This window comes from Malania oleifera, chromosome 10 (genome assembly GCF_029873635.1).
Source record: "Malania oleifera isolate guangnan ecotype guangnan chromosome 10, ASM2987363v1, whole genome shotgun sequence".
NCBI lineage: Eukaryota > Viridiplantae > Streptophyta > Magnoliopsida > Santalales > Ximeniaceae > Malania > Malania oleifera.
Genome location: NC_080426.1, coordinates 52,026,796 through 52,098,884, shown reverse-complemented (window position 1 = coordinate 52,098,884; position 72,089 = coordinate 52,026,796). Strand labels below are relative to the sequence as shown.

At 35.4% G+C, this 72,089-nt stretch overlaps 2 protein-coding genes across 6 annotated transcripts; one reads left to right on the top strand and one right to left on the bottom strand.

Annotated features, from left to right (window-relative positions):
- The first annotated feature begins 21,831 nt into the window (after positions 1 to 21,831).
- LOC131166319 (protein SUPPRESSOR OF PHYA-105 1-like) lies at positions 21,832 to 55,808 on the top strand. 5 transcript variants are annotated; one of them, XM_058124760.1, is made up of 9 exons: positions 21,832 to 22,041; positions 22,169 to 22,233; positions 30,694 to 32,335; positions 33,770 to 33,927; positions 35,209 to 36,061; positions 52,408 to 52,554; positions 53,313 to 53,630; positions 54,026 to 54,085; positions 54,689 to 55,808. In XM_058124760.1, exons 3-9 carry the CDS (start codon positions 30,881 to 30,883, stop codon positions 54,878 to 54,880), a joined length of 3,183 nt encoding a protein of 1,060 aa, XP_057980743.1. In that variant the 5' UTR covers positions 21,832 to 22,041; positions 22,169 to 22,233; positions 30,694 to 30,880; the 3' UTR covers positions 54,881 to 55,808. The 5 variants fall into 5 exon arrangements, with proteins under 5 accessions (XP_057980743.1, XP_057980741.1, XP_057980740.1 ...); XM_058124757.1 differs by having other exon boundaries at positions 21,849 to 22,041; positions 22,169 to 22,250; XM_058124758.1 differs by lacking the exon at positions 22,169 to 22,233 and having other exon boundaries at positions 21,834 to 22,041.
- Positions 55,809 to 56,459: 651 nt separating this feature from the next.
- Positions 56,460 to 59,805, bottom strand: LOC131166318 (uncharacterized). The gene is made up of 2 exons (XM_058124756.1): positions 57,921 to 59,805; positions 56,460 to 56,819 (listed from the first exon to the last, which is right to left on the bottom strand). The coding sequence occupies exons 1-2, from the start codon at positions 59,803 to 59,805 to the stop codon at positions 56,674 to 56,676; spliced, it is 2,031 nt and encodes a 676-aa protein (XP_057980739.1). The 3' UTR covers positions 56,460 to 56,673.
- Positions 59,806 to 72,089: the final 12,284 nt, after the last annotated feature.

The following is a 72,089-nucleotide window of genomic DNA, read 5'->3' as shown; positions in this document are numbered from 1 at the left end:
TTGATTAAACTTTAAGATAAGATTATGATTTTAAATTAACTTTGGCCCTTTCCCTCAGAATGGACCCTATGGACAACAATGTGAATGTTGAAGGTAATAAGAATAATATGGGGACTTGCAATGGAGAAGACATCAATGCTACTACGGTATTGCGTGGAGTGGCACAACAAGTCATGGAAAAAATTCTGTGAAACTCCAAGAGACAAAATTATCCACCAACTCATGAGGATTGCATTGTTGAACAGTTCAATCGAATGAACCCTCCGACTTTTGAGGGAAAAGTTTATCCAATTGTTGCAGAAAATTGGATCCAAAAAATGGAAGAATTACTACTAGTCCTTCGTTGCACGAACGAAAAAAAGGTGCTATATTCTACCTTTAAAATGACCGGTGAAGCCAAACGCCGGTGGAACTCGAGGAAGCTACTCCTAGAGCAAGAACCAGGTCCAACAATCCTTACGTGGGGACGCTTTAAGGAATTTTTCTTTGAACAATATCTCCGTACATCCACCAGATATGCTAAAGCCAAAGAGTTTGCAGATTTAACACAAGGAAACATGGTCGTCCAACAATATGCGGTGAAATTCATTGAGTTATCCCATTTTGCATCATATTTGATTCCTGATGAATCAAAGAAAATCTGAAAGTTTGAATAGGACTTGAACCCAAGGATTTATAAACGGGTGGTCATACTCCAAGTCAAAGACTTCTCTGAATTGGTTGACAAAGCAACGGTCGTGGAGAAAAGTCTATAAAGGAGTGCAGACATGTTCAACCAGAGAAAGAGGCTCTTGCCTCAAGGGTTTCACTCTGGTAGAAATCAACGACCTTGGAAGAATAACAACAACAACAACAACAACAACAAAAATAATAATAACAATAATAATTTGGGGCAAAGACAAGTAATAGGAAATCCGAACAATGCACAAGGCACCCCTTGTCCAAAATGCAACAAAATGCATTGGGGTGAGTGTTGGGTTGGATTAAGGGTGTTATCAATGTGGTAAAGCCAGTCACTTGGCACAATAATGTCTGCAAAACAAATCCTACAATCCTAACCAACATAGAGGAAGCGACTAGACACCTAGGAGCAACAATCAAAAGAACACCGCTCAGGCGCATGTCTATGCCCTCACTCTAGGAGATGCCGAAAATTCTAACGATGTGGTGACATGTATTATTCCCATGTTCTCTAATAAAGCAGTAGTATTATTTGATTCTGGAGCCACACAATCCTTTATATCTACTTCTTATGTTAAAATGTGTAGGGTTGGAAATAAACCATTAGAAACTAAGTTATCTATGGTTACACCAATGGGAACCTTGGTAATATGTAGAAAAATACTTAAAGGTTACCCAATTTGTGTTGAAGAAATAATACTACCTGCTAACTTGGTAGTATTAAATATGCACGGGTTTGATGTAATTCTTGGGATGGACTAGCTAGCTTCTAACTATGTAAGTATAGATTGCTATAATAAGGAGGTGGTGTTCAGACCTCCTGAAAAACAAGAATACAAGTTCGATGGAACTCGTATATGCCCTTCACCACAGATATTGTCAGTCATCCAGGCAAAGAGATTACTCTTGGATGGATATTAGGGGTATCTAGCATGTGTGGTGAAGGCACCAAGGGAAGAATTAAAGCTTGAGGATATCCCAATAATAAGGGAATTCTTGGATGTATTCCCTAAAGATTTACCTAAGCTACCCCCTGATTGCGAAATTGAGTTCTCTATCGACCTACTACCAAGAACGGCGCCGATATCCAAAGCTCCATACATAATGACACCAATAATGTTGAAAGAATTGAATAAGCAGTTACGGGAGTTGTTAGACAAAGGGTTCATTAGACCCAGTGTGTCACCATGGGGAGCACCAATCCTATTTGTCAAAAAGAAGGAAGAGACAATGAGGATGTGTATAGACTATCGGGAGATAAACAAGGTGACAATTAAGAACAAGTACCCACTACCGCGCATAGATGACTTGTTTAATCAACTCCAAGGAATACAAGTCTTTTCAAAGATCGATCTTTGATCAGGGTACCGTCAACTAAAAATAAAAACAGATGATGTTCCAAAGACCTCATTTAGAATTAGATATGGTCATTACGAATTTTTTGTCATGCCATTTGGGTTAACCAATGCCCCTACCGCATTCATGGACCTTATGAACATGGTCTTCCATGAATATCTAGATCTATTTGTTGTAGTCTTTATTGATGATATCTTGATCTACTCAAGGAGCACAAAAGAACATGAAAATTATTTGATACTAGTACTCCAAGTCCTAAAAGAAAAGAAACTTTATGTCAAACTTAAGAAATGTGAATCTGGCTAGAGATAGTTGCATTCTTAGGACAAGTGGTATCCAAGGATGGCATCTCAGTAAATCCAAGTAAAATAGAAATTGTAGCAAATTGGGCAAGGCCGAACAATATTCATGAGATCATAAGTTTCCTAGGTCTTGCCAGATATTATTGCCGGTTTGTAGAAGGATTCTTCAGAATATTTGCCCCACTAACAAAGTTAACGAGGAAGAACGTTAAGTTCGAATGGACCAACAAATGTGAGAAAAGCTTTTAGGAATTAAAGCAACAACTTATCACCGCGTCGGTGCTGACAATTCCTTCGGGAGGAGGTTGTTTCATAATCTATAGTGACATCATGGAAGGGGCTCAGATGCATATTAATGCAACATGGAAAGGTCATTGCATATGCTTTTTGAAAACTCAAGGAGTATGAGAAGAATTATCCCACGCATGATGTGGGATTGGCAGCAGTAGTGTTTGTGTTAAAATTTTGGAGGCATTATCTATATGGTGAAAGGTGTGAGATTTTCACTGATCATAAAAGTCTCAAGTATTTCTTCATTCAAAAAGAATTGAACATGAGACAGAAAAGATGGTCAGAGTTGATTTAAGATTATGATTGCACCATCAACTACCATCCTGGAAAAGTCAACGTGGTAGTAGACACCTTGAGTCGAAAGTCATCAAAAGCTTCAATTTCGACAATTGTGACTCCGCATCAAATCATAATGGATCTTGAAAGGTTGAGTATTGAAATAGTGGGGGAAAATTATCAGGCTATTATCGCAAGCTTGGTAATCCAAACAACCCTGATGGAGAAGATTAAAGTTACATAAATAAAAGATGCAAAGTTGGTAAAGATTATGGACAAAGTACGGAATGAACTGAAGGCGGATTTCAACCTTTTAGATGATGAGGTTTTGAGATTCCAAACCAGATTGTGTGTACCCAATGACGAAGATATCAAAAGAACAATCTTGGAGGAGGCTTATCAATCTCTCTATACAGTGCATCCGGGAAGCATGAAGATGTATCGAAACTTGAGAGAATCTTTTTGGTGGAATAACATAAAAATGGAGATTGCACAATTCGTGGAACAGTGTCTTACTTGTCAGCAAGTAAAGGTTGAACATCAAAGGCCAGTAGGACCACTGCAGCCACTCCACATTTCTGAATGGACACAAGAGCACATCTCCATAGATTTTGTAATCGGATAACCACCAACACTTTATGGGCAAAACATCATCTGGGTAGTGGTTGATCATCTAACAAAAACCACTCACTTTATTCCAATCAAAGTTAACTATTCTATGAATAAAATTATAGAGTTGTATGTTCAAAAGATAGTTAGACTACATAGCGTGCCAATGTCTATCATATTAGATCGAGATCCATGATTCATAGAAGGATTCTGGAGGAGTTTACAAAAAGCCTTGGGATCCCAACTTACCTTCAGCATGACATTTCATCCTCAAACTGATGGACAATCAGAGAGAACCATTCAGATATTAGAGGATATGCTGAGAGCGTATGTGCTCGATTTCAAAGGAAGTTGGATTCAGTATCTTCTGTTGGTTGAGTACGCCTATAACAACAACTATCAGTCCAACATAGAGATGGCACCGTGTTGACTTTTTGAGTCCAATCCTTGATTTTGATAATGACAAACCACGAGTTACTTATGTGTGTTTTTAGTGCTTGAACAGGCTTAATATTTTAGCGCACACATAAGGAAGTGATGGAAGCTAGGAGGAACATAAAGACCATATCATCCGGCATACTCCATAACAAATCAAAGGAGCAAAAGAAGAAGGAGAAAACATTTATGTTATATTGTAAATGCATTTTGTTTTATATTTTGGGTCTGTAATATTATGGGCTGTAATAATTGCATTGCATGCATAATAGGATGTATAAGCTCAAAATACCATAGAAAAGACTTTAGTTGACCGTCACCAGATTTTTAGACTAAATCAAAAAGGCCTTAGAAAAGACCCTAGGTCCTTACATTTGTACTTAGGAAAGTTCCCATTATCATATATGCTATCAGAGGAAATCAATTTTCAAAAACAAGATTTAGGTGTTAAAATATTAAGGTTTTGGGCAACCGAACCTTGGCGTTGAAAACGCCTAGGTTGACCGAACATAGGAAAAGTAAGAACATTGACCTGAATTCGGGCAATCGAACCGAAATGAACTCAACCAAACTCCTATTAAGGACTTTTCCAACAACTCGGGCGCCCGAACAATTACGTTCAAAATACCTTTGGACGACCGAAAGTGCAAGTTTGACAGACCGAACTTGAGGTCAGGCAACCGAACCTCGAGCAGGTTGGAAAATCGCCTAGTTCAGCCACCTGAACCTATCCTCGGGCACCCGAACATGGAAAATTCACTTTTTCTCATGTATCTATTCGGGCGACCAAACCTATGGCTCGGGTAATTAAGGGTAAATCAAGATTATTTTTATTAAACTAATTTAAAATAATTTTAAATATTACCCTTGTGTCCCAATGGTAAAAATTTTATAAGTGACTATATATATGGATTCATTTGCAAATATTAAGCTAAGATTAGGGTTTTTGATTAAAAAATTTTCTCTGAAATTTTTAGAGCTTCACTTCCACATACAAGCTCATGTACTCCACCCTTTTTCATTCCTTTGTTAAAACCAATTTGGTGAGAGTATTTTTGAGATTATCTACAAGCTCATACTCTCATATTGATTGTTGATTTTGAGAGAGTTAAACTCAAAATTTCTCCCCATAGATTTAATCTATAAATTCATTTTGTGGGGAAACTTGTTAAGCTTGTGAGTCTTTGCACTTTATTGCAAGACTCTTGAGCTTGCTTGTGTTTTCTGAAGAACATTTTTTTTGACAAGCTTGCTTTTCAAATATCTCTTGTGCTTAATCTTTTGAAAATCATTTTGAAATATTTTATTATACTCTTAGAAAATTTTTGAAACATTATTTGTGGTTGATATATTTATATAGATTGTTTCAAAGAAACTTTGCTAGCACACTCTCATACACTGATTGCATATTGACATAATATTGAGAGCAATTTCACATATCTTCACCGAGCTTATATTTCCTATCATCTGGAAGTGCATTGATTATTGCATGTGCGTATTGGTACAAATCTACTTGTGTTTAGAAGCATTAGAATTGTACACAAAAATTTGATACTTACTGTTGTATTCTAGGCTAGGCTTGAGGGGGCATTGATCTAGCTCGTAAGGATCGGTAGGGCCTTCTCTGCCCTACAAGGAGAGTTTGTAAAGGTTGAGGTCAGCCCTGGGAATTTGACCTGGTTATAAACGGTGCTGCTCCACCCGTTAAGTGAACAATAATGGTAATCCTCCGGCTTACAAGCTGAGGCAAGGACATAGGCAGTATTGGCCAAACCTTGATAACATTTCTTGTGTCTGCTTTTAATTTTTGTAATTTAAATTTTAGCACTTAAATGTTTGTATTTGTGAATGATTGGGTTTATAATTGCATAGACAGACCCTAGGTTGTGTTATACTGCTGCTGGGCATTAAACCTAGGAGAAAATTTTTTATACCCAATTCACCCCCTCTTGGGAATGCACCAATTCCAACACACCGTATGAAGCGTTATATGGTCGAAAGTGCCAATCCTTATTATATTGGGATGAGGTTGGTGAATGACAAATTTTAGGTCTCGAGATTATACAAAGGACCTTTGAGAAAATTAAGCTCATTCGAGACAAAATAAAAGCCGCTCAGAATTGGCAAAAGAGTTATGCCGACACCTGTCGTCGTGAGTTGGAGTTTGAAGTAGGGGATAATATATTTTTAAAATTTGCTTCAATGAAAAGAATCATGAGATTTGGGAAGAAGGGTAAACTAAGCCCCAGGTATATTGGTCCGTTTGAGATATTGGAGAAGATTGGTCCGGTCACTTATAGAATAACCCTACCTCCTACACTGTCAAGAATTCATGATGTATTCCACATTTAAATGCAGAAGAAGTACATTACATACCCTTCTCATATGATAAACTATGAGTCGTTGGAAATTAATGATACTCTATCATATGAAGAAGTACCAATCTAGATTTTAGACAAGAAGGATCAGGAATTACATACAAAGAAGACACCATTGGTGAAAGTGTTCTGGCGCAACCATGACATTGAGGAAGCATCACGGGAACTGGAAGCGTAAATACATCACAAATGCCAGCACCTTTTCAACGATAGAAGGATAGACTAAGAGCGCAACATTATACAAGGTATTTGTTTTAACTAAAAAAAAAATTAGCAAATTTCGAGGAAAAAATTTTTATAAAGAGGGGATGGTGTAATGACCCTAAGAATATATTATGAGTAAAAGCCTGAGTGTACAAAATATGTAAACGTATACAAAGGTGCTTCTCTGTTAGGATCCTTGATTCCATGTATGATGTTTAAGAAAGACCTTGTCTAAGTGAGTGCTCAAAGACCATTGCGGCTCAGTCGCTTCCTAAAGGTCGGCCTGGTCAAAATAGAATTTCATAGGATAAACAGAGTAGACACATTAGTGCACATATATAAGTATATATAAAATAATATCTTTAATTAACATACATTATAAAAATATATGATAAAATATATATAATTGTATAATACATTAAGTCGCCTCATGAGCATTCCCACATCTAGAGCATATGGACCCATAAAGTTGTGTAAGGCCTATTGGAGTTACGTGGGGCCCAGATGAGTCTCAAAGTTGTGTGGGACCCACAAAACTGTGTGGGGCCCACATGGGTTTTGAATTCGAATTTGTTTCTTTTTTCATAATAAATACTAAAATATAATTTATTAATAAATAATAATAATAATAATAATAATAATAATAATAATAATAAAGGGAAAGGGGTAAAACTCCTTCCCATTCATGTCTGCAAAGACCTTGTCTAAGTGAGTGTTCAAAGACCATTGCAGCTCAGTCGCTTCCTAAAGGTCGGCCTGATCAAAATAGAATTTCATAGGATAAACAGAGTAGACACATTAGTGTACATATATAAGTATATATAAAATAATATCTTTAATCAACATACATTATAAAAATATATGATAAAATATATATATATATATATATATATAATTGTTATATAATACATTAAGCCGCCTCATGAGTATTCCCACATCTAGCGCATATGGACCCATAAAGTTGTGTAGGGCCCATTGGAGTTATGTGGGGCTCAGATGGCTCTCAAAGTTGTGCGGGACCCACAATATTGTGTGGGGCCCACGTGGGTTTTGAATTCGAATTTGTTTCTTTTTTCAAAATAAATACTAAAATATAATTTATTAAAAAATAATAATAATAATAATAATAATAATAAAAGGAAAGGGATAAAACCCCTTCCCATTCATGTCTCCCACTCTCCCTCTCCCTCTCCCTTTCCTTTCTTCTCTTTCTCTCACATGCCCCCACCCCTTCCCATCACACACATGCTCTCTTTTCTCTCTCCTTCTCTCTATAGCCACCAAAACCATTTCTCTTTCTTTTCCTTTCCTTCTTTTCTTCTTTTCTTTTCCTTTCTTTTCTCCCACAAACCCATTCCCCCTCCAATTAATTTCTTCATTCCCTTAATTATTTTGTCTTCTCCCACTCAATTTTCTATAGCCCCCTTGGCAATTTTGCAATCGCCCCCTCACCAAAAAATCGAATTTCAAATTTGGTCCCTCCCCACTGCCTATAAATAGAGAAGCTCTCTCTACTGAAATCTCACAACTTCTATATACATGAAAAATATTTTCAAAGAAAGAGAATGAAAAGTGAGTGAAAAAATTAGTAGTAGAAAGAGAACTTTTACACTTAAAATTCTCGCACCTCCACTCTTTCTAATCTCATTTTAAGAATTAAAAGCTTGTTGTAACCGTTCCTCAGGGTTTAATCAGTGCAAATAAATTTGATTATGTTAGAATTTTATTAAATTTTACCCGAGTTTATTTTTACGTATATCTAATTATATCAGTTTTATTTTTATTATACTTGCGTTTATTTTTGGGTTAAGAAATGTTCTAATTCTCTCGAGTAATTTGCAGTATTATTATTTTCTATACAAGAAAAATATATTCTTAGCACGAAAATCATGTGACATGAACTTGTTAGATTACGTTGCGTGTTTTACAAAATAACTAAGATATTGTAAAATTTTTAGGATGTTGTTCATTTTATTACATAAGTTATATATACAAATTTTATGATGTTTTCTTAATTGCATAAAATATATATACAAGGATATTTGTTTTAGTAAATTTGTTTGTATCAAAGTACCTTGCAAAAGAGTCGTGGACGGCCCTAATCATCGGGACTTTAGTTAGGGGGGCTTATTGGTTTGGTAAATGAGTCTAAGACGGGCACTTCAGTGAGTGTTTTGATATGGATAAATTATATAATAGTATATTTTAAAAACCCTTATGGTGAAGAAAGTTCAAAATTACAAATTGGTCAATGGTGCAACCCTAGTGCACTGGTGGATAGCTTGTTCCCCCAAAATCCCGTCTCATTTCTTCCCTAACCTAACGAACTATTCCTCCTAACAGTCGAGCGGTATCAATCTCATCCCCACTGGAAGCTTCCATTTCGTTTCCTCCTCCTTCATCCACACCCTTGCCTCTAGGATCCATCCCTATATATAAATGTACCACAAAAGCAGTTGAGAATCTCCACATTTTTATATATATGACGTAATCATAAAACGTAAAACCAAATTAATATTCATATCCTCAATTAAATATCCAACATCCATTTATCCACAATCATCTAAACTTCCAAATTTAAATTCCTAATCTCAGTTTCACAACTTGGAAACATCACCGTCAATGGATTTATCGTGGTTTTCTAAAACCGTCGACTGATTTAGAAAATCACAGAAGTCCGTCAAGGGATTTCTACCTCCAAATTACAAAACAACCTCAAACTTTAGTCAATACGCTATTCTACCCATTCCTACCCTCATTCAGTTCAAACCTATACTCTGGTATTAATCCTCCTAAAATCAGCAAGACTGTTATGCTCTAATACCAACTGTAATGCCCCGAACCCGCCACGTGGGTCCCGAAGTGTTAGGAGGTCGACACACGTCTCTGATAACATTCACACAACAGAAAATAATAAAGCTACCTCGAACGTAATATACTAGAGTTCTATAATTATACATCATCAAACTCATTCCACACATCCACGTTCTCTATATTACAAAACATGAAAGAAATATAATAAAACATAACCATTTAAGTCCCACTCACAAAACTACCCCGCCCTAAAGCTATCTAATCTCAATCACCTAGATAACCTGAAAAATTCAGAACATCGATGGGGTGAGACACCTCTCAGTATGGAAGAAATAGTTTATGATAGTGTGTGGCTGAAGTGTTTAATATACAATAAAAATATCCATCCAAAATGCATTCACAATCAACCAATAGCCCAAAATATTGTGCCCATAACCACACAAAGACAATGCTAACCAATCACATACCCACAATCATCAATATTTTACTGGTAATTCTCGAGAATAGAGAAATCTACCCGCTCATACAAGTGGTTTCCTTCTGCTCTAGTGCTAACACCAAGGCACTCACCTTTCTCAGTAAGCTCTCGAATTATGTATCTAGGTAAAGTCACCAAGAATAGAGAAGATCGTCGGCCCATACAAGTGGCTTCCCTTTACTCTGATATCCACATACAATTACCAGAGTACTCGCCTTTCTCAGCAAGCCCTTGGATGGAGTAATCTACTTTACCATAAATACTTAATTAATTAAAGTCACACATACACCGAAATCATAATCAACCCACACAGGATATTCATACAGTTTTCAACTTTACCCACACAAGGTCTACATTCACATAATCGTCCACACAGGACTAATCAAACCACACCATAAATGTCCACACATAATACAAAACAATACTCCGTTCATGGTAAATAGGTGAACAAACTTCTTATACCACTGCCAATGTTTACCTCTCAATATAAACGTCCATATAACGACCTCCTCATACCACTGCCAATGTTATATGACGGTTATACTAGGTACGATATGACGACCTCCTCATACCACTACCAACGCTATATTGTAATTTACATGAACCACAACCCAAATCAACAGAAATCAATCATTCAACATATCCATAATTCTACTACAATATACACAACACTAGTATTTTCAATCAGCCAGAATTCACAATCAAACGGTATTCACACCCTCAATAATTCTTCATTCCACATTGTTCACAACCATTTAATTATCAAAAATGGTTTCAACCACACGATTTTTCCCAATATAATTTATTTATCTAAAAACAACATTTTCAATACCATCAAGGTTTAGAAAATTATACCTGTATATATATAGAAATTCATACTCAAAACTAGTCATTTAAAATTATTAAAAAGTTATTATAAAATATTTCCCCTTACCTGCTCCTCTAAATTCAACCCAAAATCATCAAAACGAGACCTTGTAATCCAAAAATTCCAAATTCTACAAATCTTAATAAAACACCCTTATAATATTTCCTAGGCTCCAAATACCTCAAAATTATGATAATACCTTAAATTATTTTACTTACCCTAATTTTGGGATGTTTCCCAAACTTCTTAAATCAAAGATCCACTCCACCTATATTGCAGAGAATATTCCTAGGAGTCTCGTGGCAACTTCCGATCGTCGAACCGAGCTAAATTCGGCCCGGAATCGAAGAGAGAAGATAGTAGGGCCGAATTTTAGTGTGTGAGAGAGAACATGCAGGAAATTTCGCACAGGAAATGAAAGATCTCACTATTTATAAGCAGGGATTCATTGACGAGACACGTGGACTCGTCAACGAGTCCTAGTACACAATTCGGAGACGAAACAGTGAACTCGTCGACAAATTTCAGTCGTGAAAACCCCCCCCCTTGGTAATTCCTCGTCGACGAGACACGTACTCTCGTCGATGAGCCAAGGTAGAACACTCGTCAATGAGAACAGTTAGTTCGTCAATGAATGCTTGCTACCCCCTTTTTCAAACTTATTCTTCCTTCCCTTTTATCCTCATTATTATTTCAAATAGTTAAAATTTCTCGGGTTGTTACATTCTCCCCCCTTAAAAGAATTTCGTGCTTGAAATTCGTTAATCATCCATTTACACACCAAAAAGCTAACTACACATATTCACGAATTTCAAACAATTCAAACATATGCAGCATTAAATCATGCAAAGTCAAACAACATTAATACACATACTAACATAAACATATTACCTAGGCCCTTAGTGTTGCCCTCTTCAGGCGTACCCAACATATAGATGTGCGCCGGGCCACTGTCGCCGCGAGGCACTGGATTATTCCTTTGGTTTTGATTCTGGTTCGAAGTTGGTGCATTATTCGGCGGTTCTCGACATTCCCGAGCTATGTGAACCTGTTTACCGCATCTATAGCATACAACACTCCTACTCCGGCATTCTCCCAAATGCCGCTAATTACATTTAGGGCAATGTGGGCGTGACGAATCACCCTCCTATGACCTGCTGCATCTCTATCTCCCCTCCACAACCCTTGTCTAACATTTTTTTGGGATCGTGGAGACGCAGGCCTCTTCCTTCTTTTTTGATGCCTCCATACCCCTCTACAAACTCGACTCTGCCACCGTAGTTTTCTCCACCAACTCCATGAAATCATGAATCTGAAAACACGCCATATGCTTGTGGATCCTCTAATTCAGGCCCCTCTCAAGCCACCTCACCTTTTGATATTCATTTGGAACCGCAGAAGGTGCAAAACGAGATAATTCCAGAAATTTAGCAGCGTACTACTGAACAGGCCCCTGAGTCAAGCTGGAAAATTCTTCCGCCTTTGCATTTCTGGTGGTGGTGGGAAAATATCAGTCGTAGAAGACCTGCTTGAAGCAATTCCAGGTCATTACTATAGGTACCGCTCGCCGTTCCTCTAATAGTTTCATCACATGCCACCACTACTCAGCTTCTCCAGCCAGTTTAAAGGTGGTGAAGAGGACCTTCTGGTCCTTGGTACAATTCAACACAACCAGTATTTTCTCCATTTCTTGCATCCACATCTCAACCTTAATCGGATCAGTGTCACCCTCAAAAGATGAGGGTTTCAGACGAATAAATATGGTGCAACCCTGGTGCACTGGTGGATAGCTTGTTCCCCCAAAATCCCGTCTCATTTCTTCCCTAACCTGACAAGCTATTCCTCGTAATAGTCGAGAGGTATCAATCTCATCCCCACTGGAAGCTCCCATTTCACTTGCTCCTCCTTCATCCACGCCCTTGCCTCTATGATCCATCCCTGAATATAAATGTATCATAAATGTAGTTTAGAATCTTCACAACTTTTTATATATGATGTAATTATAAAAAGTAAAACCAAATTAATATCCATATCCTTAATTAAATATCCAACATCCATTTATCCACAATCATCTGAACTTCCAAATTTAAATTCCAAATCTCAGTTTCACAACTTGGAAACATCACCGTTAATGGATTTATTGTGGTTTTCTGAAACCATTGACTGATTCAGAAAATCACAGAAGTCCGTCAAGGGATTTTTGCCTCCAAATTACAAAACAACCTCAAACTTCAGTCAATACCCTATTCTACCCATTCCTACCCTCATTCAGTCCCAACCTATACTCTGGTATTAATCCTCCTAAAGTCCAAAACACCGTTATGCTCTGATACCAACGGTAACGCCCTGAACCCGCCACGTGGGGCCTGGAGTGTTAGGAGATCGACACACGTCTCTAATACCATTCACACAGCGGAAAATAATAAAGCAACCTCGAACATAATATACCAGAGTTCTATAATTATACATCATCAAACTCATTCCACACATCCACGTTCTCTATATTACAAAATATGGAAGAAATATAATAAAACATAAAAACTAAAACATAATCGTTTAAGTCCCACTCACAAAACTACCCTGCCCTAGAGCTATCTAAGCTCGATCACCTGGATAACCTGAAAAATTCAGAACATCGATGGGGTGAGACACCTCTCAGTAAGGAAGAAATAGCTTATAATAGTGTGTGGCTGAAGTGTTTAATATATAATTAAAATATCCATCCAAAATGCATTCACAATCCACCAATAGCCCAAAATATTGTGCTCATAACCACACAAAGACAACGTCTTTGCTAACCAATCACATACCCACAATCATCAATATTTTACTAGTAATTCTCGAGAATAGAGAAATCTACCTGCTCATACAAGTAGTTTCCCTCTACTCTAGTGCTAACACCAGGGCACTCACCTTTCTCAGTAAGCTCTCAGGTTATGTATCCAGGTAAAGTCAATGATAATAGGGAAGATTGTCCGCCCATACAAGTGGCTTCCCTTTACTCTGATATCCACATATACCAGAGTACTCACCTTTCTCAGCAAGCCCTCGGATAGAGTAATCTATTTTACCATAAATACTTAAGCAATTAAAGTCACACATACACCCAAATCATAATCAACCCACACAGGATATTCATACAGTTTTCAACTTTACCCACACAGGGTCTACATTCACATAATCGTTCACACAGGACTAATCAAACCACACCATAAATGTCCACACATAATACAAAACAACACTCTGTTCATGTTAAATAGGTGAACAACCTTCTCTTATCATTGCCAATGTTTACTTCCTAATATAAACGTCCATATAACGACCTCCTCATGCCACTGCCAACATTATATGACGGTTATACTAGGTACAATATAACGACCTCCTCATACCACTACCAATGCTATATCGTAATTTACATGAACCACTACCCATATCAACAGTAATCAATCATTCAACATATCCATAATTCTACCACAATATACACAACACTAGTAGTTTCAATCAGCTAGAATTCACAATCAAACAGTATTCACACCCTCAATAATTCTTCATTCCACATTGTTCACAACCATTTAATTATCAAAAATGGTTTAAACCACACAATTTTTCCCAATATAATTTATTTATCTAAAAACAACATTTTCAATACCATCAAGGTTTAGAAAATTATATCTGTATATATATAGAAAGTCATACTCGAAACGAGTCATTTAAAATTATTAAAAAGTTATTATAAAATATTTCCCCTTACCTGCTCCTCGAAATTCAACCCAAAATCAACAAAACAAGACCCTATAATCCAGAAATTCCAAATTCTACAAATCTTAATAAAAAACCCTTATAATATTTCCTAGGCTCCAAACACCTCAAAATTATGATAATACCTTAAATTATTTTACTTATCCTGATTTTGGGCTATTTCCCAAACTTCTCAAATCAAAGATCCACTTCGCCTATATTGCAGAGAATATTCCCAGAAGTCTTGTGGTAACTTCCGATCGTCGAATCGAGCTAAATCCGGCCCGAAATCGAAGAGAGAAGATAGTAGGGTCGAATTTTAGTGTGAGAGAGAGAGAGAACATACAAGAAATTTCGTGCAGAAAATGAAAGATCTTACTATTTATAAGTAGAGATTCGTCGACGAGTCCTAGTACACAATTCAATGACGAGACAGTGAACTCGTTGACGAAATTCAGTCATGAAAACCCCCCTCTCGGTAATTCCTCATCGACGAGACACATACTCTCGTTGACGAGCCAAGGTAGAACACTCGTCGATGAGACCAGTTAGTTCGTCGACAAATGCTTGCTAGCCCCCTTTTTCAAACTTATTCTTCCTTCCCTTTTATCTTTCTTATTATTTCAAATAGTTAAAATTTCCTGGGTTGTTACATAAATGATGATTTGAAAGAAAAGCATAAAGGAAGTGTGTATTTATATAATTAAGTTTTATAGTTATAGTTTTTAAAATTTCACAAGTTTTGTTTAACAGTTACAGTGTATGGTTATAAAATTTTACTGCTATAGTTGATGGTAAAAGTTTTATGCAGTAATTTTTAAATTTACTTTTATTTAAATGCAATTTTGAAGTTATAATATTAAAAGTTATTTTATGAAATTATAATACTGTGAAAACTCATCTTGGCCACACACTAATAATGATCGTATTTACTTACTAAGCGTCGTCTCATTCCAATCATATTTTATATTTCATATATCCTTGAAGAGTATACCTAAAATTAGACATAGCAAGTGCACGGGTGGTAATAAAAAAAAGAAAATTAGACTAAAAATTAGTATAATACTCGTTGGTTATGTTTGTATATTTTTATTTTTAGAATGTAAATTTTATTATTTAAATTACGTTTCTAATGCGGTTAATTAGTACCCTAGTAATAAAAAAAATGTTGAAGTTTATTTGCTTCTATTGTGAATTGTTTATAGAAAATAACATCTTAGACCCTATCTGGTTTGGGGCATGACACATAAAGGGTGACAGAATAAAACATATCTCTCCAAAATTCTTCTATACATATGAACTCCAAAAGAATGGTGATATAGATGTTCACCAAATCTGATCAAGTAATAATCTAACAGATTTGTTCACCAAAACTTTGCCTACTATATAACTTTCAAGAAATTGGTTAATCTCGTCGAAATGAGACATCTTAAAGATCTTAGCAGAAGGATATATGAGTGACATCCAAGGGGGAGTGTTATGAAAAATATAAACGGTCGTCATCCCTTCATCTTCCACTCCTTTATCTTCCACCCTTTCATCTTCCACCACCATAAATAATGTACTATCCTTATTACCCTATAAAAGGGTCATCTCACTCTCGTTTTGACATACACACAAAAATGCTTGAAGAGAGAGTAGGCATATATAGGAAGGATGAGAGATAGAGAGAAAAGAGATATTTTGTACAAGGTCGGTTCCAAATCATTTTGTAATTCCTCCTGAGATAGTGAAGTTTTTAATCTCATTCGTCCGTGAAGTAGGCATAGCCAAACCACGTAAAATTTCTATCTTATCTCTATTTATTTTCCTGTATCTTTTACAACAAAGTATTCTTTATTGAAAAATAAGAGGGTGTCACTGCGTTCTTTCAACAGGGATAAGAACCAAAAGAAGTTCAGGAAGTGGAATGAAGACAAGGAAGAATATGTATTTTTTTTTCCTTTTTTGATTTTTTATATTAAAATATTAAATAACATTTTGGTGGGAATTTTATTTTCTACATTGATGCGTCACAAAACTTGCTGGATGGTCCAATGAGTTTTAAAGAAGGAGGGCTGCTTGTTGGTTGGCATGTGACAGCCAAAACTCGCTGGATGGTCCAGCGATTTTTAAGCAACACAAAAATATAATTTTTTTTATTAAAATTATTTGGATCTATAGATATCAATTTCAATTGATTTCATTGAATGAAAACAAATTATCAAAAGAATGCAATTTGAATAAAAAACCTTTATGACTTAGTTTTCAACTTGTTGACTCTATGACTCATATCCGGTCTTGATAATAACAAATCTCTTTGTATCTTACCTGTGTCTTGAGCTTTTGTATAGGATTAACCTTAGCACGTATGGATGGTAAAGATACAAATGTTGCCATAAAGAATCAAATGCTTACATCACAAGATGGCAATTGAAAGACAAAAGGGAATGAAAACCATTTTTCTTTATTGTAATTACAATTCAAATTCTTGGTTCTGTAATAATTGCATCTCATGCATTATAGGTATTTTATGCTCATACGTTACAGCCACCTGCGCAGTCGTTCGATCCAATCATCTAGCCACCTACTGCTGCTTTACTCACTCAAACTCTGTAATTTCGTGAGGAAAATGGAGGAAGAAGGAATGAAAAACCCGACCAATTTTGCCACGTGTCAAACGCCGGTTGAGTTTCCCACGAAAAACTCATTGGATGGTCCAACGACTTTTAATTGAGATGTTTGCCATGTGTCGAACGTCGGTTGAGTTTTTTAGGTAAAAAATTGTTGGATGGTCCAGTGATTTTTGGTTCTTATTAAAGTGGGAAATAAAGTTCCCACAGAACCATTATAAAAAAAAAAAAACTCGAAGAAGATGACAATGGCGGTGATGGGTAAATATAGCCAAAAGAAGTGGTATGAGATATATAAGCGCCAAAAAGTATTGTAGGTAGTGTGCCAGTGGCTGGTCTTTACTCCCTCCTATCAGGTGGATCAGCCGACGTTGCTGGCCATCCTGTGCTCTTGACTTTAAAATTCTGCTGGTATTTATTTACAAATTTTCTGCATTTTTATTTTCCATACTTGGTATTTTAATTTTATTTTTTTTACTATTATAATAATTAGATTTTAAACGTTAAATTTAAATATGTATAAATTTAATAAAATTAATATAAATTATATTAAATTTTTATCTAATTTAAATTCAAATGGTGACAACCATGCTTTCAAAAATTATCTTTATAAAATTTAATGTAAAAACTATTACTTTTGGGTCAATTAAATCTCAAATTTCTCAAATGTTTGAAACTTTAATTGGAATAGTTTTATCTTTTTTGAATTTTAATTGGCTAAAAGGCAACAAAGCAATAGTGTTATCTTTTTAGTTTTAGTTGAGTGAAAGACAATAATCTTTTTTTTTTTTTTGACAGAAAAGGTGCACTAAAATTTAGAAATTTTTACCATTAATATTAATTTTTGAGACATTTATATTTGTATATAGGCTTGACAGACATATCTCAAAAATTTAATATTAAGAGAGATCTGTGATATTTTGAAACTTTGGGATGTTAGAACATAAGTGTATTAAAAATCAAATATTTGGAGACACTCCTGAAATTTTGAAATCTCAAGAAAATGTACGCATCTCTCTAATAAATTTTAATGAAGATTTATAAATTTTAAAATTTTATTATGAAAATGTTTATTCCATTTATAATCAATATTTGATGGAGTAACACAAACTTTTTCTTGGGTGACCTCTTTCTAGATTATTACATTTTTATATATTTTTCATTATATTTTCACCGTATTCTATTTCTGCTAAAAGTGGTTATTCCATGAACCAAACATAATCTTAATATATTATTACAACTTATTGATTACTATTAATTAAGCTACTAACAAAAGAAGTAAAAATGATTAATTCCTATTGTATACAATTATAATAAGAATGGCTATGCGCTAATACAATAAGAAAACTATTGCTATATATGTTCATTTGACCATTTCCTCAACTTTTTAAAATTAATTATTCTTAGTTTAAATTTATCAATTTTTCCTTTTGAAAAGTTATATTGCTGTGTTTGGAAACGTGAATTTTAGGGTTTGAACTTAAATTTGGGTGAATTTTAACAAAATTTAATAAAATTTATGTTAGATTTTTTTCAAATCCAAATACAAGATGTCTCCCGGTAAAATATCCATTGACTAATTAAAAAAATATTATAAAAATATTGTGAAGCCCAATTTTGGTAAAAATTTCATCACATATTGTTTTGTCATTACACAATGAAAGCACACCAAAAATATATTCCGATTTTTTATAGTTGGCGGCGTAAAATTTTTAAAAAATAGTTATTATTATATTTTGAAACAAGAAATCTTGTATATTTCTAGTAATTATTCTATTGTTAATTCATGGAATTTTTATTTTGAAAAAAATTATTAAGTTGTTTAAAACATAAACCTATTCATTAATTTGTTTATTTGAAAATTAATATATATATATATATGTGCATGTGTATAGACTTGATTGATCACATGCTCATTTTTTTTCTTAAGTTGAATATTAATTAAAAAAATATGATTAAAATAATAAAGATACAAAATAATATAAGTTAAATATAAATTATAATAATTATTTTAATTAATCAATATATTTAAAAAATTATTTATAAGACTAACTTATTTTATATGACAATTGAAAAATAGTAAAAATAATTTTATTTTTTTAAATGCTTATTTTAATTATATTTGAAATTCCTATGTTCATTTTATGTATAAGGTGAAGGCTTAATTCACAAAAGTTTATAAAAATTTTTGACAATAGATTGTCAAAATAACTGAAAATCATAAAATTTAATTTTTAATTTTTTTTTCAAAAATATATTAAAACTAGCAATACGAATAGAAAAATAAAATTTACAATGTAAATAAATGTTTTTTCATAATATGTTCTCATATTACATAGAAACATGAACAAAAAATAAAAATAATGCACCAAATATACTCTAAATTTTATTTTTTTAGTTGTTTTATCGACTCATAACAACAATAGCAATAGCAAATTAGCAACATGCCAACAACCACAACAACAACAATAACAGCTAGATGAATCTTTTCCTACCAATTCACCTGATCTAGAGTGTTTTCCTTTATTAGATTAGGGACTATTAAATCCTTCCTTTTTATCAACTCACTGTCACAAAATTTTAATATCTAAAATTCCATTTTTAAAATTAAATAATTTATTTTATGCATAATTTTTAATTAAAATCAAAATAAATAACCATATTATTTTACAACATGGTTAAAATAAGAGCATCCATAAATTTTATAATTTTTTAAACTATTGACATGCTTTTTTCTAGAGAGTAAAATTTTAATGGGTAAAATCCAAAACACCACTTAAGTTTTCTGACATTCCACCTCCTGTTTTTTATATTTTTTTTCAAAAACTATCAAAAAATCTCTCAATGTTTACTTTTATTGACAAAATAAAACCGTTAATCCATCGTTACATATATATGAAAGAATTTTAATTCTAGCCATAGTATTAAAATGCCACCTATTTAATAAAATAATTTTAAAAAATGGCCAACATAATGAATTAAAAACTAGATAGTTCGAAACTTAACTAGTTCTCAAATTAACTAGTGTATTTGGTCCAATCATTTTAAATCAAATAATTGACATCATCAAACCTAAACAAAATATTATTATTTAAAATTTTTTTAAAATATGTTTGAAAAAATAAAAATCACTAATACATCATAAAAATACCTAGTAATTATAACACTACTAAATGTTTATTAGATGTATTTTTCATAAAAAATTAATAACTAAACACAATATAAAACAAATAAAAGAATAGTTCAATATTTTTTAAATTAAGTAACTTATCAAACATAGTGTAAAATAAAAGATAAAATAAAAGTTTAAAATTTATTTTAATAAACTAAAATTATAAAATGAAATGTTAGTTCTTCTACGTGAAAGATATGAATGCCAAATGAATAAATAAAATCCAAATTTATATTAATTACTTGACTATTATTTAAAACAATTCACCCGACTTATCCTGATTTTATTGAAGTTTTTATATTATTAAATATCATACTCAATCAAACTCAAAAATTAAGCCACGGATCGTCTTATCCAAATCAATTTTTAAACTATTTTTTATTTATTAAAAAACATATGTGGTCATTTAATTTTTATGAAATGTATATAACAAATATTTTGTAACAATATAATTATTTAAGTATCTTTTTGAATTATTTGTATTATTTATTTATTTTTTATAATTTAAATTTTTTAAAATAATAATTTAATTATTTTTCATACTTATATTTAGTTATCGGTCTTCAATTTACTTATAAGTTTAATGTTCAAAATATATTGTAAAATTTATTATTAATTTATTTTATCAAAATTGAGGGAGGGGGTAAATTTGTTAATTTTATTAAGGATAAATTTTAATTTTTTCGTAAATTTAATGATTGGATTAAAAATATATTCTTTCAAAAAAATCAAAATTTTGTGATAATTTTTACAAAATAAAGAATATAGAATATTATTTATTGAAAAATAAGAGGGCGCACTACGTTCTTTCAACAAGAAGAAAATGGCAATGGCAGTGGTAGGTAAGTATAGGCAAAAGCAGGGGCAGATAAGTATGAGCAATATTAATTAAAAGACGAGAAGCGCCGAAAAGGATTGACGGCAGGGTGCCAGTGGCTGGTCTTTTCTCCCTCCAATCAGGCGGACCGGCCGACGTCGCTGCCCATCCCATGCTCTTGCCCTTAAAACTCTGCCGGTATTTACAAATTTTGTGCTTTTTTATTTTCCGTATTTTAATTTTAATTCTTATAAGATCATGAAATTTAAATTATATTAAATTATGTTAAATTTTTTATCTGATTTAAATTTGTACTAAAAGTTAAATATGTAGGTGAAATATATTTTAATTCCTATATTTTTATTTATATATATATATATACATATATATTCATAATTTAATAAATTAAAAGTAATAAAATTAAATTCATCCTTGGATTAATTAGGGCCGAGGATGTTGTCATGTAATACTTTGAAATTTGTGGTTCAAACCTTTAATAAATTGGGCCATGCCCAATATTTAATATAATTATGAATATAATAAAGTAATAAAATTTGAAATTCCTATAATTTTATAAATTATTAAAATTTAACACTTTTCATCAGAAAAAAAAAAAAAAATGAAACTAAGATGTCGGCTGAACTTCTACCGACTTCATACGGACAGCAGGAAGAGACGCTCTGTTACTGTTAATGAAAATTACATAGAAGGGATACGTAGAAATACATATACCCCAAATATTTCAATTATTTATAAACCTCATTGCCCAACCAAATGCAAAGCTTTTGGGACGCCCAATCGCTGGTCTTCTGTAAAAATGTGGATTAAACGCTGCGACCCTGTTTCTTACAATGCAAAAAAAAATAAAAAAATCAAGGGATTGAGAAGATATTTTCCATTTCCCACGGGCACCTCTCTCCTTGCTCCCGAGACTTTGAGGGTTCTGTGGTTGCAGGGTATGCAGCCTCTTCGATGATCTTTTTCGCGTAGCTTTGATGCTGCACACAATGGTAATGATTTCTGCTTGTTAACGCCCTGCTTGATTTGTGGGAATAGAAATGAAAGATAAAAAAATTTGAGACCATGTTGTTGGAGTTGAATTTGCTGTTCTGGGTTCCTTCTTGTCTTTTCTTGCAGTTTCCGAGGGACCCTACGGAGTGTAATTGTTGTTGGTCTGTTTCTGCATTTTGTGATTTCTGCAGGTGCGTTGACAATGAAGGTCCAGCATGTTTGTTCTTTGGAAATTAACGTAGTTCTTTTGATGCTTGCTTTGTAGTCTCCCATTTTCTTTAAAAAGGGATTGTAATCCTGGTAGGGAAAGGAGGGAAACGGTTATTCAATTTAAAGGTAGCAAACAGAGTTGTATGCTTGAATAGTTGAATGGTTGGAATAAATTGAAAATAGATTTTTGTTCGAGTATGAAATCTTGTCAGGGTTGTCCGAATCCGGCTCGTCTTTCATAGTCGTATGACATCTTGTCTTATTGAGACTGGTCATGGGCATTTGAGTACTTTTTCATGTTTTTCGGATGAGTATTTATTTATTTCTTCTTTTTAAGCGTTGAGTTTTAAGATGGGTTTGGTAAGTTGATTGTTGATTCATTTTTGCTATGTAGTCAAGATGCACATGCGGGCATGTGAAAATTTTAGCACGCAAGACTAATTAAATATGGGATGCAAAATGTTTATTCCTAGGAACATAATTGAGAGTGCAGTCAAAATTATATAGAGATTATATGGCAATTAAAAAAAAAAGGTGCACGTGCAAAATTTTGTGTTATTCCATCTAACATGGAATAAGATAAGAATTTTGGTTCACGTGGGAAAATTCAGCGATGATTATTCCTTGTCTAGTCCGTGTTACAAATTAATATAAAAATTTTGCTTTGTCGCTTGCTTTATTATGACAATATTGTTATCAATTTCTTATGTTACATGATTAATAAATTTTGGTTAGCAAGTTATTAAATTTTTATGTTATTCCTACGAAGAGACATTTCATAGGAGCAAACATAACCTATGTGCATATCAAACATAGGTAGATTCTAGAACTTAAAAAGGTCAATAGATTTGATATAGGACTAAAGCTTGATATAGATTGTTGGTTGTTTAAGCTTTTAGGTAAAGTCATAATTTTACATGCCATTAAAGTGCGGAGGCCTCAGGTTCTAATCTTGTTGCCTGCTTTATCGCACTTTATAGTTTCGTTGTTAAAAATTATCTTACTCTTTATAATGGGCGTTCTTTATTGTTTGTTTGTCTCTCCACATGAAATTGGATTGCATGTTTGGGGGAGTGTTAAGGCTTGATAGGCATTGTTGGTTCGTTACCTAATAGCTTAAACTTTTAGGCAAAGGGGTAATCTAACAAGGACAAAAAGAGTTTGTTTAGGATTGAATTATTTATATTATTTTGTAGACTGGACGTGAATCAAATAAAGTTTTTTATAGTTGATCTTAATATAGACTAGTCATTTTCTCACATGTCTCCCAAACGAGTGGTTACAAGTGAACATTTTGGGATTTTTTATTTAAAGAGTACTTTTAGGCCAATGACTTTGTTTTAATATTTTTCTTTCATACGTCAATGTTATTATTTTTCTAAATGATATTATTCATATTCTAATAGTTTGGGATGATGCAAAGTTGTTGACTTATTCCACATTTATTTGGAAGTATCTTCGCTAATAACACTTATGAATTGTTACTTTCATTTTGTCAATTCAACCAAACGAACATTTTATTTGTGTAATTGACATTTTAATTGATGGTGATAAGAAATAATGACAATTCAATATTTGTTCAAATTCATAAATTAATAATGAATCATTGAAGTTTAATTGTGAAAAATGAACAAAAACTTTCTTGACTGTATAAGTACATTAAAGTCTTGCAAAAAATTTCATGCTCAACTCTCAACCTATCTAGAATAATTACTCTAACCATGCATTTGGGGGCATGGATTTCGGGTCTTGGATTTGGATTTGTATGGATTTAAAGAAAATGTAGTACAAAATTGTATTGAGTTTGGTCCAAATCCACACAATTCCAAATCCAAGCCTCAAAATTTATGTTCCCAAACAGTACCTTAAATGTGTATAATAATGGTTAAACTTAGTAATTTTTAAGAATGTCTTGCCTTATTCTCTAAAGGCTAGGATATTTTGGTCCGCAAATTGGTTTGCATTATTCATATATTTATATGTAGTTTAGATAAAAGAAATTTCATTTTTTCTATGTAGAATCTAAGTTTGTTATTGAAGTAATCTCAATCTTTTTGTATCAACATGTCTTTAATCAGCAATTAAGGGCAAGCCTTGGATCAACGGTAAGGTTGCTCCTTTGTGACTAGTTGGTTATGGATTTGAGTCTAAGAAAACAACCTCTCTACATAAAAGCATGGGAAAGGCTGTGTACATGGTTGTTAGAATTGTACGATTCACGATTCGATTCATATGATTCGTATCAATTACACGCCAAATCGATTTGATTCTTACTAGCGGATCTAAAATAAACTAAATCGCTATTGAATCTATCGATTCAACTCTTGAATCTAGAAAATCGATTTGAATCTATTGATTCACATGATTTTAGACCTATCGTATCCTGACAAGCTCGACTAGTTTAAACCCATTTTAAAATATTTTTTTAAAACAAGATTAGCTTCCATTCCTCGTCTACGTCAGTTTTTGTGCTAAAAAAGAGGAGAAAGTAGAACTTTAGGTCTTATGTTGCTTTCACCAAACCATTCTTCACTCTTGGAGTAAAGTGCTCTACCATTGAGAAGAAGGGGTAGAACACAAATTGGTTAATGTCTTACTCACGATTTGTTATGTTGTTAAGAATTCAAAAGTATTTTTTTAGTTTGTTCAGTTATATCGTTTTTAAAGTTAATTATTTTTTTTTTCTTTTTAATCAAGAAATAATATGCATGAAATGTTTTTTTTAATTGTTGATAAACACCAAGAGTTCAGTTCTTTAATTATTTTGTTTCGATTCCTTCCCTTAAATAGCAATATGTTCATTATTTTAATTAATATTTCTTGACTCATTCCCTTACTTTTTATTTGTTTAGGGAAAACATACACATGAAATGTGATTTTTTTATTGTCAAAATGTAAACTTATTTGAGGTCATCAGAACAGCAAACAGCAAAAGCCTTGCTGTCCACACTTCTTTCCTTATTTCAGCCCACAATTATTTCCTTATTTCTCCATTCATTATTCTGTACAATTAGCATATATTTTTGATAGATTATAGTTTACATGTATAGGGCTTGACAAATTATAGTTTACATGTATAGGGCTAGAATCATGTTGGAACTTATTTGCTTTCCATGTATAACATTCTTGTAAAGTCTATATATAATATACAGAACTCAAGGCCAAACCATTTGGCCATTCACACAATACTTTGACATAGTATCAGAGCCAGTCGATCGCTAATTATTTTTCCCCCTCGAATTTTTTTTTGTCTTCTCAGTTTCAGAGGTGTCTTTTGTCTTTGTGGTTGTAGTGGGTCTATTCTCTTCTTGAATTTTTTGGTTCTCTGTTTTTTGGTATTTCTGTGACTGAGTGACTATTGGAAGTTGGAACAACTTCCTATTGCTGTTCCGGTGATTCTCTGTCCTTGTGATTCTCAGTACAGTAGGTTTCTTGGTTTGCAATTTATTTTTAGTGCAGGCAAGTCGATCGGAACAGATTTTTGTTGCTGTTTCTGGTGCTTCTTTGTCCTTGTGATTCTCGGCACAACAGGTTTCTTGCTTCACGATTTATTTTTTATTGCAGGCAGGTTGATATTGGTTTTCTTTGTACTTGCAATTGATTTATTTTTGGATTTTTGGATTTTATGGTAGTATTTTTCTTCCGGCACAGTCTGTTTTTTGAGCTTCTCGATTTTCTCCTTTATTTAGCATGGACTTCGCACCTGTGTGTGCCAAGTTTATGGGCAACAATTATTCTACGTGGGCTTTTCAATTTGAACTTTTCCTTAAGGGAAAAGATCTTTGGGGTCACATTGATGGCACGAATTGTGCATCCAATTCTATCAAATCCAAGGATTCAGTGGCTTGTCCTTCATGGGCTGTGCTTGATGCTCTGATTATTTCTTGGCTTGGTTGAGCCACATTTTGTCCCCAACTTGCGGCCTTATCGCACTGCTCAATCCACGTGGACTTACTTAAAAACAGTATATCATCAAGATAATGGTGCTCGTCGTTTTCAGTTAGAGCATGCGATTGCCGTGTTTCAACATGATAATCGCTCCATCCAAGACTTTTATTTGGTATTTTTGACTTTTTGGAATGAATATTTTGATCTGGTTACTGTTGATGTTCCTGTTGTCTCTCCTCCCATTATTCAACGTTTTCACAAGACTAGTCGTTGTGATCAGTTTCTTATGAAACTCTACCTCGAGTATGAATTTGTTCGCTCTTCTCTACTGAATTGCTCTCCTGTTCCTTCTCTTGATGTTCGTTTTGGTGAGTTACTTCGTGAAGAACAACGGTTTAGTGCTCAAGTTACTTTGGCACAATCTTATGGTAGTTCAGGGTCTGTCCCTGTGGCTTATGTTGCTCAACGACGAGGACCACCTGCGCATTCTAGCACCTTGCAGTGTTTTTTCTGTAAAGAATTTGGGCATATTGCTGCTAATTGTTCCAAGAAATACTACTCTTATTGCAAGAAGAAGGGTCACTATCAAAGACTGTCGTATCCGCCTATAGAATCGTCAAGCCTAGGCATTTCAGACTTCTGTCATTGTACCTCCCATAGTGACTTTTGCGGCCCTTGGCTCTTCTTCAGGTGACTCCTCTGTTCCTGCACCTCCTGCAGCGAATTACAACACACCCGAAATGGTGCAACATATGCTAATTTTGGCATTATCGGCAATGGGGCTCCAAGATAACAATTCTACTAAACTCTGGTATGTGGACTTGTGTGCCTCTACTCATATGAAGAATAATCCCACTACTCTATGTCATGTTTGGCCCTACACTAGTCAATCTGCTATTTAGACTGCCAATGACAGTTTTTTGCCAATAGCTGCTGTCGGAGATGCCTCTTCTAAGTTCATCGATGTGTTTCTTGCTCCTCAGCTTTCCACGAATCTTATTTTTGTTGGTCAATTAGTTGATGATAATTGTGCTGTTAATTTTTTTGGTGATGGTTGTGTTGTGCAGGATCAGGTAATGGGGGAGCCGATCGCAAAGGGACCTAAAGTGGGGTGCTTGCTTCCACTACTTTTGCCTGTTCCAGCACTTTCTCCAGTTTCTTCTATTATGTCTTTTGCTTGTAATAATGTTTCGGATCTTAGTATGGTGTGGAATTGTTGTTTAGGCCATCCCAATACTCAGATCTTATCTCATGTATTGAACTCTGGTTTACTTGGTAATAAAGAACATTCTTCTTTATCTCTTGAGTGTGTTTCTTGCTAACTTGGTAAAAGCAAAACTCTTCCCTTCCCTTTGCATGCTAGCTTCCCTTCTTTTTGCATGCAAGTAGAGCTTCTCAGTGCTTTGATCTTATCCATGTGATGTTTGGGGACCTTCCCCGGTTAGTTCACATGAAAAATTTAAATACTATGTGACTCTCATTGATGATCATAGCAGATTTACTTGGGTCTACTTTCTTCGCTCTAAATATGAGTTTTTAGTGTATGTTGACAATCAATTTTCTGCTTCTATAAAGGCATTATGCACAGATTCCAGTGGTGAATTTTGTCTACTGAGTTTCAGGCATTTTTGGCTTCTAAAGGTATTATTCATCTACATTCATGTCCTGCTACTCCCCAACAGAATGGAGTAGGCGAACGCAAAAATTGTCATCTCCTAGATGTGGTACGTACTCTCTTGTTGGAATCCTCTGTTCCATCCATGTTCTGGGTTGAGGCTCTGAAAACTACTACTTGTTTAATCGTTTACCTTCTCAAGTCCAACTCATGGTGTCTCCCTATTTCCGCTTATTTGCTAAGCAACCTAGTTACGATAACCTCTGTACCTTTGGTTGTGTATGTTTTGTTCATTTACTTCCTCATGAGGGACATAAATTATCTGCTCAATCTGTTTGATGTGCATTCTTGGGATATAATGTGTGTCAAAAGGGATTTGTTTACTATGATCCTACATTACATCTTACACGCATTTCTAGGAATTTTATTTTCTTTGAAAATCAACATTTATTTCCTGTGTCCTTTGTGCCCTCCTCTTCTATTGTGATTCTCCCCTCCTTTGAGGAGCAGTTCTTGGATCCTCATCAAGTCAGTTCTCGTTTTAAACCAGGTATTGTGTATACGCGATGCTCCTGCCCATAGTCTATTCCGGTGGCTCATCCGATATCTGATCCTACCGCGCTCCAGATTCAATCAGTACCTCCAGAGCCTTTGGTACATCACTCTCCTTGAGTGTTTAAACCCCGAGATAGGTATGGGGGAACTCTTCCAGTTTTGGCAATTCTGTTTCAGCTCTTACTGTTGCATTGGCCAATTTAGATATTCCCACATCCTACTCACACGTTGCCAACCATGATTGTTGGCAACAAGCTATGTAGGAAGAAATTGCCGCTCTAGAGGCTAGTCACACTTGGCACATTGAGCCTTGTCCTCCCACCATTGTTCCTCTGGGTTGCAAATGGGTTTACTCATTCAAGGTCCGATCTGATGGAAGTCCGGATCATTACAAAGCTCGCCTTGTTGCACTTGGGAATAATCAGGAATATGGTGTCAATTATGAAGAGACCTTTGCTCCTGTGGCTAAGATGACTACTGTTCGTATGATTCTGGCTATTGCTGCTTCCAGTGATTGGCCACTACATCAAATGGATGTCAAGAATGCTTTTCTTCACAAGGATCTTAAAGAGTGTATTTATATGAAGCCACCCCCGGGCTTGTTTCCCTCTCTGACTTCACATGTGTGTAAGTTTCGTCGCTCTCTTTATGGTCTTAAACAAGCTCTGAGGGTCGGGTTTGATAAATTCCGCACCACTTTATTACAATTTTCATTCAAGCAGAGCAAGTATGAAACTCAATTGTTTCTTCGGAAATCAGACATGGGTATTGTTGTTCTTTTGATTTATGTTGATGATATTGTGATCACTGGTTCCGATTCTGCTTTACTTGCTCAGCTCAAGACTCATCTCTCAAAGTCCTTTCATATGAAAGATCTTGGGTCTCTTACATATTTTCTTGGTCTTGAGCTGCATCGTAGTCCCTCTGGTATTTCACTCAATCAACATAAGTATGCTAGTGATTTGGTGGCTATAGATGGCCTTCAAGAGGGTACTTCTGTTGATACTCCCATGGAATTAAATGTCAAGCTTCACAAAGAGGAGGGTGACTTACTTGCTGATCCCAGTTTATACCGGAAGTTGGTGGGTAGTCTATCTCACCATTATTAGACCAGACATTTTTTTTGCTGTACAGCAAGTCGGCCAGTTTCTTCAGAGTCCTCGTCATCTTCATTTGGCTACTGTCCGTAGGATCATACGCTATGTTTTGGGCACTTCTGCCCGTGGTTTATTCTTCCCTACAGGCAATTCTACTTGCCTTGTTGCTTATAGTGATGATGATTGGGCTGGTTGTGCAGATACACGTCGCTCCATCACTGGTTGGTGTGTTCTTAGGTGATGCATTGATCTCTTGGAAGAGTAAGAAGCAAGACAGAGTTTCCAAGTCATCGACGGAATCTGAATATCGGGCGATGTCTCTTACTTGTTCTAAAATTATTTGGCTTCGAGGTTTGCTTGCTGAGTTAGATTTCTCTGAGACCAATCCTACACCCCTACATGCCAATAATACGAGTGCTATCCTCGATCATGGCCAATCCTGTCCATCATGAGTGCACGAAGCATATTGAAGTTGATTGTCACTCCATCTGTGAAGCTTTGAAGCTTGTGTTATCACTCTTCCACATATTTCCACTGAATTACAAATTGCTGATATCTTCACCAAGGCTCTCACTCGTCATTGACATTGCTTCCTAAGAAGCAAATTGATGCTTGTTGATCAACCTGCATCAATTTGAGGGGAAGCTGTCAACGGAACAGCAAACAGCAAAAGCCTTGCTGCCCACACTTCTTTCCTTATTTCAGCCCACAATTATTTCCTTATTTTTCCATTCATTATTCTGTACAGTTGGCACATATTTTTGACAGATTATAGTTTACATGTATAGGGCTAGAATCATGCTGGAACTTATTTGCTTTCCATGTATAGCATTCTTGTAAAGTCTATATATAATATACAGAACTCGAGGCCAAACCATTCAGCCATTCACACAATACTTTACATTTGCTTCTTGTTTATATATCAATATATGCATGTCCTTTAGAATTGATTTTGGAAATTTGTACTGAATCTTACGATTCTATTCGATTCTCGATTCACAATTCGAATCTATTTGACATCTATGGCTGCGTACGCTGTGATGACCCTCCCCCTATCCTCTCAAAGCGGGGAGTCTTATGGTGTAGGGATGCCCCTTTTTTTATGTCTTTAATCAACAATGCTGAATTCTTTGGAGATATTTTTCTTTAACTAGATGTTGTACACATGTAATGTATCTTTATTTCTCTGTGTGTACATATATTACAGATTACATGCTTGTCTACATGTTATCATGCTCCTCTTGTTTATGATAAATCATTTTTATTTTTGAATTTTTATTGTGCAGGACATTAGCAAAGCATATCTTGAATGCTGGTTAAGGTTTGTTTCAATGACACATAAAAGACAACGAAATGGCTGCAAAGGATGTTGCATTGAGTTTAAAACTCAAAAGACAATAATAGTAACAATTAAAGTAAAAAAGATAATGACCTTAAGTTGAAACAAGTGCAAAACATACATGTTGACTGAATATGGTTGGTTTCAATAACATGAAGCAAGACAATGATGAATTGGCTGTAGAGGATGTTGCGGTGAGTCCAGAACTTCAATTGAAAGATTATGATCCTCAATTGAAGCATGATGGTTCCAGTATGGTAAAATCACCAAACGCACATGCAGCTGGTGGGGGTAATGTGCATCAGAATTCAACTTTTATTTATGCAGATTCTGTAGGGAGTAAGGGTCTAAGCAGTTGCGTGACTTCTTTAGATGAATCCAAGCCTACTTGCCCCAGTTCTTGTTCTATGATTGATGTTGGGCTTGTGATGAAAGAGCTAGCAACAAAAAATTATACAAGCCCAAGCTTAGCTACTATTAGCAGGTTAACTAGTAGAGAAGGAATGCATTTTAGGCAAAACCAATGGAATCATCTATATCATCTGGAAAGTGGGTCTAGAGGTAAGAATTTGGTTGGAAACTGTAGGTTAGAAAAGGATAAGATGAGTATCAAGGAGGATTTGAAGACATTGCCCTGTGATTCACAGGATATGAAACCTTTGTTGAGCAAGCAAATTGATGAAGGTCCAAAAGAGATCTCTGTTCAATTAAATAACAGTGGCAACAACATCATCTCAAGCAAAACAGCACCTTTTAATGGTACACAATCAAAGATATTATCTATTTCTGGATTTTCTCCGTTTTTTGCTAAGAGAACCAAAGGTAAGGGGATAGAGTGTCAAAGCCCAGAAGCTTGCAGTGGATTTGGTAATGAAATTGTGGCCCAAAATAGCAAAACTTTGGCCCATAGGGTGGCTTTTGGAGCCTTATTGGACTCAAGTACCAGCCATGACCAATCTTCTCCTCACAGTTTTGATAAAGTTGATCCAAATTTTTTTTATGATGGTATCAATTTGAGAAATTGGTTGAAGCCTGGGTGTCGTAACATTGATAAAGCCAAGAGCTTGTATTTGTTTAAACAAATTGTGGAATTGGTGGACTTTGCACACTCTCATGAACTGGCCTTACAAGACCTATGCCCATCTTGTTTCATTTTATTGCCAGAAAATAGAATTGAATATATTGGTTCATTAGTGCGAAGAGAATCAGAAATATATTGGAATATGGCTAAGAAAAGGCCATTGGCGAAAGATATGGATTCCTGTGGTTGTATGGGCGTGAAGCAACAAAAATTCAGTGGGAACATGAATTCTCTTAGGCACCAATCTGAGCATGCATCTGAACATCACCTTAGAAGTGAAACTAGCCACGATATTGGTATCAACTTCTCCAATCCTCAGGATATTGGATCAGTTGGACACTATGTCAGTAATAATTTGCACTATAATACACACATCCCAATACATCAACCATCAGCTTTTGTAAATGATCAGGTGGAAATGAAGTGGTATACTAGTCCAGAGATGCTGAATAAGAAGGGCTGCATGTTTTCATCAAACATCTATGGTCTTGGCATTCTTCTATTTGAGGTAAGCATATGTATTGTGGAATTCTTTATATAATTGTTTATCGTGGTATTTGATTTGATTATTTTCTAGCTTCAATGTTAGTCATACAACTTGAATTTAAACTGTTTTAGTAATGTGTGGAAATCATGTTCTAATGAATATATGTTTGATAATTTAGGCATGATTATGTAATAGGAATACATAATCTTTGTTTACGTATACCATCATGCTGAACCATATGTATTAAGATATATACTATGGAAAGAACGTGTGACGGAGTACAATGTCTCCAAGTTGTTTTTTGAGCCTTTAAATTGGTTTTGAAACACAATTCTCTTTGAATGAAATCAAACTCAAAAGTCTGCCCATGTACTTTTAAATATTTTGGTGCCTCTATTTCAAATTGACGCATGCAAGGACCTGTACTTTCTTAGTTAGAGCCTATTTGAGAGACCTCAGAAAAGTCCTTCATTGAACCAAAATTCGCGAGTACACTCCTTTGATTGTGTCAATCAGAAGTAAAGGGACCCAAATAGCTTTACTTAAAAGTAAGCACTATCATTAGGATGATTGCATGGAATTTGTTCAACATAAAACATAGGGGATTTTTGTTTACATTTAATTGCCTCTTAAGAGGCAGGTGTTTTAGTTTTGAACCATCTTGGATTCCCAGTGAACGGTACAACTTCCCCCTTTCCAAGATTGAGCTTTGTGGGTTGGGTTGGAAACCAATCACATGGCCTTTTTTTTATTTTTTATTTTTCCCTTTTGAGGGGGGTGAGGGGGTGTCGATTATGGCAGTGATTTCGCCTGAAATATTTGAAGCATTTGTTTTAGAGTGATCTGGTGCCAAATGTTTTATGAATAAGACATATAGGAAGACCACACTTTATAAGCCTGGGCGATTTAGAGGTGCAGAGCTCTGTTGATATGCTGCATACTACTCTTAGCACTTTTGTCTACCTGATATGGAAGAAGGCCCCTAAAGTTGTGATTGTAGGCTTTTGAGAGAGAGATACATTTAACCAATTTTCTTGCGCAGCGTTGATTTGTCAGTTTATGGCATGCTCAGTTGTTAAAGCGTAGTATCCACTGTGCACACCTAATATTATGATAGTGGTTCAGGAGGGGCATTTCTGCCGCCTTCTGTCTGCATTTGCATTCCAAATTTAGTGTCTTTTAAATAAACTATTGAGATTTTAATTGAATAAACATCAACATTCGGTCCTATCTATTGCTTCTCTGTATTTGAAATAAACTATTAAAATGTCTATCTAATTATCTGCTGCTTCAATTGAATACACAAAGGCAGTCAAGTCTTTTCTGTTGCTTCTTAGTCATGTTGATTTTTTTTCCCCTCTTCATTTACTTATTTTTTTTTTTATATTAATCCAAGGAGTTGGGATGAAACTTGAAAGGCTATTTTTTCTGACTAGCGTGGGCTGTTTCCACCAGTTGCTCTGCTGTTTTGAATCATGGGAGGAGCATTCAGCAGTGATGTTGGAATTGAATCGTCGGATTCTTCCACCAAATTTTCTTTCTGGATATCCAATGGAAGCTGGCTTTTGTCTTTGGCTTCTTCATCCTGAACCTTCCTGCCGTCCAACAACAAGGTACTACCATATACACCAGTTCATTGATCTATTCTTTTTCTTGCCGATTTCTGACATTTCAATCATAAAACTTACTAATTGTAAAAATGATACTCTTTAAAATGACAGGGATGGCCATGGTAGAGGCCCATCCCAGCTTTTGTATTTGAGTGGGGTTTAAACCTGACTATACCCCTTCCTTTTTATCTATCCAAAAATAAAAATAAAAAATAAAAAAGACATCCTGAAATCTCCATGGCTTTGCTTTGCATGTGTAAGTTGGTGATGTACTGCCAAAGATGATAACCAAAGGGCATGCCAATTTTAAGGCATCCCCCCTGGCCCGCTACGCTGAGGATATAAAGAAAAAATTCTCACTGAAATGCTCATGCCTCTTGCTAGATTCTCAGCAACTCTCAACACCCATCATCCTGCAAAATGAATATCACTAATGAACAAGGAGCAAGAGCTCTGCAGCAAACTTTTATTCTTACCATCTTGCTCTAATGTCCACTTAGATGCTCAGCTTTACCAATTGTGCACTCTTTAAGCCCCATCTAAATAGAAATTATACTGTATTCGAGGTTGAAGCTTTTATTATATTTTTAAAAATTCTTGAAAAGAAGTCATTTTAACAACTATGCTTATAGATTCATTCGAAGGAAAGGGAAACATAACAAGGAAGACAATAAAAAGAAAATGTATGAAAAGCCATACAGGTATATTTGAAGATAGAGTTTTAGTTATGTTCTGAAAATTTCTTAAGTTGAAAATATGTGTTAGTAATATTGAACGGTATCTCAATGGCACAGTTGAATGTGGTTTCTTGGTGGCTGGGAATTGAGAAGCTCAACTAGTAGCTCAAATAAACATTATGAATCCTGTTGATTTGTGTTGTCCTCATGCTGGAAAATGATTACCACCGATGATTAAGGGGAAGGAACCCTCTGGCAAACTTAGTCCTTGGCATCTGATTCTAGCTGCGACTTAGGTATTCAGTAGTCACTGGGGTGTATCTGCAGCTAATCTATATTTGTGACATTAATGGGCAGCTTGTTACTAAATTAATTTCCTAGTGGGTGGGGAGCCCTCCTGTTCATCCCACATTGAGGTCTTTTCTCAATGGATGAACATATTAAAAGCTCTAAATGTGAGTTCTGATATCGTATTATTTTAATAGGTTGATTATTGAATATTAAACATCATAATTTATAGGAATAGCTTGTATATTTTAGAAATTAAATTAGTTAATATGTTTGGACATGGCATATTAATTATTAAGGGGCCTTTGTTTATTTACAGGGAAATCCTACAGTCTGAGTTACTTTATGGATCCCAGGAGATGCATCTAGGAGACAACCTGTCCTTTCCTGCTGAAGATGATGATGCTGAATCAGAGCGGTTGCTTGATTTCTTGATTTCATTGAAAGAAAACAGGGAGAAGTGTGCCTCCAGGTTAGTAGGAAATATAAGGTGTTTAGAAGAGGATATTAAGGAGGTTGAGAGAAGGCACTTGCTGAGGTCATTCTCAGTTTGTTGTTGGACACACAAAGACTTCCCTGTTGCTAGAGAGCGAGATCCTCATCTGGAAGGTCATAAAGGTTTAAATGTGCTTTCTAGGTCATTGTCGTCATCAAATATGAAAGAGGCGTGGTTGATGAAAAATATCAGTCAGATTGAAAATGCATATTTTGCCATGAGATCCCAACTCCAGATCACAGAATCTGCTGCCATAACACGCTCAGATAAGAACTTGTTGAAGAGTAGGGAGACATGGCTTCAGGTGCAAAACGAGAGTGAGGAGCTGAGTGTGAATCAGATACCCACTGATCACCTAGGGGGCTTTTTTGAAGGTTTATGCATGTTTGCTCGTTATAGTAAATTGGAGGTGTGTGGAACATTAAGAAATGGAGATCTTCTCAGCTCTACAAATGTGATCTGTTCCTTGAGTTTGAGCCGCGATGAGGACTACATTGCTGCTGCTAGTGTGTCTAAGAAAATCAAAATATTTGAGTTCAGAGCACTTTTAAATGACTCTGTTGACATTCATTATCCGGTGATTGAGATGTCAAACAAATCTAAGCTTAGCTGTGTTTGCTGGAATAACTACATTAAGAACTATTTGGTTTCAACTGATTATGATGGTGTGGTTCAGGTTTGTATATCCTGCACAGCGTATTATTTTAAACAAAAGATAAGTAATTTGGTTGGGTTACTGGGGCTATTCAGTTCCATTTCAGCAGCCTGTTTCATAGATTACTATGTCTTGCTAGAAGCTGGGTTATCTGAGCTTTCATCTGATGCGTTTTAGTTTTTATATAGTTATATAATTATTTAATTTCTAATTTATGGTAAATATCTTATTTATTATTGACTCTTTGTTCTAATTACTATTGTAAACATGAATTTCTATTTTGATTCTTGCAATAAAAGCAATAGGCTGTAAATTTCTAGTTGATGTTTCCATGTACAGCCTGGAGAAGCTTCCAATTTATGAACACTATTGGAAATCAGAGGTTCATATTAATTTTTATGAAAATAAAATGTGTTTTTGAGATTTAGTACATTACTTTTACAGTAGACACAATAAATTTTGACAGCCTTTTTTTATTACTGCTCTTTTTCTTGCTTCTACATTTGAAAATCATGGAAATAACAATATCATTCTGGTCTTTGCAAATACTCCCTTTTTTAATCAGCAGAGAGAAGTTTATTAAAATTGTAAGAGAGTACAAAACAGGAAAACATTACCTAAACAGAGCAAAACAGAACTCCATAAAAACCTAAAAATACAGCCTAAAATGAAATAATGCCATAAAAACTCAGCTAAGAACTACCTGCTGCACCAAAAGAAACAACAAAAAACTCACACAAACCAAGAAAAAATCCAATGAGAAGGGGGAAAGCCAACCAAAGCATAGGCAACATCACTCCAAGTTGCCAGAATGAACTGAAAATTGCAGGCAGAAGCAATATTTGGCTAACACCCACTGCAAACCAACACATGGAAACTGAACCACAAGATATCGCCCTAAATTGTCTAGATATCACTTTTGAAAAATGGGCATGACACCCAAGGAAGAGAAGCGGAACTGCAAAAAGGAACCAATGACCACTTCTTGATACTTATTATTTATTTAGCTGTCTATAGTTGAAGGTTGTAGAGGGGGATCTTGAGATGGGATGGAAAGATGATGTGGCACACAAGTAATGGGACCAATAGAGAGGGCTCAAAGAGGAGAACAAGGAAATTGTTGGGAAGCTAAGTGTTGGGTGGCAGGTGGGGTTCTAGGGTTGGGATTGTTGAAGGGGTTAGATTACCACTTTACCTAAATGCTTAAGTTGTTAGGCTGTGGGCCAACAATGTATATCAAGCCCTAACACTCCCCAACATGTGCAGCACATTTGCACGTGAAGAGATAAGCAAACAATGAATCAGGCCTTTTGTTGGTAACACAATAATCTTTTAACAAACTTACAATAAACGCAGCTATAAGACTAGAACCCAGGACCTCCTGGGAACTATGGCTCTGATTACCATGTTAGATGACCACTTTATCTAAAAGCTTAAGCTGTAAGATTGTGGGCCAACAATGTATATCAAGCCTCAAAAGATATGGAAACCCAAAAGTTGGAGAATTCTTGGGAGAGAGAGCTTTCAAGGTTCTCAAAAGACCTCTAGTGGGGCAATAAGAATACATGATGCCAAGGTGTGACCAATGAGAAAGAAGGTGCTTGTAGTCGTAATTAGATGATAACATGTTGCCAAGGTAAGAGAGGCAAGGGATGACACTTGTCATATAGCAAGCACTTTAGTAGTCAAATAAAGGATAAAAGGGGTTGGCCTCCCTTAACAAACCCGATTCCAGCCCACAAAGCCAAAACTCTTTTGAACATCTTCGGGCACATGCGTGGCTGGTTCAACTTCAAATAAAGTTGCATGTATAACAGCAATTGAATAATAATTACGTGAAAGCAGGTCCAAAATTGGGTCAAAATCAAGATCAAGGAAAAACTATTAGTTGAAATATTGACACAGGACTGAAAGGACTAGCCAGCATGCAAGTTTCCCACTTATAAAGGGTCTAAGGACAGTGGATGGCAGGCAACCTCCATCTTTGTAGAAGCTCATTCTCAAATTTGAATTCATGCCACTACACTAACTGGAGTCTTGTCAACTAGGGAAAATTTTGATCTCAGTGCCTTCTTTTCTTGTAAGGTGATGCTTAATTTGAATGTTATAAAAGATATTTAAAATTAAACTGTTTTTGAGATAAGATAAAACTCTTTTTCTCAGAATGGGTTTGGGGGCCCTCTTTCCTTATCTATTGTACTCTTAAAAGATGCAAATTGGCATATGCTTGGACTTCTTAGTATATTCTAGGTCTGTGTTGGGTAAAATGATTTTGAAACAGGAAACTAAAAATGCAGTGCAAAAATCATATGATTAAGTGAGATGCGCCAGCAAAGGATTCTTTGTTGGTGGACTAGGCCAGTCACATGAGAAGTGGCCCAAAGTATGCACCATATCAAAGTGTGTTGGGCATGGGCCTATCTTACAATTAAAAGACATGTTTTACCCATACACAAGTGCATGAGGGGGGAGAGAGAGAGAGAGAGAGAGAGAGAGAGAAAGAGAGAGATGGAGAGAGAAAGTGATTTGGTGTCTTCTTTGTTGGATTAGGGTTTTCGTGTGGTTGATGCTCAAGGCACAAGTGCTTGTACGTCTCCACTCTTCTCATGTACAAGGGTTTTGGTGCTTCCAAAAATTTGTGAGTTCTTTCTTTGGGAGTGAGTCCATCAATTTTGTAAGCTAGAAGTTACTTTGCATATTTCTTGCAAAGTTATATTCTTGTGCTCTTGAGGTTTTTGTTGTGGACCTCATCTACTCTCCATGTTAGCTGGTTAGTGGATTTTGTGTTGGTGCCTTGCGTTTTTTCCCTTCTTAGAAGCATGGGATAGATTTCCATGAAATTGTTGGAATTTTTTTATGAAATTTTATGCTTTTCATGATCCTTGAGATCAAAACTGCAGTTGATTTTGGTCTTGCAAAATTTTCATCAAAATATATAGAAATCATCAAAATTTGCCAAAATCTCAAGAATTTTTTTTTTTTTATAAAAATTGACTATGGAACAGGATTTACTTGAAATTAAAATTTCAGATTCAAAACCCAAATTGAATTCTCTCTCTTAATAAATCCTCTTTTCTTCTCAAAAATAAAGATTATTATGAGACAAGAAGGGTTTGAACGCTTATTTTTGAAATATTGTGCAAAACTGAACTTATATTGACTGGAATATTTTATTTGACCTTTCATGTCTAAATTAGTTGTGTTTGCATAACAATAAATATTTAACGAATTTATGAATATTTATATTAATTGAATATATCTAGTATAGTTATTTCATTGTAGTTATTGCTCCTTATACACCCACATGCATTTTGTTTTGTTTTACAATATTTTAGTTGAAAATCTTGCATTATAATATCATCTATTAGTAGTTTCTAAGTTTTGAAAAAAAAAATAAAAAAATTCGTGCTTTACTTCTAATGTCCATCATTGTAATAAGTAAAACCAAAATTGACATCAAAATTGTAATTTCCATACTTTTGAAGCCTTGAAACTTTAGTCGAAGACAAAATTCAAAACCTTTCTTAGAAGTATTTTTCACGTGACGATTAGTATTTTTTTTGTTTTTTGGTTTTTCGATTTTAATACTTCTATGGTTCTATTTAGACTTAGGTGGTGTCTAAATACATCTTGCTAGTTGGAAAATGGCTCTAGAAGTTCCCCTTGGAGTTGACTCCCTTTGGCACATGGTAATAGAAGTAAATGTCGTCTGTATTAGAATGGTTGGGAGGTTAGAGGAAGTGGATGTGCTTCTTATGCAAGCCTTTGGAAATTCATTTCTTACATAGCCCACTTATTCTACCCTCTCACTTGTTTCTAGGTTGGTAATTGGAAATAGCATTCATTTCTAGGAAGATACTTGAGTGGGCAAGGTTTCATTGGAGTCTTTATTCCCCAGTCCTTTTAGACTGTCTAGGTTACATAATTCCTTGATTATTGATCTCTACTCTTTGAAAGGGGGCTCTCTCTCTTGGGATTTTCACTTATTTAGGAATCTCAATAAGAGAGGCTATTGAGTTGACTGTTTTGTTAATAGTGTTGGAATGTTTTTCTTCCCAATTGAGAGATGACTCAAGGATTTAGGTAGGGGACTTCCTTTGGCTCTTTTTTCACTAACTCTTTTTTCTCTCAACTTATGAAACCCTTGAGTCCTTGTACTTTTTCTTTGAACAATTTCATCTGAAAGGAAAAGATTCCCTTTAAAATAAGAGCTTTCATGTTGTCTTGATCTTTTACCGCCTTAATACCAATGATTGTTGCAAATGAGGACGCCTTATAAAGCTGAGTCCAGATATATGTTTCATTTGCTATGAGTCAAGTGAAATTATCGACTATTTGTTCCTTCATTGTCTGATGGCTCAGTGGCTCCGGGCTCTTTTGTTTTGAATATTTGTTGAGGCTGTGGTATTCCATGGACAATTGATGTGTTCCTTAAGGTGCATTACAGAGGCTTCAAAAGAAGTAAGGAAGGGTTGATTCTTTGGAGCTGAGCTATCTTTGCCCTCCTTTAGACTCTTTGGATGGAACCGATTGCAAGGATATTTAATGACAAAGCAACTCCACCTTGTCTCTTTGGGATAGAGTGGTTTTCCTTGTGTCCTTTCAAGCTCATTCTTTTTGCGTTTTTTGACGATTCTTATTGTCAGATCTCTAGAAGAACGGGAGAGCAGCATTATTGAAATTTCATTTTTTTGTTTGTTTGTTTTTTTTTGTTTTTTTTTGTTTTTTTCCCCCTTTGCTTTTGGAGCACCTATTGTCCTTTACCCCTTGTAAATTCTTCTTTTTCCTTGCTTCTTGTGACTTCCTCATTTTTTTGCTTGACGTTGATGAGATGCTTGTAGTTGGTGACAATGCTGAGGAAATTGACGAGTTGAAAAGGATTAACCCTTCAACATAAAGCAAGGGCTTGAGAATTTCAATATGGTTAATGCTAAATTCGTTGCAACACCTCTTGTGGGCCATTTGAAGTTTAGTTCAAAGCAAATTCCTTCAATGGAGAAGGAAAAGAATGAGATGAAGAATATCCTCTATTCCTCAGTTGTGGGGAGTTGGATGTGTGTCATGATTAGTACAAGACTAAACATTGCATGTGCACTTGGTTTGGTGTGTATGTTCCAAAGAACATTAAATAGTGGTGCAATGGATAATGAGATAGTTGAGAGTTACATCCAGAGTACTCCTATGGGATGTAGGCTGGGAAGTGGGTATTTGGAAGGGTAATTTTCACTTGATTTGAAGACCAATTTCAAATAATAGGGTCAAGGGATTGTTGGGTCATAAACCCAAATGCATTTAGATTGTTTTTGTAGTTGGCTTATGTGTATTTGGGGGTTCACTTGTAACATGTGTGTTTTAGGGTTTGTTTGTAACTTCATGTATCTTTAGGGGTATATGAGTAATTTCATGTAAAGTGTATATGTTTAGTTTCATGTATTTTAGGATTTCTTATAATTGGGGCCTGAAAGCCATGTAGGAGTCAGTTTTTGGATGAATTTGAATTGAAGTGAATGTGAGTTCCCCCCCAACCCCAAAACAAAAACCAAACAACCTCCGGACAAATTTCTCCCTCCTCCTCTCTTCTTCCTTCTTCTTTCCCTCTGCTCTTCTAGCTACCTGTCTCCCTATTTTCCCCCTTGGCAGTACCTTTACTGCTCTGTTCCTCACCATTGATGCTGCTAATGCATCGTTTGTATTAGAACCCAACCACAATCTCCATTCTTTCCTTTCAATCCCCTATTTTACCACCACTTATTCTTTTTCTTCCTCTGTTTTTTATTAAACTCGGGCAATTTCTGCAAAATTTATGAACCAACTTCTTTTCTCCATCTGTGATTTTTTTCTTCTTTATTTCATCTTTCTCCTTAGTCTGCTTCCTTGGTTCTACATTTACTCTGTTCTTTGCAGAACTGTTACTGTACCAGCAAATTACAGCCACTGCCCCTGTTTTGAACACCAGTTTTCTTGGACTATTTTGCAATACCATCACTGCCATCAGTGAAAGACAATGCCAACCATGCCCAAAATTCTGTTGCCTTCTAACCAGTTGTGTGGCCCCACATGCTGGTGCAAGAAATTCTAGCTGTTGCATCTCTTGAATCCCCCTACTCCTGTATTTTTCTCATCACACCACCCCTACCATTGCGATTGCCACCCTCTGATCTATCTTCAGTCCAATTTTCGTAGCTGGAAGGTCCCTGCCGGTGAGTCACTCACCTCACTCACCTGCTGCTGTAAGTAGAGTCTAGAAACAGGTTCAGTTCCCCACCCGTCTCCCCTCATTTTCTGCCTCCTTTATCTCTCCTCCATAACAGACACAACCCCTCTTTCATACAAATCCTGATCTGCATTCAGAAAAAGCCCAGCTTTCTGTGAGGCCGGTTTTGCTCTCCTGAATTAGAGCTGGCTTAAAAAAAGGGCCTCAGAAGTCAGCTTTTTTTTTTTTAGCAGATTAGGGTTTGTACAAAAGAGGGGCCATGCATTTTATAGATATGTGTGTTTTAGGATCCACCCGCATGGCAGTAGTCCCAAGGCGTCTTTGATACCAAATGATGTAAAACAGCAATATATGCTTACTGCTAAGGGAGAATTTGGGAGAGAGATGAAACAGAACAGCACCAAGGTACTGTGCAGGGGAGAATAGGAAGAAGAGAGGGGAAGAAGAAGATAGAAGGAGAAACAATTAGGGGAAACTAACATTCACTTCTCAGTGTCACATTCTTCAGTCTAACTTGTGTATTAAGGAAATAATGCTTCAAGAAGAACAAGCGCAACTTGTTTGTTGTGAGTCGTTAATACTCAACCGCACACCTCCGTGATGATTTTCTTGTCCACCTTCACCAAAAATCAAAATCCAACATTGATTCTCAAGTTTTACTGTCCCAGGAAGATACTTATATCAAGGAGGATATTAATGTAGCCAACAGTGTTGTGATTGATGTGATGAATCTTCAAGACGGTGTTGATGATATGGAAGAAAAATGGATGGAAGACTCTGCTGACACAACAATTGACAGTGCTGTGCTCAAACCTGAGCAGAATATCTGCATTACGTTTAGTGAGTTTGTGCTTCCTAGACATTCATGTCGCCACCAATACAATGAGCTTGCTTGTTGCATTCTTGCTGCCACAAGGACACATTTTTATGGTCTCCAAGGGGCCTTAGGTTTACATAGTCACAGTTCGTTGCTTGTTGCTTTTGATACTCATGCACATTATAATTCAAGCGAAATTGTTTCTCAATGGGGAAGAACTGATGTATGATTGGAAGCAGGTACTTGGATGGATCATTTCAACTCACTTTGGAGACTAATTTCAAAGAAAAGGCTCAAGGGAATATTGAGTCCTAAACCCAAGTGTGTTTAGTTTATTTGTAGTAGGCTTATGTGTATGAGGGTTTGTTTGTAGTATATGCGTGTTTTAGGGGTCTGTTTGTAATTTCATGTGTCTTTGGGCGTATATGTCTAATTTCATGTGTTTTAGGATTTCTCATAACTAGGGTGCAAAAGTCATGTAGGAGTTAGCATTTGGATGAGTTTGAATTGAAGTGAACATGAGTTGCTTCCTTCTTCCTCCTCTCTTCTTCTTCTTCTTCTTCTTCTTCCTTCTTCTTCTTCTTATGCTCCCTTCTTCTATCTGTTTCACTTCCTATTTCCCCCCTAGCCCCCCTTGATGCTGCTACACATCACTATATTTTGAAGCTGCAAACCCACTTTTGTGAGTTATACTGATTCTGATATAGCTGGTGATGAGTAACGGCAGATATTTGTTCACTTTTGGAAGGGGATCCGTTTGGCAAAATCTTCATAAGTGTGTTATTCTTTCCACTGTTGATGTGATATATAAGTCACTGGTGAAAGTTTGTAAAGAAATGTTGTGGCTAAGTGGTTATTGTTGTAAAGTTAAATATGGAGGAGAGAAGAAGAAGAGAAGGAAGAGAAGAAGAAAAGAAGAAGAAAGTAAAAGAAAGGAGGAGATGGTAGTATTCTAGAGAGTTGCGTACAGCTTCAGGTCTGCCCTCTTATATATTAATAATAATAAAATTCTTTAAAAAAAATACCCCCTCTCACGCAACTTAATTGCTAAAATAACCTATTCTCTTCTAACACTCTCCTTTGAGCTGGAGGTGTATAAATATCGCCCAACCCCAGCTTACTACAACCATTAGACAACGCACGCTTAAATAAAGGCTTTGTGAAAAAATTGCCTACCTGATCCACATATTTCACAAAAGGCGTCCTCATGACCTTCAATACAACATCCCCTACAAATGACAATCAACTTTGATGTGTTTTGTCCTCTCATGGAATACTAGATTGCTAGCAATATAAATGGCATCTCGATTATCACAAAACATATCCATTGGCTTTGTTACCAAAAACCCCATCTGTGACTTGGTACTTGGGCATGAGATTTATTATGCAGTGAGATTCCTCATAAGTCCAGTGGAGGTTTTTGGGCTTAGTACTTGCTGTTTTCGGGCTAGCCATATGAGAAGTGGCCAATACCAAATCAAAGCATGCTGTGCATGGGTCTTCCATGCAAAACATGTTTTAAGTATTACATATACACAAGATAAGTGTGTACAGAGAGTTAGAGAGAGAGCAAGAGTAGTGTTGTCTTTTACATGCAACAAGGGTTTTCAACGAAAAGGATTTTATTGTTGTTAGCCTTTAAGGTACGAGAAGCTTTTTTCATTGATTAGTTGATTGTAGGTTGGTTTCTCCTAGTTTTTTCGTTCTTGGAAGGGTTTTTCACATAAATATTGTTCTTAGTTTCTTGTTGGTTTTATTTTGCTTTTTTATTGTTTTATTGGCTAGTTATTATTCATTGGGCTTGTGATTAATATCCTTAACTTGCTTGGGCGAGGAAAGAAACTCTTCCCATCAATTCTGTAGGGAACTAATAAAAAACTTTGATCTGAGTACCTACTTTACTTAAAAGGTGAAAGATTTTTTAAATGTTATAAGAAATATTGAAATATTTTGAGAATCAAAATTTTTTTGAGAGGAGATAAAACATGTTTTGCACTATGGGTTTAGGCTTCTTTCTTCATTTCCTATACACTAAATGATAATAAGGTTCATATGCTTGGATTCTTAATACATATTCTAGGTCTGTATTTGGAAAAACAACTTTGAAATGTAAACTAAAATGCATAGGTTTATAAAAATATCATATGTTTAAGTTCACATTTGATTCACTCTTCCTATTCTTTCCCTCTCTTTAATCATTAGTGAAAAGCTAAGAATCCTTCGAAGTTCAAAGGTTAAGGCTTTTGTGTGGATTTGCATCCATTTAAACGCCAACAATTTTATTTTTTATTTTTATTTATTTATTTATTTTTATAGGTTAGAAGACCTCATCTCCTTATGTGTGTGTGATGTGTTGCTCTAGTGGTGAGACTCATGCTAGTTTCTTTCTAAATTGCTCTTTGACTTATGGAGTCTTATGGAACAAGCTTTTTTGGTTTGCACAGTGTCAAAGACTGTTGGGTATACCCTAGTTCTTTTGAGGCTTTTTTGTTCATTGTTTAGGCATAAAAAGGTAGAGGATTTTATGGTGGTGCGCAATTTTACTATTTTTTAAGTGCTTTGGCTAGAGAGAAATGTTCTTTCTTTTTCAAAATCGCACTTCGTAGATCAATTTTATTGAGCACTATTGATTTTCATCACGTTGTTTGGGTAGCGTGGGTTTCATCGTTAGCCTTTTTTCCTTGTATGGTTTTTCTTTTTTCTTTCTTTTTGTTTTCTGCTTTGCTTAGGGAGATTCCTATACCCCTTATATGTTCTTTCTTCTCTTAATAAAGTTTTTTTTTCCATAAAAAAAATTATAGGATAAGGTGATTAAGACAAAAGGAGAGGAAGAGAAAAAAGCACAAAGAAGAAGAATAAGATGAAGAAGAAGAAGATGGGAATCTGGGTTGGTGCCTGAAATTCTTTGCAGGTGTTCATCTGTTGTAATACGACATATATTTTTGAAAGAAGATAATAATTGTTGAAAAATGTTGTAAAAAATGAATTACACAGCGGAATAAATCGATCTTACAACGCAGCACTCACTGGTAAAATATACAGAACAACAATCGCGCAGATTATAATGAAAGCACTAACAATAACACAAGGAATTACGTGGTCGGCAAAGCCTATATCCACGGGAACAATCGGCAACGTTTCTTACTATCTTGTGTTCAAAAACATGAACAAATTTATAAATACAACATATACAACGTATATATAAAGGTTTCCCACAGGCTTTCCCTCCAAACCCCAACCAACCTAACGTCCCAATTCAAATTTGAAAATCTGCGCTAGGTTCCCGAGTCAAACCATCGACGGTTTAATACCAAGAGCAAAACCTCTCCGAATTTTGGACCAAACCATCGACGAATACAGGGCAACCATCGATGGTTTTCTCAACAAACACTAGCATTCTGTTTTCACCATGTTTTCTCTTTGTGCATGCCTTCCACTCAGTATATGAGCCACATATCACAACAATCTCATCCTTGGCGAATATACGCCCCTTAGGAGAAACTGAAAACATAAACCCCGCTTCTCCGCCTTGACCTTGGGACATTAGGTTGACACCATCTCCCTTCTAGCAACTGGAGACAAAAACCAAGTTCAAATAGTGCTTGGACTTGTCCGTGGCAGCTTCAGTTTCTTCCATGAACCCCGATTCAGTTGTAGATGTTATACCCAGTGATTGCATCTTGGACTTCCAACAAGGTCTTCCTACAACAATAAACACATACCTCATTGTAGACCTTCTGTCATCAAAGCCCCTTGCATAGTCTGCGTCAACGAATCTCATAACTGACGGACCACTTTGTTGCCTGCCAAAACACCCCATTGTACCAGCATAGGGGACATTTGGCATATCCTGAACATCACCATTCATCCATGGGTACCGAGCGGTAGACAATTTACATTGATTCTCCACAAAACCACCTTGAGATGACAAACAAAATCTCCCTACAATTCTGTCCACAAAGCCACCTTGAGATAATCTCAAACTCCCTGCAGTTTTGTCCTTGTGAATCTCTAAATCAAGACTCTTCTTGGCCGTATCAAAATCTTTTTATCAACATAGTTCCCAACTGACTAGCCTCAGTCAAAGTCTTCTCAGCAAATAACATGTTATCCACAAATAACAAAAACATTACCCCCTTGCATCCTATCACCCTCTTCCCCTTTGGAAGCTCTACCAATTCCTACATCTGATTCTTATGCAGTAACTATATCTCCTCCACCATAGCACTCGTCCATCTATTTTTCCCTTTGCTGTGCACCGCATCTTGAAAAATAGTAGGAACCTTGCTGGTAGTAATGAATACATAAAACACTAGATCATTAAATTTATACCTGAGTGGTAGCCTGATAGTGCATCTAGGTCCATTGTTTTCATGCTGGTCTCCCGAGCTATAACTCCTTGCATCATGAACAATGTCATCTCTGCCCTGAGTCTGTAACTCTACTTGCATCACATGTTCATTGCTGCTACAGTTTTCTGGCATTTGTTTCTCTTCCTTTACCCGAGTACGCTGCACCATGGCTTTCTCACCAAAAATCATGTCTCCACTAATCACCACCTTGTTTGTCATTGGATCACCTAGCTTGAAGCCACCTTTCTTATACCCTAGAAATATGTACCGTCCAAACATTACACAAAGCCTAGATCTCACCTCACTATAAATGTGCATGGTTGGACAAACAAACACTCACATCGGAGTGGTCTACTGCATAACCTATCCACACCTCTCCTGCAACTCTCCCATCTAGTGATACTCTTGGCGATCGGTTAAATGAGAAACGCACCATACTCACTTATTTTACCAAGAAATTCCTTGTAAGCCCTGTATACGACTTGACATGCTCACAAAACTCCTTGAACAAAACCAGCATACTCAATACCAATGTTTGACCTAAGGATCTCTCTTCCGATCTAGTTTTTCACCTTAGCCACAAGTTAAACCTGGCAAAAATTTCTGACTTGTGCCGCATGAGATGCACCAAGACTTTTCGTGATGAACTCACGAAATACATATGTCCAACCCGTGATTCTATTCTCATTGGTCCCCAAACATGAATAAATGCAGTCATTCATATGCCCTAACCGTATATGCCACAGAACATCTGACTTAGATTCTTCGGCTGCAGCTCTGCCTACAATTGTGATACCCTGCAGTGCATAGATATTTCTCGCTAACTTTTGTCCTTTCATCACCATCAAGTCACCTTCACACATTTTCATTATCCCACTTTCAGACTTGTAACTATACTCGTTACAATCTAAAGTGTCCAATGAAATCACATTCTTTCGTAGATCTGGTACATGCCTTACATCACATAAAGTTCTCACAACACCATCATACATCTTAATTTTGATATTTTCTATCCCAATAATTTTGCATGAAGCATTATTTCCCATTAGAACATAACTAGAATTAACTGACCTGTAGGTGTTGAACCAATTTCTATTTGGTGTCATATGATAAGAACATCTGGAATCTAGGATCCAAGAATCCATGAGGCATTTTGAACCCGATGAAACATATAGCATATCACTATCACTACTCCCTGAGTCTCCTTCCACTACATTTGCAGATTTTGATGAACCCTCTTGATTTTCAATATTCCTTTTCTTCCACTCCGGACACTTTAGTCTTATGTGCCTAATTTTCCTGCACTTAAAACACCTTATGCCCTTCTTCTTTCGGGACTGCAATCAAGTTTTGCTCTAGGACTTGCTTCTCCCACGTTCGTGGTTACTCTTCACCACAAGCCTCTCACCATGTGAAATTTCATCGCTAGCCATCTTTCTTTAATGTAAACCCAAAAACGCGCTTGTTACCTCTTCCAATTTCAGACTTTCTTTGCCCCATGTTAGAGTGGTAACCAAATTCTCATACAAGTGAGAAGCAAGTAGGGAATTCAATAGCATCAGCGTCTTGTCATCTTCCTCGAATTTCACCCATCTTCCTCGAATTTCACATCAACCAGCATTAAATCACTTATGATTTGATTGAGTGCATTGATGTGTTGGTTCAAATCCGAACCCTCAACCATCTTAAGTCAATATAACCTTTGCTTAAGAAATAACTTGTTCGATAAAAGACTTAAGACATATACCGACTTTCCAGTTTCTGCTAAGCTGCTGTCGGAGAATCCTCATCCTTGATGTGATACAACACGTCATCAACCAAACAAAGTCAGATAGTCGACACACCTTTGCTTCCAATTCCTTCCAATTTGTATCATCCATGCCTTCTAGTTGAACTCCGTATAAGGTCTTCACCATACATTGTTGCACTAACAGATTCTTCACCCTTCTTAACCATAAACCGAAGTTTTCTGCTCCATCGAACTTGAAAACATCGAACTTTGCAAAAGAAGCTCTAGAGGCCATTTCAACAATATTCTGATACCAAATTGTTGTGAAAAATGAATTGCACAGCGGAATAAATCAATCTTACAACGCAACACTCAACGGTAAAATATACAGAACAACAATCACACAGATTATAATGAAAGCAATAACAATAATACAAGGAATTACATGGTTTGACAATGCCTACATCCACAGGATCAGCAGCATTTCTTACTATCTTGTATTCAAAAACATGAACAACTTTACAAATACAACATATACAACGTATATATAAAGGTTTCCCGAAGGCTTTTCCTCCAAACCCCAACCAACCTAACGTCCCAATTCAAATTTGAAAATTTGCGTCGGGTTCCTGAGCCAAACCGTTGACAGTACCGTCGACGGTTTGCAGACATACTGTCAACGGTTTAATACCGAGAGCAAAACCTCTCTGAATTTTGGACCAAACCGTCGACGGATAGAAGGCAACCATCGACGGTTTCATTAGCAAACACTAGCATTTTGTTTTCACCATGTTTTCTCTTTGTGCATGCCTTCCACTCAGTATGAGCCATATCACAACAAATGTAGATAAGGTGAGCTGTACATATCATGGTTTTAAATAAAGGCTGCGACCGTTACATAACGCCGTTACGTAAAGGTTTTTTGGGTTACCGATACTGTTACACACCGCGAAATCGGAGGGAAGAAAAATCACGGCCGTAGAAACCGTTACGGAACGCAACCGTTACGTAAAGGCTGCTACGGCCTTTACGTAACCGCTATAAGACTGTTACACCAAAAAAATATTTTATTTTTTACTTTTTCTAATCACTTTTTCTCTCTCTCTTTCATATATCATTGTCAATATACCAAGTGGCAAGAGGGGGAAAAGATTATAATGAGGATGACAATGATACAAAATTTACTGTTTCTTTAAATACTCACAATAGATGCATTAATTAACAATTTCAAAATATTAACTTGTTAGGGAAATTTTTTTTTTTAATAATATTAGTAATGTGATATTTTATGTTCTTTATTTTTCAACTTCAACCTTCTTTCTTTTCTAGCTATTTTATATTTATATTATTCGTATGTCTTATGTGTCTAATAGATTAATGGAGTGTATAATGTATTTTATTTTATTAATTCATTTAGCACACATAAGAATTTATCACAGATAAGAACAATGAGAAGTATAAATACTCGCACACACGTAATTTTCTATCAATGATGGTTTAAAATAAATGTAAACTTGTTGCCCTTACCAAATAACTTAGTTACTCAAACTAAAGGGTCCAAAATACACTAAAACCCTTTCTAAGGATGGCTAAAAGCTTAAAACATGCAAGTACGCTAATATGCACAAGGTTGTGCGTGCTCCAAAAAAATTCATTGCCGTTACACCCGCTTCCCGTTATGTAACATCCGCTACTCCTGCTTCCCGTTACACCCGTTACCGTTACGTTACGCTACACGCTACCGTGATTTAAAACCATGGTACATATTTAATAGTGATGGTCAAAATTGCATGATAGTGGTTTTGAAGGGATTTGATACCAGTTCCTGATTTGAGTATCATTGCCTTCATAAAAAGGGGAAATAAAGTCATTGAGATGTCCAATTACCTTTCTAGCACACTTTGTTGTTCAAACGTATAACATGGTGCACAACGCTCCATGCCACATTGTGGGGCTGAGGCGTGTATGATACATGGCCTCCAGTTTTTGGGGAGGCTGTTTCCATGATTTGAACTTTTGACCTTTGGGTTTCGGTGTGGTACCCTTGCCATTAGGCCAAGGTTTGCCCTCAGGAAGCTGTATCTTGGATTGCTTGTGCTTATTTCCTGCTCATTTGTCTAATTATTTGTTTTTTTCTGGTTAAGATTATTTTGTCAGATAGCTGTTACTTCCTCTAGAAGATTTTTCTCATCTTTTGTAGTATTATTATTATAAAGTTGTTTGGGCTACAATATTGGTTCTAGAAGAGTATTACAATAGTTTTTTGTCTATAATGAAAGACATTATAATTTGGCCACCTAGTGGGGACAGACTCCTTTGGTCCATGCCATAGAAGTGAAGATTGAAAATGAATAAATCTGTAGCTGAAACTATCTCAGCATTTGTGGGATCAGCACCTAAAAACCAGAAGCGTAAGATCCTAGATTGTTATGGTGATATATGAGAGCATCTTACCATTCACATCTCAAGAATGACAGAATGTAGACTCCAGTTTAGAATTCTCCAGTAAAGTTAATTGTAGGAGAGTTGATTTGAGCATAATGTTTCTATAAAAAGGAAGAAAGTAGGGGAATGTGAGGAAATTAAGAGAAGAAATATTAAAGAGGCTGACGAGGTGACTGCTGAACGAGAGAGATTCCCTAAATGACACAGTTAATAGTAAATGAGGTAAAGATCACAAAATAATCCTTAAGCACTCTATATTTCTGCTTAAAACAAACACGTAGCTTATTTTTCTGAGGTTAGATTCAATTACTTGATTGTAGAGACTAGGGATAGGGATTATACAATGAGCTGCCAACTTGAAATAGCATTAACACCTTTTTTTTTGCTTGCCCCTATCATGTTGGTTACTTTAGATGGTTGGACAAGGTACATACCATTGAGCGATAATTAGAAGTTCATGGATGGTGTTCTTGCAGCAATCTTTAAAGCAGGAAGTCTTCTGGAGGGTTCGTAAGTTTGATCAAATGTTTGGAGAGCGTAATGGCTGCAACTCTCTGTACACATTGCATGGCTATCACTAGAACAGTCTTTGGCGTAAATTTTATTTAAATGCCTGCTTACAGAGTTACTTCTTGTTTCTAAGATTACCATATGATTCATTTACTCAGAAAATTAATATCATCAATTAAGTTTTGAAAGTAAAGAATTATTGTTGTTTTTACCTGCTTTGAATAGTAGTAGTAGTACTTTTTCTGTTTTCTAATTGCTTTTGCATTTTTTCATGATATTGTATACTTGGGTGGAGTATAGATTTGGGATGCAGGAACTGGTCAAGGATATTCTCAACACAAGGAGCATGAAAAGAGGGCTTGGTCTGTTGACTTCTCACAAATCGACCCAACAAAGTTTGCCAGTGGAAGTGATGATTGTTCAGTGAAACTGTGGAGCATTAATGAGGTATGATTTCCCGTGTATCATTTAAACAAATTTTATGGGTAAGAATTTGGTACTTGCATAAAGCAGGTAATCATAGATTCATGGTAGAAGCCTATCTTTTTCTCGTCATTTCTTTTTCTAGAATTTTTTAATTTGGAAGTCTCAAGAAAAATCCAGGAAATGGCAAAGGAAAATATATTCTTAATTAACTATTTTTGACTTTATGCGTGCGTGTTCACACATACATGTGCTGAAATAACTTCTTCTCAAGTCTCCATTCAGTTGAGCAACAACCATGTGTTCTCTTATTTGTGCTTTTTACTGAGGACTGCTGAAGTTATGATAGGAAGATGGTTATCTTCTTGTCTGTTGTGCCAGAATGTATTCACATCATCACCATCATCATCGATTCATCATGATTATGATTGGTAAGATTCCACGTCCCACCCCAACCTTTCACCTGAGCCAGGCCTCAGGTGCCAGTAGGTTAATTTTAGCCACAATTAGGTTAATTTTTTAATTGACTCACTATTGTATTAGTGTGTATCTATTTTGTTGATTTCACCATACTGTCAGGTACTTGTTAGCATGGGCTTCAAGATATGAGCCTGAATGCGAAGCTTAGACAATTAGACAAACCTTGTGGTTTCATAATTCTCCTATGACTTCACACTCCCCCTGTTCTTTACTTCGAACTTAGGCAATTGTTTGGAAAATTAGTTTTTATCTCCATTATGGATTCAGTTGAATCCTGATTCCAGGGTATGATTTTTTAACAGAAAAATTCTATTGGAACTATCTGGAGCCCCGCCAATGTTTGCTGTGTTCAATTTTCTGCTTACTCCTCCCATCTGTTGGTTTTTGGATCTGCGGATTACAAGATTTACGGCTATGATCTTCGGCATACTAGAATCCCTTGGTGCACATTATCTGGCCATGGAAAAGCTGTTAGCTATACAAAATTTTTAGATCCAGAAACCCTTGTTTCTGCGTCCACAGACAATTCTCTAAAGCTTTGGGATCTCAACAAAACCAACTCAGCTGGGATGTCCTCCAATGCTTGCAGCTTAACTTTTCGTGGTCATACTAATGAAAAGGTTGGTTTATTAACTCTAGATAATTATTTAGTCATATGGTAAATTTTTCTAATTCTAATAAATCTTTTTGTTCTGTTAAAGCTTGAAATGCATTGTTAGCCCACAACTTAACAGCTTAACCTTTTAGGTGAAGTGGTAATCTAACATGGTATCAGAGCTGGTTACCAGGAGGTCCTGGGTTCTACTCTTGTTGCCTGCATTTATTGTGTTGTGTTTAAAAAAAAAAATTGTGTTCTCTGTAATCGGTGTTATCAATGTGTTTATCTATCCACGTGCTGTCTAGCTGCACGTGCAGGGGAGCACTAAAGCTTGATATGCATTGTTGGCCCTCAACCTAACAGCTTAAGCTTTTAAGTGGTAATCTAACTGGTTCTAACATTTATTTTCTTGTACAGAATTTTGTTGGATTATCTGTTTTGGATGGATACATTGCATGTGGTTCAGAAACTAATGAGGTTAGCATGAATCCCTGCTATTTTCTTTGGAATAATGCTGGTAAGGTTTGGAATTGTAGTTGTTTGTGGGTGGCTTATTTGTACATTATGTTACAAGGACACTGATAAATGTATTAAATACCTTACACAAGGTATGTTATGAAATATGTTCAGATATGCTTGCCGTTGGCCCACTTACCCAGTAAGCATATCCCTAAAAGGGAAGAGAGGAACATAAGTTGGGCTTTGTATCTGATACGCATATCCAGCTAGGGGAGGAGAGCTAATCGCCTTACATTGTTTTCTTTCTTAATCTGTCCCATTTTTCATTGACACTTCAAAATAAGTGAGATACCCATGTCAAACATGCTACATTATGCTGGCACTTAACTCTCTTTCAGATATGGAAGAAGAAAAATTTGAGTTTTCATCCTTTAAATTTTTGCACATTCTTATAGAAAGAAAGAGTACTAAGATATTGCCATCAATACCCTTCTTGATGGCATTAAATTTTGTTTCTGAATATTTGGGGATATAATTTCTGATTCTTATTTTCATCTCTCCTCTTGTTGTACACTTCGAAAAATACTTTTAGGTTACAAATATCCTGTTTTATTTTTTCAGGTTTTTACTTATCATAGATCTTTGCCAATGCCAATCACTTCTTTCAAATTTGGATCCATTGATCCAACTCCTAGACGCAATATTAATGATTATAATGGACAGTTTGTTTCAAGCGTCTGTTGGAGAGGGAAGTCAAACATGGTTCTTGCAGCAAACTCAACTGGAAACATTAAACTGCTGCAGTTGGTGTAGGGAGGAGGGAATTCATTCTCAGTATTCTCAGCCTTGTACTTAAAGTCTGTATTCTGAGGATTTTTTAGCTGCTTCTAGTCCCAATGTCTCAATTCAAAAGGGCAGACAATGATCAGGGGCCAGAAAATTTGCCATCTTGAGCACAAATTAATGGAGCTCAGCTGTTACAGAGCTCTCATCTGCATGTCACAAGCAAAGCAATATTCTGTTTGTTAAATGGATTGGAGATTTGCCAAAAGCAAAGCAATATATTGCCCTGCTATTATAGCAGTCTATAGCTTATCCTGCAAAAGGCATGGGCTAAAGTGCTTCATGTTGCAACGCTTCAATCATGAAAGATCAGAAATGAATTCAACAAGACATTCACATCTCTGGTGCTAAACAAGGGTTTACTTTTAGAAAGATGGAGGCTTAGCGACCAATATTCTTACTCTGACTAGGGGAAGCCTCTGAGGCATGGCTAGAACTCTTAGACAAGTTGATCACAATGGTGGGCTGGGACAAGATGGAAGAGCTGGTAGTTAGTCTTTCCAGAACCACACATCCCATTGTGAGCAATTACTCTCTCCAGCAAACAGATAACGGAACAAACATGGGAATGCTGGAACTTCAGACACACAAGGCTTTTTACAGCTGCTCCGTAGTTTTCACTCATAATTGTACATAATTCTCCGAGTAGGCAGTTTTCAAATTTTCTAGCATTTCTTTAAGGACCATCTTCAATTTCTCAACCAGGTTTTTTGGGGGCAATTCCTCATGGATAAAGTGTTCTTAATCTTCACTCATTTCAATATAATTCCAGATTGAAAATGTATCCATTAGTCTTATTAAATGAACAGTACCCAGATTGCTTTGATTTCTCAAAAATTGTAATGGATGCGACTTTGCTAAATTTTAACATCGCATGTCAATTATACTGTTCTTCTAATTTCTGTACAACTTCTCATGTGAAAAATCGTATTCAGTTCTTATTTTTATTCTTCTCAAACTTAAATTATTGTTAGTGTTGCCTATTCCATCATATATATTTTGTTCAGCAAGGTCAGGGTAGGGCACAGTTGCAGGATGTGACGAGAATACTCTTATTAGTCTAACCTAAAGTATGAGTTCTCTTTTGCATCTGGCTGTATAGTGCCTTGCTCTTCTTGCCCGTAAGTTTCTTTTGGTTCTCCAGTAAAATAACTCTTATTCAATTGTACATCCTTGTCAAACTTTGGGAAAGTTAGCTTGTATAAGTTGTGTATGGGCAGTTCCATGCTAGTTTGGTTGGAAAATTTGCCAGTTAAATCTCAAAATGCTTGTCATCTGTTATTGTGCAACTCGAATTTCAATTCAACACAGTTTTCTGTGAAGTGATGTTTTTGTACGTTGCCTTTAAAATTAAAACTGTATTTGAGTCATCATGGTTGCTGTTGGCTAGACCACAACTTTCACCTGGTGGTTTTTTTCGGGGCGCGGGGGAACTGAACCATAATAGTTGACACAAGATGGCCAGAGCCTGAAACTGAAAGTTTTAACCGTTCAACTGGGCCGGATGCCTAATTGATCAAATCCTCATGTTAACAAAGAAGCGCAAGAAAGAAAACAGCCCAGATGAGTATTGCAAAAATGTAGACGCAGTTTTACAGTACAAATTAACTTCAGTGAAACTGTAGAAAGCAAACTAATCTGTTCCTACCCTGTCACAAACTACCCTGTATACAAAGATGGTGAAAATAAAAATACATAAAAATGTAAATATCTGGTCTATAAACTCCCATTTTTCTTTTTCAGAAATTCATTTTCAATTTGGCCTAGGGAAGTTCAGAATCTGAAACATGACCAGATGTTCTACGCACTTTTGGACTGATCGTCATTAACTGGCTCTCGGAATTCATTCTCATACTTCGTGCACTATGGGATGTTTGTGGAGGTCTAACAGATCGTCCTTTCGGTGTCCCTGTATGCCAAACCATGAAGGATAATATAAGATCTGAAATACAAGAAAAGTTAGCCTTCTTCCTCATTAAAAAAATGGTTAGAAAAGTACATATCCAGTGGGATTATAATTATTTACAGAAGAATCAATAACATTGCTTTTTGATTTTTTTCAATTTAATCAGTTCTTGAAAGAGTGGCACATACAAAGCAGAATCCTCAAGTTATTTTACACACACACACACACACAAAATCACATCACTATTTATTAGAGTGCACGGGCTATTGAAGTAGAAAGAATGTTCAATCATCTAAATAATAACTGTTATGTTATAAATTTGATTCTGACTAATACAATATGCCAAATACAGAATAGTGGCCATATTCAAAGGATGCCCCTTCTGAAACTCTTCTGCACATTCTAGATGGTTTAAGAACCATGATTTAATTTTTTTGTGCACAATGCAATCTGGATCTGCAATGGATTTGGCTGTGATAATACTTCAAATCACTACAGTTATTGGATTGATTATGCAGATCTCTGTGCTCAGTGATTCTCAGCAGCTTTTAACACACTTTTTCAGAGTTCTGCAGGCTGTAAGATTGATAATAATAATAATAATAATAAACTGAAAAGGTACATGCCCTACAAACTTCATATTTACCTTCCCTAGCAATTTAGGTTCTTAAAAAAATAAAGGCAGCCATTGGAAGTCTTTGAAGCTTTTTATTTTGTGGGATGGGTTCTGCTTCTCGCTTGAAGCTGCTCCCAATAACTCATTAGCAATCCTAAGTTATGAGACCTATAACTTTAACTCTCGAAGACAATTTTCTGCTGAAAGTGTTCGTAATATGATGTCTGCAACCAGCTGCATCCCCTGTTCACTGTTCTAAGGTGCAGGAAAAAGACTAGCACTCAATATCAAAGTACCTACTTCGAAAAAACAATAATATACAAATTATCAAGCTTAGTTGTTGTGCTGGTGAATAACTGTTATGAGATCGTTTTAATAGTATCTGCCACAATTCTAGCTGCTTCTGCTACTGCCGTATGAGCAAAAATTAATGAAATATCTAATTTAGAGAAAATGGTTAGGCCTGAATTAATAAGATGAGAAATGACCTGGTTGCCTGTTGGTTTTTGTGTCTGCAGATTTTTTAATCGTAGAAATCTTCTTATTTAAAGTTTCGGAAGCAACTAGTGATTTCTTCTCTGTTACCGTGGGGAAGGGGTCATCCATAGTGTTCCCATTCTCATCCCCACAGACTGAACCTCCATCACTTCCTGATTCTGAACTCTGGTTCGTGCTTGTTTTTTCTTTCTCCTCAACTCTATAAGCAAACATCTGAAAGGGGACTCGCGATACCAGTGGTGGATCAGGATTCCCCCATGAAGAAAACTCCTTTAAAAGCCTAGCCTCAATATCACAGTATTCAACAAGTGGCATTGGTGGTTCTGGATGGCCGTAATCAGGGTTCATCAACAGAAACCGTTTTATATAGCGAAGGATCCTGCATATGGATGAGAAACTTGGCCGTTGATTTGGGTCGGTGTGCCAACACTTCTTGGTCAAGTTTGTGACATATTTTGGTGAATAGAATGGAAAGAGTGGCCTCTCCCCAGCTCTGATGTTTCGGCTCATTTTATCCCCTTGAAGATGTCCATCCTCAAAGGGGACCTTTCCAGTCAGCAGCTCAAAGCATATCATCCCAAAGCTGTAGACATCGGACTTTTCTGTGTACTTGGAGTTTCCAATAGTTCCTGATTGTTCTTGCTCTGCTAGAACCTCAGGAGCATGCCAAATGAAAGGGTTTGCGGAGGACTTTTGAGAGATATTTTTGGCAGAAGATAGGCCAAATCCTGTGATTTTTGCATGCAAATACCCTTCTGTGGAGACACTTCTGGCTTTAACAAGAATATTAGAAGGGTTTAAATCTCCATGGTAGATTTTCTTTGAGTGGAGATACTCCATTCCTCTTGCAATCTGAAGCATAAGATCAACTGCAACAGGTAAAGAGAATGGAATTCGCTTCCTTGGGCCACAGATCTCTTTAATGTAGCTGCAAAGATCTCTACTCATTAGTTCCATAACCAAAAAACACTCTTTCATTTCCTCATCAGTAAACCCGCAAAGGAAGTGCAGTATATGAGGGTGAGAGAGGGACAGTAGCATAGAGATCTCAGGAATCAGAGTTTCAATTTCTCCAAAAAAGTGCCTTAAAACAAAGATTTCACCCAACCACAGGATCTCCTTGTATTGGCTCCCATTCCCTAACCGTCTCCTCACCTGGTAGTCCTTGGAGCCCACTAAGATGGAACAAGGTAAGAGTTTCGCATTCAACAGCTCTGATCCATCTAAGTTTTTGAAAAGATCTGTGAGTCGTTGCTCATACTTTATTGAACTCGCTAGACCTGAAATCTTCTTTTCCCTGATCTTGTTGAGGAGAATCCATCTGTCTTCATTCCACACTGTTTCTAAACGAGTGCAAAAATCCTGCGAAACAAGATACTGTTTCCCAAATCTCCACTGGAAGAGTTTTGGGTCTTTCCACTCCTTGTGATACTTTCGTGAGAACGCAAGTTTCTTCTTTTGCATCTCATCTGGGTCCAACCCCGATATTTCTGCTGCAATTTCTATTGCTTCAATGACAATTGGAACGCAAGAGAGCAAGTTGTGGATGCAGAATTCCACGCAGTCTGTGTTGTGATAGAAGGTAATGACTTTAGCCCACCAGTCCCTGGTTTCCAAGCTGTGTCTGATGTATTGTTCTCCTTCTTTGAATGCACGATGCAGCTCTTTCAAGGGCTGTTCAAGAATTTTCCATTTCATATTCTTCTCTTCAAATTTTAGGTTCTGTTTCATCTCCTCTGCTATTAAATCATAAGCAAAACTGAACATATCAAGCAGCAGACAGCACTGCCTCTGATTGGTATGGATATTGTCTTTGAACACCATAAGAGCCTTCAAGCCTCCCAATACCTCTCCAATCTGCCGAAATTGCTCCATCCTGAAACTAAAATATCAAGATCTGAAAATGGGTATTTCAAACTATCACATAAACATTGAATCAACTTTTCTGTGGGAGGACAAGAAAATGGCTTTAGATTGAAATTACCAGCCAGAAGATAGCAGCAGAAATGGTCAAATTTGTGTTGGTCGTAAGCCAAGCAAATTTCAGCTGTCTTATATCAAAATAGGGAATGCAGGTACCAAATCTGGAGAGAGAGAGAGAGAGAGAGAGAGAGAGAGAGATAGGCACTGATTTCCACCAGATTCTTATGAGCCCGGCAGAAATTCAGCAGAATTCAATTTTATCTTCTGAATCTTCTCATGAGCCAGATCCAAATAACCAAAATGGAGATATGTGGGTATTTTCGCAGCCAGAGTAAAATGCCAGGAAAAAATGTTGTCTGATCTCTGAAGATTCAACAAACTGGGCGTAACATAACTTCAAAAAATCACGTATAATTCCTCAAAGGATCAAAAGAGAATGTTTGTTTTTTCCTGGGTGAATACGGGGGAGGAAAAGAAGGTGAACTTTTCTCGGGAAAATAGTAGCGACAATTCTTGTGCTCATTTTTAGGGAGTTTGTGACTGGGGTTGTTTGACCCAATAGTTGTTTACCAGTTTGGATTCGCCGATGGTCCATTCTGTGAAGGGTTCTATATCAAGGTGTTCCCGCGAGTTTCGATTCCTTAGCTTTGGCGACGGCTGAAAGTTAACGGTTAACCGTTCTGACTCCCACTTCGCGCCTTCCTATTCATGGTCGAAGGGAACCGGCATGATCCAGTTAATCCCTTGACCCGAGTTGGTTCGGGAAAATATATTAGTTATAATATGTCAATCACAATAAGTTATACAATAAATTATATTGATGTTATGAAGCAAATAGTAATATAATATTTTTACGAGTATAGTAAGAAATAGATTAAAAAAATTAACTATTGTCAAATTTTATCATAAAAAATATTTACTTTTTTCTTATTATATAATAAATAAAATAATAAAAAATAATAAGTTAGTTCTCAAAAAATATTTTGAATCATTTTATTTTAATTAGTACAATTAAACATTTGCATTTAATAAAATTATGTAACTAAAGTTGTTATTTTATGAGTCGAGCTTCTTCATCTTCTTGGTTTTTTTATTTTTTTATTTTTGGTCTTTTTTCCTTTAAGGGCAAGCTCATAGCAATTAACTCATTATTTGGTACATTATGTTAAAACAAGTTAAAAGTGAAATATAATAAAAAAATTATGTGATGAACATGTAAAAATATAAAAATTAAACCTATTCTAATTTTGCATATCAAACAAATTATTAATAATAATAATGTTAGGTCAATATGTTGTGACATTTCGACAGGTTTCCTTAACATCATTGAACTTAATTTAAATGAAAAATATTGTTAGCCCTAGTGGCTAAGGTTTTTCATTCAAGTTTGTTTTGATGATAACAACCCATTAGTGGTTCTTGGTTAGTTAACCTTTTTCCTCAAGTTCAATTCAAATATACAAGTAGATACTAAAGCAATAATAAGGATCAGACGAATCATGATGAAGCAATAAGCAAAAGCATACACAGAGAATACTCAAGGCACAACCAACCGAAGACCACATTGGAATGATATTGGTAAGAATATTTAGTAAGAGTTGAGTAAGTGCATATGCATGTTAGTTCATAGGATATCTTTAATAAACTTAATAAGTCTTCAAGCAGATTTTTACAAGATATCTTATACTTAAACAAATTTTTAAGGACAAGTTTTTAACAAGTTTAGGGTTTTAATATCTCACAAACTTGGTCCCCATTTTCTTTAAAATATGGTTAAGCACTCAAAGAAAATGAAATAAATCAGATGCTTAGATGGTTTTTTGAAAAGGGTATGGCCTATAGAAAACCGTCAACGGTTTGGGAAAAGCCCAAAAAATCATTGATGGTTTGGTTCATAATTTGGTCGTTCTATAGAAAACCGTCGACAATTTGGAAAAGCACAGGAAAACTGTCGACGGTTTCTGGTGGAGGTAGACTGCATTAAATGTGTTTAAAATGGTTAGTTTTTGATTTGTCTTGCCTCAATAAATGCCCAACGGCTAGTTCCTCCTTTTGATTATAAATATATGCCTTAGCATTCATTGAATACATTGATTGAAGCATTTAGTTGATGAGATAATTAGTGAAACATTCATTCTAACCCTTACTTGCTCAAGCTCTCTTGCTATTTATTCTTAGTTATATATCAGTTGCTGAAAGAGAGTAGTGTGAGATTTCATTTGTATCACTAGCTCAAGAAGGAACACCATCTTGTAATCTCTACATTCTTTTTTGAGTGTGATTCTTGAAGGTTCTTGGTGAGCTTTCGTTAAGGTAATTCTTGGTGAACACCGTGGTTGTAAGCTCTTGGGTAGCAACTGGGTTTTGTACCCGTGTTGTAAAGGCTTCTCCGCCTTGAAGGGGATTGCTTAGTGGATTTGGAAATCCTTAAATTGGACTCAAGGCGTGGACATAGACTTGGTACCAAACCACATTAACATAGTTGTATTAAGTTTCTCTTTCCCTTGTCTTTCTTACTTTACTTACTTGTGGTTATTTGCTTTCAAATATATTGTGGTATATCACTCTTACTTCTTGCCAAAGAATTTTTGTATTTGTAGAAAAATTGATTATCTGCAAAGAACGTCTATTCACCCCCCTCTAGACGCACACCCAGGCCGACAAATATTATTACGTAAAATTAACAAGTATAATTCCTCAATTGTACCCATTAAAAGTTTAGAAACTAAAACGATTTTTTTAGTAGTGAGACTAACTTGTGCTTTACTCTATGTTTAAATTTATCATAATGGAGAGTTTAGAAAATAATAGAAAGTTAAAGAAAAATTTGTTAAAGTTTTAAAATAAAAAAATAATTTATTAAATCATTCACATATTCATAATTTATATATATATATATATATATATATGTGTGTGTGTGTGTGTGTGTGTGTGTGTGTGTGTGAGGGAAATTGACACCAAAAGAATGATTGTAGATGAATATTCAAATTAAAATTTTATGCAATGCAAGAATTTTTCAATATGCTTAACACAAGCAGCTCATTATTGTTCTTAAAATTATAATGTCTCACAGTTCTATAACAGTCTACGAAAATGATATTGAGAAATTTTGTATAAAAATATCTAATTATGCAAAAATTGCATTTTGTTAATTGCAAATTCTAACTATTAAGTATGTACTTGTTTTTTTTTTTTTCATAAAATAGCACAATGGTAAAGGTGAGACGAGCTGTCAACACACGCCTTGGGCTCAAATTCTTATAGTGGATTATTTACAATTAAATCTTTCTATTGCAAAAAAGGAATTAATAACTATTAAATATATTTTAAGTTGAAACATTATTTAAAATTAATTGAATTAACTGAACAAACCAACCAAATTTGGTTAATTAGTTGTGAATTGAATTTCCAAAATGTTCATTATTTCATTTTAGATTTGGTACAACCTAGTTTGATTTTGGTTAACAGATTTACTATATATTAATTTATTAATTAACATTAAGCTTTTGAATTCAGTTAGCTTCAAGCCCAACCTGAGGCCTTGAGATTTGGGCTTCGATTATCTTGCAAGTTTCACGAATGGCTTGGATTATCCACAAAACTCGCGGGAATGTAGAGTCTGAAATGTTAAATACCTATATTAAGAAATTCTTGAGGATCTTACATGCCAAACATCTTGAATTCTTTAAGAATATAAGTTGTCATGACTACAAAATATGAATATTTAATACCCATCTCTTCCTTGGACAATTTTTAGAACTTGAAAAATATTAAGAATAGAAAATTATCATAGAAATTTCTTTTTTTTTATCATTTGGTGTTAGAGAATGAAAAAAATTTTTTTTGTATATTTCTTCTTCCTCTTTTCCTATACGAGATGAATGAATATATATTACAATATTTACCTATCCGAAATTTCCTCCTATAATCATTCCACAATTTTACTCTTACAATCAAGCCTACAATCACACCAACACTCCCCCTCAAGTTGGTGCACATATATCTCTAATGCCCAACTTGTCAGGTGAGTTGTAGAAGCTCTTGCTGCACACAATTTTTGTAAGTATATCTGTCAATCGGTCTTCGGACTTAACGAATGGAAATCGAATTATATTGGCCTCAAGATTTTGTTTGATGAAGTATCGATCTACTTCTACATGTTTGGTCTGATCATGTTGAACTGGATTATGAGAAATGTCAATAGCAACCTTGTTATTACATAATAAGTCCATCTCGTAGTTTGGGGTAAAGCCAATTTTAGTTAATAGTCTTCGAAGCTAGAGAAGCTCGCACAGACCCTTAGCCATTCCACGAACTCAGCTTCTGCACTTGATAATGCTACCACATTTTGATTCTTGCTTCTCCATGTAACTAGGTTTCCTTCAACAAACGTAAAATAGCCTGAGGTGGATTTTCTATCTGAAATATTTCCTGCCTAGTCAGCATCTGTATAACCTTCAACTCTCAAGTGGTTGTTTTTTGAGAACATGTCCTTTTCCAGGGGAGGACTTTAGGTATTGAAGAATCTGAATCACCGCAGTCATATGATCTTCACTTGGACAATGCATGAATTGGCTTACTACACCTACTGCAGAGGCGATGTCAGGCCGTGTATGGGATAGATAAATAAGTTTCCCAACCAATCATTGGTACCTTCCTTTGTCTATTGGCACTTGGTTTGGGTATTCTCCAAACTTGTGATTCTGGATTATTGGTGAATCTGTGGGCTTACAATCTAGTAACCCAGCTTCTGACAATAAATCTAGGATATATTTTCATTGGGAAAGAAATATGCCTTGCTTAGACCTAGCAACTTCAATTCCTAGAAAATATTTTAGTCCTAGATTTTTCATCTCAAACTCTGTCACAAATTGCTTTTGAAGTCATGTTATTTCTTCTGGATCATCTCCTGTAATGATCATATCATCTACATAAATTATTAATGTTGTTACCTTGCCCAGTTGATGCTTCAGGAAGAGTGTATGGCCTGAGTTGTTTTGTTGAAACCCATATTTCTTCATCGCCAAGCTAAATCACCCAAACCATGCTCTTAGTGATTGCTTTAGTCCATACAGTGCGTGTTGTAATTTACACACAACCGTAGTCATTAAGGTTGTCGTATACTCTAGTGGAATATCTATATTAACTTCCTCCTCAAGATCACCGTGAAGAAAGGCATTCTTTACATCAAACTGGTGCAGCGGCCAATCAAGATTTTCTACTAGAGATAACAAGACTCTAACTGTATTCAACCTGGCTACTGGTGAGAACGTTTCTTGATAGTCCATGCCATATGTTTGTGTATGGCCCTTTGCCACTAGTCTTGCTTTATATTAATCAATAGATCCATCTGCCTTGTGTTTAATGGAGAACACCCATGTGCATCCCACCATCCTTTTTCCTTTAGGCAATGACATAAGGGCCTATGTTTTGTTCTTTAGTAATGTCTCCATCTCTTCCTTTATAGCCTGGGTCCATTTAGGGTGTAATAACTCGAAAAAAAAAATTAATTAAATATTATTAAATTAATGTATTAAATAAACAAATAAAAAGAAATAGAATGAAAAAAAAAAGTTAAAAGTAATTATTAATTAATTAATTAATTAATTAATTAATTAATATTGAATTAGTTAACTAAATAAATAAAAAAAAAAAGAATAGTAAACAAAATTAATTGGAATATATATATATATATATATATATATATATATGTAAGATTATTATAATATAAGATATATAAGTTAAAGTAGAATATATATATATACATACATGAAATGAGGAATAGCTTCCTAAGAGGGGGGGTGAATTGGATTCTTTTTATATTTTAATGATTTTTAAACTTTTGATTTTAATAACCCAGAAAATAAGATATATATGAACGATAGTCACACTTAAGAATATTGAAATTTAAATGTACAAGTCAATCAATGAAATCATAAGAATTCAATCACTCAATCAAAATATAAAAAACTTTTGTTGATTTCCCTGTAAACTCGTAGTATACACTTTACTTGATCAAGATTTCCGCAGATTAATCAACGTACTCCCTTTTTGGGTTTCCGAAAACAATTAATCAAACGTACTTTCTTAATATCAAGTACCTTTGTTTCTTTCTCAATTTAGAATCTGCAACCTGTACTTATAAATCATATAACAATAGCAACTAAAAAATGTAGAGTAAAGCAGAGAGAAAGAGACAAGAGTTTTTACGAGGTTCGGTTTCAACACAGCCTACGTCCTCGCCTTTGGAAAAACACCAAAGGATTCCACTATATCAATTCCGTTACCTGGTGGAACAATACCAATTTACAACCACTCCTTCTGCTAGGCTAGAGCCCGCCTCTCCAAATAATAAACCCTTGTTTGGTCCAACGATTCAACAGCTTTGAATCGTTTTAAGAATGATGATAATCAAATTATGTGTACAAAAGAGAACTCTCACAATAGAGCAAATTAGTACAATGATCAGCTCACTTATACTCTAAGGTAATTCAAATATAAGAAATTTGAAGCTCAGAACTTAGTATGAATTACCAAATAAATTTTCAAAGAAAAAAATGAAAGATTCTGATTTTTGAAAGCTTTGCTTCAAAATATAAATCAATATCAGATTAGAAATTTAAGCTCGAAAGAGTTTTAGATCCTTTGAGAATTTTGAATACTTGAAAATCGGTTGATCTAAAAATCTTTGAAAATTTGCTTTGATCTAAAAACTTTTGAAGATTGCTGGATCTGAAAACTTTTGAAGATTGCTAGATCTGAAAACTCTAGAAGATTTCTCAATTTCAAAACACATTGAATTTTGCACCCAATGTTCTCTCTTTTTAAAAACCTTTGGAGATTAGGATTATTTATAGAGGCTTTAGAAGCCATCCATTACTCCCAAAGATTCCTAAAAATCATTTCTAGGTATTTTGAAATGAATATGTTCAAAAATGTGGTTTAAAAAATCTTCCCGTTGAGAGATTTAATGTCAATGTTTAAGTGGCAGTCGCCTGCCACGACTTGGTAGTCGCCTGTCACAGAGCACCTCTCAACACAGAATGCTGGCAGTTGCTTGCCAGAACCAAGGCAGTCACCTGATTTGTTCATGCAGGCGCCTGGCTGGTTAGGCAGTCGCCTTTTTAGCTACTGATTTTTTGAAAAACCATTTTCTTAACGTGGCAGTCGCCTGCCTCTTCATTATTTCAAAAAAAAATTTCTTTTCTTAAACCCTTTCTTTTCATTTATTTAAAAAATGTTCTTTATAGTATATATATAAAAACATATTTTTGAATTTCTATTAGCTTCAAACCACTTTATACTTGAGATTAACTTTGAAGTACTTACATTTAGAATATCCTTAAAGATATAATTTTTTTAGTCTTCAAACTTGTTCTTTCATCATCTTTGTGGTTGCAATCTTTCCTTTGAGTTTTTCACAATATAACTTTGTTCTTCATGCTCTTTGTAATCCATGAGCTTTACTTTGTGTTCTTCAAGAATTCTTCTTTGAGCTTTGTTATTTTCCTAAAAACTTTTACTTGAAACATATTAAATATATCATTTGATTTGTTATCATCAAAATAAGAATTGTAAGCCTTATTAGGCCTACAATACATATATATAAATATATATAAACAAAACTTAACCTGTAAGAATTGGAAAGTAAACTAAAAAAATAAAAAATAAAAAGGAAAAAAGAAGGAGATAAGGAAGCCTTCCTGCATAGCCTTCTCAACATCTCTCTGTTTCTCAGTACTCCTCGTCTCACTCCTCCGTCCTCCTTTCTCTCTTCAATTTCGTCGGCCTAATGAGCGCCAATCAGAAAATGGAAGGTGTCGTTGGATTCCTAACTCCGCCACTGACATTTTTACTGGAGCGGATTTGTCGTGGGAGCGGCGTAGACATCATTCCTAGGGAAAGGTACATTTCCCCTAATTTCTCAATTTCTTGTTAAATCTGCTGTTAAATTGACAATCAGGCACCATCACTGGGTCCTAGTCGTCGTCATTTTGACGTAGGTAATTTTTCAATTGGGATTTTCTAGGCCTCACTCCAAAGCGAAAGTGGGATTTGAAAATTTTGATAATTTGGCTAAATTTAAGGGTATAATTATTTATTGGGTATTTAAGAGCCTAGGAAGTATTAAAATAATATTTTATTTATGATTAATTTAATGGAGTTAGGAATTTTTGATTCAGGGTCCAGGTGAGCGCCGCAGGTATTTTTCGGAGTCCCTTTTGGCGTAGTTCAAGAAACCAGGTAAGGGGAAAAATATATATATTAAATTAGAATTTTTATGAATTAAATGAAAAATAAATTGTGTTATATGTACGTGTAATTTTTCAGTATGGGTAAAATGCCAACCGTTTAAATTATTTTTTTTTTTTTTAAGTTTAAGGCTGTTTATTAGATATGTATATACAAAAATGAACGGATGAAAGTGTGAAATATTTTGAGGATAATTATGTAAGGAATGAAAGGTATTTTCAGTATATAAACGTTAAATGTTGGTTGGCTTATTTTACAGGTAATGTATGAATTTTACTGCTAAACTGTGTGGCATGAGATTTTGTACAAATATATGTTAAATGTACGAGATGCAGGTCAAGTAAGTAAAGCAATGAGAATAAAATGTGATATGGACAATGTTGCCTGTGTATGTTAAATGCAACCATGTAAATGTAAGACAGCTGAAAGACAGCCATGTTAGCAGATCTAACTCATTTCTATGTGGAATAACTGATGACAGCTAAAAGGAGCTGTGTTAGATTCTAGCGCATTTCTATGTGGACTAACTGATGATGGCCAAAGAGCGGCTGTAGTACAAAGAAATGAAATGAATATGTTATGAAATGAAATGACAAGGAATGACAATGCAATGAAATGAAATGTGAAATGAATGATACAAATGGAAAAGAATCATTTAAAGTGAAACACAAGGAAATGTTAAGTTATGAACATGAAAGAATGTGAATGATTGAATAATGATGGAAAGAATGATGTATTATGATATTAGAAGTAACTATGTATGTAAAACATGTTATGATTGGGCGAGGCATACTCTTCGCCTAAGGGCTTGCTGAGTAAGGCGAGTGCACTAATAGCTTCAGATGTGGCAGTAGCTGCATAACGCACTAGGGCAGAGGGAACCTACTTGTATGGGCGGGTAGAATTCCCTATCCTTAGGGCCTTTGCCGGTAAACTGTTGTTGAATGCGTGAGTACGAGATCAAGCTAACACTTGAGGGCTTACTGAGTAAGGTAAGTGCTCTGGTATGCTTCAGTAGTGACCTTCGGGTGACTTAAGTATCAGAGCAGAGGGGTGCTACTTGTATGGGCGGGTAATCACCCCTATCCTTGGGTAGTCTTGTGGTAAACATTTGCATGTGATTGTTAGGTTCAGAAAATGACTTTCAGTGTTATGTTGATGATTTGCAAATATTATAAAATGATATGTATAATCTCATGATGATCACATGCTGAGTTTAATATATTGTTTCTTCCTTTTCTGAGATGTGTCTCACCCAAATATGAATTCATCTTTTTCAGAATTTCTTCGAGATCGATCTTAGAGAGCTCAAGGTTTTTATAGCATTATTGGGAGATATAAGAAAAAAGGTATAAACATTTTAATAATATTTTTGTAGAATGTAAATATTTAAGTTTTATGTCTTTATGTTTTAAGGCTATTGAGTAAGGAACGATTGTGAAAATACTGAATTGTTTTAGAAGTTATGTAAATTTATGGAAATGCAGGTGATGGATAATTTATTATGGTTGGTGGTTAGAATTAGTAAACTCTGGTATTATGTTATATGGAGATTATGGTTATATTTTCCGCTGCGTATATTATGGATTATGAATTATCAGGATTTTATCAGGTATAACGCACCGGACCAGGGTTTAAGGGTTCGGGATGTTACATAGGGTGTAACGACCTCAAAATCACTACCATTTTTATTTTTTCTTATATATAATATATCCTGTAACGAAATTACATTACTCTGACACCCATCATAATATCCACTATCACATCTCGAACCTCAAGTGGTATCGAGTATACCTGTTCATAAAATATACCACCAAAGTAGCAGAAAACATAAAAATTCATTAACCTTATTTACAATACCAGAGTTTCAGTATTTCACCAACATATACATATACATCTTTGAGTAGAAACACAAGGCCCTAGAGGCATACCCAAAAATACAACTCTCACTTAAAAAACTTACCCTGTAGCTAAGGCAGTACTAAAGCTCCTCTATCGTGGAGCTCACTATGCACACCTATCTGTATCACCTAAAATGTTTGGAATGCTGGGGTGAGACACCTCTCAGTTAGACGAAATATATTACAACTAGTGTGTGGCAAATGAGTTTTACATGAATAACATAATTGTTAACTCAATTGTGTCGGGTAACATTTCAATATACAACATATCATAACTCACACCTATGTCTTTTTAAAATAAACTTTCTATTTGAACATAATTATAACTATAATCGGTAGTTCATGTTCTCTGTAAAACTATATACATATATCTATATAATTGTGAAAGCTTCCTTGGATGGATAACTGTATGCATGAATTAACCCCGCATGCTCGGGTTGTGCGGCCCGTGGGCGGGACCTAACACTGGCTAGCCTACCAGGCTAAGTGAAAACATAAACCTCTGAGTACAATTGGTCCCCTCAACCTGGTCTCACCAAGGAGCTCCTCGTCTCTCCTCTAGGCACAATCGACTATTCCACACTTTATTTGAGATGTTTGGTTGCACGCTATACTATGTTAGCTACAGTACCTTGCTCTGTAATCTGTGTTGGTTCATCAGGGATCTGATACTATTTCAGTATATTACTATTTTACCGTGATTCTGTAATAAATTGTAATACCATGATTCTGTATAAACTATAATACCATGATTCTATATAAACTGTAAATCATAGCTTTGTAATAACTGTATATCATGGTTTTGTAATAACTGTTTATCATGGTTCTGTAATGACTGTATATCATGGTTCTGTGAAAGAGGTATAAAATCATGGTTCTGTAAAAGTTGTATATCATGGTTCTGTAAAAGTTGTATATCATGGTTCTGTGAAAGCTGTATAAAATCATGGTTCTGTAAAAGTTGTAGATCATGGTTCTGTGAAAGCTGTATAAATCACGGCTTTGTAAAAGTTGTATATCATGGTTCTATAAAAGTTGTATAAAACTCTGTATTAAATCTCTATAATGTATTTGATATTTCTTATGCCACACAATTTTAAATGAAATTCTTATACTATAATCTGTACTGGAAAACTTTATTTTCCTGCTATATAAAAATAATATATCATTTGTAAAACTTCTTATAACCCAAATTTTTGAATTTTCACAAACATACAACAGATGTAAAATCCAAATTTCATACTTTAAATTTATATTATATAATATTCAGTAAATCATACGCTAAAATCCCATAAACACATGTTATACTTTAATTGATAATATTTTTGAAAATTAACTGGCGTAATATATTCCCTTACCTGATTATCGAGAGGTCTGCAAATACACTATGGCGTAACATATTCCCCTTACCTGATTATCGAGAGGTCTGCAAATACACTATACTTACGCCCACGACGTTCGAAACTCTAATATCCTAAAATCATGTGACCTCAGAATAATATCATATTCACATTTTTCTCGGACCCACATACTTCATTTAACCAAGGAAACATCAAATAATTTACTATTTATCACCCTTACCTCATTTCCTAAGGAAACACTTGTAGAAACCCTAGATCCGTGCCTGCGACATTCACACCAAAACCTTGTATTCCAAAAATCCCAATTTATCAATTCACCATAGAATAATGTTCATATTCACATTCCAAAGCCTATACACCCATTAAACTAATTAAAGCACCAACCAACATCATAAATAACTTCCTTACTTCAGTTTGGGATGGTGCCTGGGATTCTCATAACATAATTCTGCTCTAATCAAATTGAAAAGAATCGTCGCTAGGCCCTAGATACGAAGTCTGATCATCAATTGGGTGATTTTAGAGTGAGAAAATGAAGAAAGAGAGATAGAGAGAAAGAGAGAGAGAGAGAGAGAGAGAGAGAGAGAGAGAGAGAGAGAGAGAGAGAGAGAGAGAGAAAATGACATGCAACCCTTTATAAGTATTCTGTCTCTAGCAGAAACCGTCGATGGTTTTCTTAGGCTCCTAGAAAACCATCACCATTTTTTCTCTTTAACCAGCC

Coding starts and splice junctions, on each gene's coding strand:
- LOC131166319 (XM_058124760.1), top strand. CDS start 30,881: ATGGTTGGTTTCAATAACATGAAGCAAGACAATGATGAATTGGCTGTA. Junction 33,928..35,208: donor TCCTGCCGTCCAACAACAAG/GTACTACCATAT, acceptor GTTTATTTACAG/GGAAATCCTACAGTCTGAGT. Junction 54,086..54,688: donor GTGGTTCAGAAACTAATGAG/GTTAGCATGAAT, acceptor TTATTTTTTCAG/GTTTTTACTTATCATAGATC.
- LOC131166318 (XM_058124756.1), bottom strand. CDS start 59,805: ATGGAGCAATTTCGGCAGATTGGAGAGGTATTGGGAGGCTTGAAGGCT. Junction 56,820..57,920: donor AAAAACCAACAGGCAACCAG/GTCATTTCTCAT, acceptor TTTGGCATACAG/GGACACCGAAAGGACGATCT.